We start from the raw sequence: 71,267 nt of genomic DNA, 5'->3' as shown, positions 1-71,267 counted from the left end.
AGAACCATAGAATCCTAGGGCTGGAAGGGACCCCAGGAGGTCATCGACTCCAGCCCCCTGCCTAAAGCAGGATCAATCCAAACTAAATCATCCCAGCCAGGACCTTGTCAAGCCAGGACTTAAAAACCTCTAGGGGTGAAGAATCAGCCACCCTTCTAGGTGATGCACTCCAGGGCTTAGAGTTCAGAATCCCTAGAGTTCAGTTTGCCTATCTATAAAATGGGGATTTGTTAAAGGTGTATTTCCTTGGCCAGGTGATTTCAGGATCCATCAATGAAAGTTGCTACACAGTTAGATGGTAGTTACTAAGGAAAATTACTGAGCTTTGAGCCCCAACAGCCCTTTGTGTATAGAGACAGTGTTTGTGTCTCTGATTAGATCTCTTTGTCTACTGTCCATCAATCCTGGGAATTTGAAGAGCATCAGACCCAGTGGAAACCTAGGCACTACCCTTAGTCTTTCCACTAATCAGTCATAATTTTAACTCTACACAAACACACAAAACTTCCAATTCCTCCCTGAACTGGCACAGAGCCCAAGAGGTCTCACCTCCTTTGGGAGGGGCCATTAATTACTGTTTACACCTAAAGCTGGATAAACACTTCAGAAGCAAAGGCAGCCTGTGTGCATCCAGATTCTACTTCTTCCCTCGAGATTGAATGAACCCCACTGGGACTGCAAAGAGCTCTATTATAAACAATGCATACGCCTGTGTTAGCTCTTAGTGTGGGATGCTGCTGCAGATGCTGTGACGAGAGAGGTGTGGGGCAACTCTACCTGAGGGGGAATCCCAGGAAAGACACTTCTGTCTCAGAATTCAAAGGTACCCATCTATGGCTGAGGAGCTCACCTGCTTGAGAAAGCCAGAGAAACATGGGAGTGAAGGGACAGCACATAACACTGTGGTTCTTTCTGCTCGGCACATGCACAGCATCAAACATCTCAGGTCCCTTGCCAGAGTGGTGACTTTGCTTCAGCGTGATGGGCTAAAATTTCCCTGTTTGCTGTGCATCCCTGGCTGATGGCCTCCAGCCCAAAGACAACTGTTCTTCTGTGGCATGAGAGGTGCTCCTAGATATACAATACGAGGCCAGATTCTGAGGCTGTGGCCCATCCTTTGCTCAGGCCCCGCTGAGGCGAAATTCCCATCAGGATAAGAACAGAGCAAAAACATCAGGAGCCAGCAGTGTTGTTCATACACAGATCCTGACACTTCTGTCTTTTATTCCAGGGCTCTGGTTGTAAAAGGTGGTGGGGAGCTGATATCCGACTTTAACTCTTAGAAAGTATGGTGGTGCTAGGTCTCCTCCCTGGTTGTGGTACATGTAGGTGCCAATGACATAGGGAAGAATAGGAGAGAAGTTCTGGAGGCCAAATTTTGGCTGCTAGGAAAGTGACAGAAATCCAGGACCTCAGTGGTAGCGTTCTTTGAAATGTTTCTTGTTCCAAGAACAGGTCCAAGTAGACAGAATTGCAGAGTTTCAATGTGTGTATGAGATGACAGTGTAGGGAGGAGGGGTTTAGATTTATTAGGAACTATGGAAACTTTTGTAAAAGAGGGAGCCTATAAAGGAGGGATGGGCTTCACCTAAACCAAACTGGTACCAGATTCCTGGCACTAACCATTAAAAAGGTCCTAGAGCAGTTTTTAAATGAAGGGCAGGGGGAAAGGTGACAGATATTGAGAAGCACATAGATCATACGGAGACATCCCTTAGGGGAGAGTCTGTACACAGAGATTCTCCATGTTCTAGTAAAGAGAAGATGATAGAAGATAAGATTTTTGTAAGATCTGAGGAAAAAGTTCTCTTCAACCACATCAGGAAAAGGCATGCAGCTAGCTAGTGACAAGTTTTTTAAAAACAAAAAAATAGTCAAGTAGCACTTTAAAGACTACCAAAATAATTTATTAGGTGATGAGATTTCATGGGACAGACCCACTTCTTCAGGCCATAGCTGTACCAGAACAGACTCAATATTTAAGGCACAGAGAAACAAAACCAGCACTCAAGGTGGACAAATCAGAAAAAAATGATCAAGGTGAGAAAATCAGAGAGTAGAGGGTAGAAGTCGGGGGGAGGTGTCAAGAATTAGATTAAGCCAAGTATGCAAACGAGCCCCTATAGTGACTCAGAAAATTCCCATTCTGTTTCAAACCATGTGTTAATGTGCTGAATTTGAATATAAAAAACAGTTTGGCAGTCTCCCTTTCAAGAGTGGTGCGAAATTTTTTCTTCAGTAACATGCAAACTCTTAAATCATTAACAGAATGGCCCACTCCATTAAAATGTTGACTAACTGGTTTCTGGATTGGGAGTGTGTTTATGTCTGTTTTGTGCCTATTAACTCTTTGTCTAAGGGAGTTTGAAGTCTGTCCAACATACAAAGCATCTGGGCATTGTTGGTACATGATGGCATACATGATGTTAGTTGAGGAACATGAGAAAGTGCCCATGATTCTGTGACTAATGGTATCGAGTTCGTTTACCTCGGGTCCACCATCACTGACACCCTGTTGTTGGACACTGAGCTAAAGAGGAGGATCGGAAAAGCGGCCACAACTCTGTCCAGACTCAGCAAGAGAGTGTGGAATTACAACAAGCTGTACACTCACACCAAAATGCAAGTCTACAGAGCCTGCATCCTCAGGACCCTCCTTTATGGCAGCAAGACTTGGACCCTGTATGCCCGCCAGGAAAAGGGGCAGAACGTCTTCCACTTGCGCTGCCTCAGGCGCATTCTTGGAATATCATGGAAGGACAGAGTGACCAACACCGCCGTCCTTGCGCAAGCTGGAATCCCAACCATGCACACCCTCCTCAGGCAGCGTCAACTCCGCTGGCTTGGCCACGTCCACAGGATGAAAGATGGAAGGATTCCAAAAGGCATCCTGTATGGTGACCTAGCCTCTGGCAAAAGACCTCCCGGACACCCCCAGTTGCGTTACAAAGATGTCTGCAAGAGAGACCTCAGAGAGGTAGACATCGAGCTGGACAGCTGGGAAGAACTAGCAGATGACCACAGCAGATGGAGGCAGGGGTTACACAAGGGCTTTCAGAAGGGCGAGATGAGGATCAGACAGCTAACAGAGGAGAAGCGAGTGCACAGAAAGCACACTAAGGACTTGCCAGACACCCACCATATCTGCAAGAGAAGCAGCAAGGACTGTCACTCTCGTGTGGGTCTTCATAGTCACAGTAGACTCTGTAAATGAAGTCCTCAATTGAAACTATAAAGGGCACGATCCATAGTCTATGCAGCCTGAAGGATGCCTACCTACTGGTATCTTCAGAAAAGATATGTGGACAAATCTGGCAGCAGGCTTTGTTGCAGGGAAAGGTTCCAGGACTGGTGTTCCTGCAGTATAGACTGTGGCTGTTAGTGAGGATCCTCATGAGGTTGGGAGGTTGTCTGTAGGAGAGCACAGGCCTGTCACCTAGGGCCTTCTGGAGTGTGGAATCCTGATTAAGGATAGGTTGTAGGTCTTTAATAATTCGTTGCAGTGGTTTGAGTTGGGGCTGTAGGTGATGACCAGTGGTGTTCTGTTCTTGGCTTTTTTAAAAAATTTTAAAGTACATATATACAAATGCTAGAAATCTAAATAATAGGACGGGAAAACTAGAGTGTCTTGTATTAAATGAGGACATCGAGATCAGAGGCATCACAGAAACTTGGTGAAAGGGAGATAATCAATGGGACATAGTCATACTGGGGTACAGCATATACCCAAAGGGCAGAACAGGTTGTGCGGGTGAGGGAGTGGCACTATATGTGAAAGAAAATATCGAATCGAATGGAGAGAAAATAGTAAATGTACCAAATTCTTCCATACACTCTCTATGGCTACTAATTCAATGCTCTAATAAGAAGAATGTGGCAGTAAGGATATTTTATCAACCACCTGACCAGGGTAGTGATAGTGATTTAAAAAAAAAAAACACATCAATAATGACAATGGGGGATTACCACTATCTCCATATTGACCATGACAGCCCAATAGTCTGGTGTTTAATTTCAGAAAGAGGAAATAAGGAAAAAAAATGAGCAAGTTAGTTAAACAGAAATTAAAAAGTACAGAGCCAAAAGTAAAATCCTTTCAAGAACTACAAAGGGTCACCAAATGAAATTAATAGGTAGGAGGTTTAAAACAAACAAAAGGAAGCATTTCTTCACACAATACAGAGTCAATCTATGGAACTCTTTGCCAGAGGATATTGTGAAGACCAGAACTTTAACATTGGTTCAGAAAAGAGCTAGATACATTTCTGCACAATAGGTCCATTAATGGATATGACCCGGTTTGATTGAGAATGATGGGCCAAGCCTCTCTTTGTCTGATGGGAATGGGAGATAGGGAGGGATCACTTGATGACTACCTGTTGTGTTCTTTCCTTTGAGACACCTGGGACTGGCCACTGTTGGAAGGAGCTATGCTCAGCTTGTCCTGCTACACACAGGCAGGGAGAAATTGGGAGTGGAAGAAAATGTAGGTGGCAACCTGGGCAGCAGTGATCATGAGATGGCTGAGTTCAGGATCCTGGCCAAAGGAAAAAAGGAAAGTAGCAAAATACAGACCCTGGACTTCAGGAAAGCAGACTTTGGCTCCCTCAGAGAAGTGAAGGGTGGGGTCCCCAGGGTTGACAAGTGAAGGGCAGGGTCCTCAGGGATGCTAACAGGAGGGGGAAAACATCCGGAAGAGTTGGGTGTATTTTAAAGAAACCTTACTAAACGCACAAGAATGCTTCATCTTAATGTGCAGTAAAAATAAGTAAATACGATAGGCAACCAGCCTGGCTTACAAGAGAAATCTCTGAAGAGCTTAAACAAAAAAAGGAGGCTTGCAAGAAGTTCAGACTTACAAAATTGGACAAATGACTAGGGAAAGGTAGAAATATATTGCTTGAACATTTAGGGGAGTAATCATGAAGGCCAAAGTACAACTGGAGCTGCAGCTAGTAAGACATGTGAAAAGGAACAAGAAAGGTTTCTACAGGAGCAATAGCAGAAAAAAGGTGGTCAGAGAAGGCCTGGGGCCATTACTGAAAGAGGGAGGTAACATAGCAATAGATAATGTGGTAGAAGATGAAATAATCAATGGGTTTTGTTGTTGTTGTTGCTGTTGTTTTTTTGCCTCTGTTTTCCCAGAGAAGATCAGCTCCCAGAGTACACCGGGCAGCACAGAATGGAAAGGAAGTGGGCAGCCCTCAGTGGAGAAAGAACAGGTTCAGAACTATTTAGAAAAACTGGACACGCAGACATCCATGAGGCCAGAGGTCCTGAATGATTGGAAAAAAGCAGATGTAGTAACCATCTTAAAAAAAAAGGAAGATGGAGAATGGGGGAACTACAGACTGGTCAGCCTTGCCTCAGTCCCCAGAAAAATTAAGGAAGGGAATGCTCAGGAAACCTATTTTGAAGCACTTGGAGGAGAGGAAAGTGATCAAGAATAGCCAACATGGAATCACCAATGGCAAGGCACATCTGACCCTTGTTTTGTCAACAAAACTGGTGGAACAGCCACACAGAAAATGAGTTTTGTCGACTGTTTGTCAACAAAACTCAGCACTTTCTCTGGCATCATTTGACTTTCAACTGTGAGGCATAACACACCTGTCAACAGATTCTGTCAACTAAAAAACTTTGTGGACGTTCTCAGGGGCCTTCTCTCAACAGACAGGACATTCAGAACAATGGACAGCCCTGTCTGCTTTGCTTCCCAGTGCCTGCTTTGTGTAGAGAGCAACCAGGCAGCCTGGCTACTCTGTCAAGAGAGAGAAGCGCTCTTCTGAATGGCTTTTCTTCGTGGCCTCGCTCTGTGGACAGACATTTGGTAAGGAAATCTCTTCTGACAGTGACTTCTGTTGACAGATTGCTCCAGTGTAACCATAGCCCTTGATTTTAGAAGCAAATTTCATATGGTCTCCTACAGTATCCTTGTCAGCAAGTTAAAGGAACATGGCTTGGATAAATGGACTGTAAAGTGAACAGAAATCTGGGTAGATTGTTGGGCTCAGCGGCTAGTAATCAAAGGCTCTGTGTCTGGTTGGAGTCCAGTATCAAGCAGACTATCCCAAGAGATGGTTCTGGGGCTAGTTTTGTTCAACAGCTTTAATGAGGACCTGGATGAGAGCATGGACTGCACCTTCAGCAAATTTGTGGGTGATACGAAACTAGAGGTAGAGGGTTGGTAATCTGGAGGGCAGGTTTAGGTTGCAGGAGGACTTGGACAAATTAGAGAATTAGGCAAAAAGATATTTCACATGATTCAATAAGGGGAAGTGCAGAGTCCTGCACTTAGGATGGAGGAATCCCAAGCATTGTTACAGGCTGGCACCAACTGTCTAAGCAGCAACTCTGTAGAAAAGGACCTGGGCATTATCTAGATGAGAATCTGGATATGAGCCAACAGTGATCCCTGGAGCCAAGAAGGGGGTGTACATTTGAAGGAACATTGAGAGTAGATCTAGGGAATGGATTATACCCATTTATTCAAGACTGGTGAGGAGTATTGCATCCATCCCTGCCCTGCTCCCACCATGACAAAAAGGATGTTGACACATTGGGGGGCAGTCCAGTGGAGGGTGACAAAAATGACTAAGGAGCTGGAGCACATGACTTATGAGGAGAGACTGAGGAATTTGGCCTTGTTTAGTCTGCAGAACAGAAGAGAGAGTGGGGATTGACACCAGTCTCAGTCCCTGGAGGTCGTTAAGCCCCAATTTTAACAAAGGGTTTACTGTGATGATTTATCTGGGATTGGTCCTGCTTTGGGCAGGGAGGTGGACTGGATTTCCAGTGTTATGATTCTATGATTCCACTTTGCTAGATGGACCATTGGTCTGATCCCCTATGGCTGTTCTTGTATCCTCATGTTCTGAATGCCTGCTCTACTTTCTTTATCTGTAGATTCACAGGGATTAAGATTAGAAGGGACCAGTAGATCATTTAGTCTGACCACCTGTATAATACATGAGATTTAATTCTGTCTATTGACCCCTTTGATTTATGAAGTGACTTGTGTTTAACTTAGAGATGGTCTAACCAGCATTAAAAGGGACAGTTTAAGTCATATATTTGAATCCCCATCAAAATACAGGGTATTTTTCTTCCAGACGACTCATCACTCTTTGAAGAACCTCCAGCAAAGGAGTATCCACAAACTCTGGAGGAATCTCTTCTAACATGTTCCTATTCTCTCAGTTAGGAACATATTTCTGAAATGTTATGGAATCATAGAATCATAGGATTGGAAGGGACTTCAGAATGTTCTGAAGTGCAGACCCCTGCAAGGATGGCAGGACCCACCACCATCTAGAACATCTCTGCCAGCTGTTTGGCTAATATCATCTTTTAAAAGTCTCTAGGATGGATATTCTATAACCTCCTTAGGCAAATTATTCCGGTGGTTTAGCACCTTAATGATTAGGAAGTTTTTCCTAATGTCCCACGTAAGAATCCAGTGCTGCAAATGAAGATGATTGCTTCTTATCGTATTGTCTGCAATCCATGAAGACTGTTACATTTCACATTACTGTCATCTGGATGTCAGCAAATGGAGTCCTTAAATATTTGCTTCATTATCTTTGCTGGGAGAGAAGAAAAGATGATTGGTCTGTAATTCCATAAAAGTCCAAATTCCCATTTTTATAGATGGGCACCTGATTTGCACTTTTCCAGTCTTCTGGACTGTATCCCATCATTTCCGACATTCAAAAAAATATCAGCTAATGGTCAGATATCTCCTCAGTCATATCATTGGTATGATAGGATACCATTCATTATGTGCTGGTGACTTGAAGATACCTAACCTGAAGTGTTTCATACTAACCTTTTCTCTCCATGTAGGCTCCCGTACCACAACCATCATCCTAAACTCTGGGCACATACCTTAAGCCATGGAAACTTAGGGTATACACAAGACATCATTCTGACCCAGCTTTGGACACTTTCTCTACTACTCCATGTCAGATCCCAATAAAACAAACTTCACCAATCCTTCTACCTTCATCCTGCTGGGAATTCCTGGCCTGGAGGCAGCCCATATCTGGATCTCCATCCCCGTCTGCATTATGTATATCATAGTTATCTTGGGGAACTTCACCATTCTGTTCATTGTGAAGACAGAATTGAGCCTGCATGGGCCCATGTACTATTTCCTCTGCATGTTGGCCATCACTGACCTGGTCATGTCCACATCCATCCTGCCCAAAATGCTGAGCATCTTCTGGTTCAGTTCCAGGGAGATCAATTTCAGTGCCTGCCTCACCCAGATGTACTTCATTCATTGCTTCTCAATAACGGAGTCTGGGATCTTTGTGGCCATGGCTTTTGATCGCTATGTAGCCATCTGCCATCCCCTGAGACATTCCACCATTTTGACTAACCCTGTGTTGGCCAAGGTTGGACTGGCCATCATGTTACGTGGAAGCATATTAGTGCTGCCCCATCTCTTCCTGGCGAGGCAGTGGCCATATTGCAGAACCAATATCATCTCCCACTCATACTGTGAGCACATGGCTGTGGTGAAGCTGGCCTGTGCTGACATCCGTGTCAGCAGTTACTACGGCCTGTCTGTGGCATTCTTCATTATTGGCCTGGATGTGTTTTTTATTGCTGTTTCCTATACCCAGATCCTCAGGGCCATCTTCCGCCTCCCCACAAAGGACACCCGGCTCAAGACTTTTGGAACTTGCAGCTCTCACCTTGGTGCCATCTTAGTCTTTTATACTCCAAGTCTCTTCTCCTTTCTCACACACCGGTTTGGCCAGAATGTGGCTCTGCATTTCCACATTCTTATGGCCAATGTGTACCTCCTGGTGCCCCCCATGCTGAACCCTGTTATCTATGGGGTGAGGACCAAACAGATCCGGGACAGGCTGCTCCAGCTGTTTACTAACAAAGGGATTACAGATTTTTCATAAGGTTGTGGCCCTCAGAGACAGCTCCGTGCAGTGTTGCCAGCTAACAAAGTGCTGGGCCCTCTTCTCTGAATCGCTGACTAGTCAGTTAAAGAGAGACTAAATCCTTTCCTGACCTTACTGTGCTTTCTCAGCATGACACGTGGGAATACACCTGTGTACAACGTGTATGGTTTCCACCTTTCTAATTATATGTCTCATTGTAAGCGGACATCTGAGTCCCTCTCCCTGTTCCACCTTTTTCCTCAGACCTGCACTCCTGAGCCATGTCTCCTCTCAAGTCCCCAGCAGCTTCTGTGGCTTGTCCCTCTAGGGTCCACCCTTGTTGTTTGATCCTCTCCTAGACCCTGAAGCTCTTTGTGATGAGTCGCCAACAGGAACTGATGGGAAGGGTCTCCAGGGGACAATAACATAAAAGGGGAAAGGAGTGCAGGAGAGGTGAATGCACTTCCACAAAATGTTACAAATGGCACAGGAATGCACCATCTCACTGTGAAGTAATAAAAGGAGGTGACCAACCTAGCTTACAAGAGAAATCTTTGACAACCTTAAACTCAAAGAGAAGGTTTTTCAAGAGGTGGAAACTTGGACAGATGACCAGGGAAATTCATAGTGAGTTGGGTGTCTATGGTAATCTCTAAATCCTTTTCAGGGTCCCTGCACTCCAAAATACACCAAGAGCTTCACATCAGTCTCTGTGCCTGCCCTGGCCTCCTGCCTGCCCTGGCCTCCTGCCTGCCCTGGCCTCCCCACTGTAAGCACTCGGCCATCCTTTGGATATTTTATGTACATTGTCTTTCTCTTTGTTTCCTAGGCATCAATTAAAGGGTTGAATAGCCTCAGACCTAGCACTGATCCCTGCAGAATCCTACTGGAAACATGCCTATTTGCTGAAATCTCCCTGCAAGTCAGCCGATAGCCCATTTTACATCTGTTTCCCTTAGTAAACCAAATGTATCAGAAAAATTAAGGTATATTGCATGTGTGCAGTTCTCTGTATCGAACAAAGGTTCAAGGGTGAAAACCGATTTATCTGGTACAACCAGTTTTAAATAAATCCTATTGTTGATTGGCAGTGATTGGATTGTCACCTTGTCATCATTTGTAGGTTTGTGAGTTTCAGTGAATGCAAGAGTGATGCCATAGGGAGTCTGATAGCTCCCAGCAGGTTCACCCATGGTGGCAAGATGAAGAGGGAGGGTTGAGATGAAGAACGATCCTAAAAGTCCTCAATGGCAGAACAGGAAGATGATAGAAAGTGTAATGCAACAACAGCTGTGAAGGTGGGTGAAGGCTGCAGCAGACAGAAGACTCCCAGTCATGGTGGATCCCATGCCATAGGACCTGGTCCTTCTAGCCCTCAAGAACCATGTGGTGGCTCCAGAGCAGTAGTACTCCCGCGTTAAATGAAGTCATACACAGGCGCCTTCCTCTGCGTACTGCTCTGCCAAGCTTAAGCCCTGTGGAGATCGGTGAATGTTAACAGAAGCAGGGTTATGAAATCTGGATGATTTAGTCATGGACCAGCATGTTGGTGGGGGATGCATGTATAAATTGTACATTTCAAGGGCTGAGGTGGTAGGAACAGTCTGGTTATTTCATCCATGACTGAGCCGCCCTATTTAGGATCTACTCTGCTCACCCCATATGGGGAGGGGCTTAGAAAAGGTGCCCTAAACATAGCCCACCTCAACCACCCATCTGGAAAACTGCATCATCAGTGCTTATGCACCAAATCTAGTTGCTGAGGATGACTTAAAAGAGAAGTTCTACACCCAGTTGGACACAGTCCTGAAAGACATCCACGAAGAAGACAAGATTAGTCTTTTGGGAGATTTCAAAGGCGGGTAGGAGGAGATGCAGACTTCTGGCAGGCTGCCATTGGAAAGAAGAAGTGGGGAATAGCAACTCCAATGGAGTTCTCCTTCTTTTGAAATGTGTGGAACTTAAGCTTGTCATCACAAAAACCTACTTCCACGAGAAAAACAAACATAAGACCACATGGCAACATCCTCCATTGAAACACTGGCACCTTATTCACTATGTCATCATCTGTGCTCAGGATCGGCTTGATGTCCTTTTCATTCATGCAATGACTAGAGCTGATGACTTCTGGACCGATCACTTCCTTATTCAATCCACTATGGTGATTAGGATTGACACCAAAAGGAGAAGTCAGGGAAAGAGAGCTAACAAAAGATCAATGTACAAGGCTTGAAGGACCCCATCAGGTGAAGCAACTTCCAGCTAGGTCTCCAAAGGAAGCTATCAACAGTACACCCTGAAGATGTGGAAGAACATTGGTGTAAACTGAAAAATGTCATCATTGCAGCTTATGAAGAAACCACTGGCAACCAGTCCAGGCAGCCTCAGGGTTGGTTTGATTACAATGATGTGGAAACTGAATGACTGACCTAGGCAAAAAGGAACACCTTTAGGGCCTGGCAAAGAGACATCAATGCACAATGAAGAGAGACGCATATGCCAAGGTAAAGGCAGAAGTCCAACATAAAACAAGGACTCTGGAAACCCATGAAGATTGTTATATGGTGGCTGGACTTGATTGCTGTTGATCTCATCCGCCCAGCCCGCTGTGGCTGACTTGCATGCTGGGATAGGCAATTCCGTATCTCACCGCAGGTTTCGGACCTGCCAACTACCCTCACCTGGTTTAGCCCATCTCTCAAAGAGGTATGTCGGGGTGTGGCCACTGCATGAGACAGCTTCTTGGAGCCACAGATGAGAGCTGGGTGCCAGGTGGGGACCAGAGATGCACAAACTGCCCCGAAGAGACATGACTAGTCCCCACACCAGAGGTACCACCCCTCCCTGCACACCCACACCTTTTTTTCCCGTTCATCCTTGGCCACGCAGTTAGGGACCTGGACCCTGGAGTCCACATCAAATACAGACTTGATGGGTCACTTTTTGACCTTCATCTTCTGAATGCTAAAACCAAGACGCTCGAGAGGCTCATCCTTGAAGCCCTTTTTGCTGACGACTGTGCACTTATAGCACACAAGGAATCTGATCTCCAGCTCATCGTCAACAAGTTTGCTGATGCCACTCGCCTCTTTGGTTTGTCTGTCAGCCTAGGAAAGGCCGAGGTGCTGTTTCAACCTGCTCCAGGATCTGCTGCTCTCCCTGCTTCAGTCTTTATTGAAGGAACAGAGTTAAAAACAGTAGAGGAGTTCAAGTACCTTGGCAGTGTGATAGCCAATGATGGCTCCCTTGACAAAGAAATCAATGCCAGAATCTGCCAGGCCAGCCGGGCACTAGGACATCTGGGAGCGCGAGTGTTGAATCAGCACAATATCTGACAGTCCACTAAACTCAAAGTGTACAAGGCTGTAGTCCTGACCTGTCTCCTGTGTGGCTGTGAAACCTGGACCTTACACAGAAAACATATAAAACTGCTGGAGCGCTTCCAAAAATGCAGCCTGAGGTCAATACTGCACATTCAATGGCAGGACAGAGTTATGAACCTGGAAGTCCTGGACAGAGCAGGAACCACAAGCATCGAAGCCATGAGTCTGAAAGCCCATCTTCCCTGAACAGGGCACATCACACGAATGAAGGAGTCAAGAATCCCTAAGCAACTCCTCTACGGTGAACTCTCCCAGGGGAAGAGGAATCAAGGTAGGCCTCACAAGAGGGATAAAGACTGCGTGAAGGCTGACATTGCTAATGCTGGTTTAAAACCAGATCAGCTACAGCAGCATGCAAAAGACCAAACAGGATGGCATGCCCTCGTATGACATGCATGTGACAACTTTGAAGAACAGCGCCATGTATACCTCATTGATGCTCATGAGAGGAAGAAAGCAACAGCAGCAGCCACACCAACAGAGCCGGGACAATTCCCTTGCCCCCCTGTGAACGCCCACTCTGTTCAAAGCTTGGACTCCTCAGCCACATGTGAGTGCACAACTCGTGAGCCTGTGCAAGCTCAAGACATCATCGTCAGACACGATGGACTACCTACTGACTTGATTATCTCTTGATGTTGCTTCCAAATCTATTGTTGTATGATTGTATATCACATTATTAGCTTCTTGTTGTTTGCAAATGGATACCTTAAATATTTGCTCCATTATCTCTCCTGCGACAGAATTTGAGTTGACTGATCTGTAATTGCCTGGGTTGTCCTAATTTCCACTTTTATACACAGGCATTTTAGTTGTCCTTTTCCAGTTTTCTGGAGTCTCTCCTATGTTCCATGACATTTAAAATAAAAGACCTAATGGCTCAGATATCTCCTCTGTCATATCCTTGGTATTCTAAGATACATTTCATCATGCCCTTGTGAATTAGGATATCTAATATGGAGTGTTTCATATTAACCTTTTCTCTCAATGTAAGCTCCTGTACTGCGACCATCACTTAAGCCTTAGTCACATACAGTTAAGCCATGGAAATTCAGGGTATCTGCATAGCTGTGTCTACACGTGCACGCTACTTCGAAGTAGCGGCACTAACTTCGAAATAGCGCCCGTCGCGGCTACACGCGTCGGGCGCTATTTCGAAATTAACTTCGACGTTAGGCAGCGAGACGTCGAAGTCGCTAACCTCATGAGGGGATAGGAATAGTGCCCTACTTCGACGTTCAACGTCGAAGTAGGGACAGTGTAGACGATCCGCGTCCCACAACATCGAAATTGCTGGGTCCTCCATGGTGGCCATCAGCTGGGGGGTTAAGAGACGCTCTCTCCAGCCCCTCAGCTCACTGGTGGCCGCGTGGAGCGGCCTCTTAAAGGTCCCCTCCCCCTCCCTGCCTCTGCAGGAAGCTGAGGGAACGTGCAGGCTGCAGCCTGCACACGCGGGCAGCCTGCAGCACCCTCAGCCCCATAGAACGGCGATGGCTGGCCGGCAGCCCCCCCCAGCGCCCCCAGTGGACCCCCCCCAAGGGAAGCCAGGGCAGCCAGGCTGGGAAGCGGCAGCGGGGCCACTCCTGGACGGAGGCTGAGCTGCGGGACCTGCTGGGGCTCTGGAGCGAGGAGGAGGTGCTCCAGGTAATGGGGAGCAAGAGGCGGAACGCGGATGCGTTCGCTCGGCTGGCCGAGGGCCTGGCTGCCCGGGGTCACCCTGCCCCCACTCCTGACCACGTCAGGAGTAAGGTGAAGGAGCTGCGGCAGGGTTACGCCCGGGCCCGGGATGCGGCCAGCTGATCTGGGGCCGCCCCCGTCACTTACCCCTTTTACAGGGAGCTCAGGGACATCCTGGGCTCCCGGCACACCTCCTCCCCTCCGGCCACCCTTGACACCTCGGCTGATGAGGCCCAGCAGGCCCTGCAGACGGAGTCCGCCCCGGAGGCAAACCCCGCACCCCGGGGCCCGCCCCCAGAGGCCACCCCCGGGACATCGCAGCAGGAGGAGGACGAGGAGGAGGAGGGGGGCTCCTCCTCCACAGAATCCAGCCTGCAGATCCTCCTCCTGCCATCCCGGAGCAGCAGCAGGGCCTCCGACCCCCGGGGATCTCCGGACCATGGGAGTGGACCCACAGGTAGGTACCCCTCTCTGGTGGACACCCCTGGGCTTGAGGGGTGGGGGTAAGAGATATGTGTCCTGGGCCCCCCACATGCTCACATGGCCATGGCCCCAAGGACACCAGGGCCATGGCCCTCACAGCACTGCAGCCATCAGCCCGTGTCCGCCCCCCCCGCCATGACAGTGCCATGCCCCATCCCCGGGCCAGGGTGGGAGCGGAACCTCGAGGGGCCCCCGGGAGGAGGGGGTGGGACACCCCGCAGCAGCAGCATGTGATGGAGTGGGGGGAGTGCAAAAGGGAGACTCAGGCTACATACGAGCCACAAGAGCCGAATACCTCCCAGGGCCAAAGGAGGATCCTGGCGCTACAGCTGGCAGGTGACACCTCTGCCCTGAACCAACAGGAGGGAGGAGCCGAGCTAGCTTGGAATTGGGGGGTGAGGGCAGGGGCCACAGGTAGAGGCTAGGGGAAGGGAGAGCTGGTAGGCAGCCAGCCAGAGGAAGGGGAAAGCTGCATCCCAGAGGGGCCCCCCTTGGGGTCTTCTCCCCACGACGGGTTGGAAGGACTGTCTCTTCCGACAGCTGGTGCTGTCACTCCTGGCAGAAAGTGGGCATCTGTGGCCTAAGAAACCTCTCCTGCTGTCAGACCCTGCGGGGTGAAGTGAGAGTCGCTCCCACCAGGGGACGGGGTGCAGGGCCTGGGGACCCCTGAACCCCATCCATCACAGCAGCATCTCCCGGGGACGGGGATGGGGAACCTGCAGCACAGGGCTGCGGGGACAAAGGCCACGGCTCGGGGCCAACACTAATGCCTGTCTCCATTCTTCTTCCCCCCCTCCTCTCCTGTGTCCTGCACCTGCACCATCACAAGGACCGGAAGAGAGCGCCGGCGAGGCGTCAGTCGTCCCGGAGAGCCCTCCAGGACCATCTCTCCAGGGCAGCCCCTCGGCCGAGGAATGACCGGCCCCGCAGCGGGCTTGACGGCGGACCCCGCGCCTACAACCGCCGCCGGCGATGGACCCCCAGCTGCTGGCCATCCTCCGTCGGCAGCTGGAGGTCGCGGAGCAGCACCTCCAGCTGCAGGAGCGGGCGATGGCCTGGCGCCAGGAGGCATGGGTGGCCTACATGCAGACATTTAACCGCCTGGTGGACTACCTGGCCCTCCATGCCGCGCCGGCCGAAACATCGCCCTCCCTGCCCGCTCCTGCAGCCCCACCACCAGCTGCTCCGCCCGTCGCCGGCCCGTCCGCCGTCGCCCCGCCACCCACCCGAGAGGGCCAGAGCGCCGAGGGACCCCTGGAGCCACCTGACACTCGCCGGTCCCGATACCTTCCGGTCCAGCCCGCTCCCACCCAGCCGCGGACCAGGCTGCAAGCGCGGCGGGGCTCCCGGCTGGCCACGCCCATTCCCGGGCTATAGGGGCGAGAGGCCCGGGGCGTGGCCCTCCCCCTTGGATATAGTTGCACCATGTTTGTTTGGTCCCCCCGTTTGCCCCGTCCCCCCCATGTAAATAGTTCTCCCCTTTCTCCTCCCTGGTTTTCTTTTTATTATTTATTGCACACAGTAGTTTCTTTGCATTGTTTTATTGTTGTACATATTGCTTTTGTTGGACGTTTGTACCTAGTTTTCTGTTTGTGGTTCACATATTTCTTTTTACATCCCAAAAAAAAAAGGTTCGGAAAGGAAAAAAAAAATTTTCATTCAGCCACAAGTGCGTGCTGTCATTTGTCCAGGAGAAATGGGAGCGGGGGGCGGTGGGGTGCTCCATGGTGTGGGCGTTGGGCAGGAGTGTGGGGGAGGAAGGGGTGGGCAGTAGGGGGCCTGGGCAGAGTTCCCCCAGCGGCCTGGTCGTCGAAGTGGGCCCACAGGGCCTCCCAGACCCGGGTCCCCTCGGGGTCCACCTGCCGACTGGGGGCAGCAGGTGGCTGCACGTGTGCCCTGCCGGCCTCCGCAGCCCAGCCCTGGAAAAAGGTCTCCCACTTGCTCTCGATCAAATTGCGCAGGGCGCAGCAGGCACCCACAATCTGGGGGATGTTGTTGGGGCCTGCATCCAGGCGGGTCAGGAGACATCTCCAGCATCCCTTCAGGCGGCCAAATGAGCGCTCCACCACCTGGCGCGCGTGGTTCAGGCGCTCGTTGAAGCGCTCCTGGCTAGTGGAGAGATGGCCCGTGTAGGGGTGCATGAGCCATGGCCGGAGGGGGTAGGCCGCATCTGCGATGAGGCAGAAGGGCATGGTGGTGTCCCCCAGAGGGATCTCCCGCTAGGGGATGTAGGTCCCCGCCTCCAGCCGGCGGCACAGGCCCGAGTTCCGGAAAACCCGGGCGTCGTGGGTGCTGCCAGGCCAGCCCACGTAAATGTCCTGGAAACGTCCCCGGCTGTCTACCAAGGCCTGGAGGATGACAGAATGGTAGCCCTTCCGATTGAGGTATCGTCCTCCACTGTGATGCGGGGCGCGGATGGGGATGTGGGTCCCATCCAGAGCCCCGAAGCAGTTGGGGAAGCCCAGGGTGGCAAAGGCGGCAATGGTGGCATCTGGGTCCCCCAGCCTCACGAGTCTGTGCAGGAGCCTGACGTTGATGGCACGCACGACCTGCAGGGAAAGCACATGGGACAGCAACAATTAGGGGTGAGCAGGGTGTGCGTGGCCCTGCCCTGCCCTGCCCTGCCCTGCTCTGGCCCCCCTGCGCTGCCCTGGCCCCCCTGCCCTGGCCCCCATGCCCTGCCCTGCCCTGCCCTGCCCTGCTCTGGCCCCCCTGCCCTGCCCCCCCTGCCCTGCCCTGGCCTCTCCTGCCCTGCCCTGCACCCCCCCCATGGGTTCGCTTACCTCCATGAAGACAGCCCCGACGGTGGCCTTGCCGACACCAAACTGCTGGCCCACGGATCGGTAGCTGTCTGGAGTGGCCAACTTCCAGACAGCGATGCCGACCCCTTTCTGCACTGTGAGGGCACGCCGCATGGCTGTGTCCTGGTGCCTGAGTGCGGGGGTGAGCCACTGGCAGAGCTCCAGGAATGTCTGCCGGCTCATCTTGAAGTTCCTGAGCCAGCGGTCGTCGTCCTACTCCCCAAGCACCAGCCGCTCCCACCAGTCGGTGCTGGTGGGGTAGCTCCACAGCTGCCGGCGTGTGAGGCAGGGTGGGGGGCGGGGTGCTGCAGGGGTAGGGGTTGAGCCCTGCTGCCCTGGGGGCATCTCCTCCTCTGGGGGAAGGAGGTGCTCAGCTGCCTCCCGCATAGCACGGAACAGGGCAAGCCCTGCTCCTGCCAGGAGGGCTGGGTGGACCTCTAGCTGCTCCTGCTGCTGCTGCTGCTGCTGCTGCTGCTGCTGCTGGGGGTCCATGACTGCGGCGCCCGGGGTCTGTGTGCCTATGGCTCCTCAGACCACGTGCTGTGCAGGCTGAGTGTATCTGGGAGGGGCCCTTTAAGGGAGTGGCTAGCTGTTGCCCCGGAAGCACTAGTCCGCCCTGTGACCCTGTCTGCAGCTGTGCCTGGCATCCCTATTTCGATGTGTGCTACTTTGGCGTGTAGACGTTCCCTCGCTGCGCCTATTTCGATGTTGGGCTGCACAACGTCGAAGTTGAACATCGACATTGCCGGCCCTGGAGGACGTGTAGACGCTATTCATCGAAATAGCCTATTTTGATGTCACCACATCGAAATAGGCTACTTCGATGTAGGCTTCACGTGTAGACGTAGCCCTAATGTGTCATATGAGCTATTCACGGAAAAGTTGATTTCCTAAGTATGATTTCTCGATCTCAGGCTACGTCTCATTTTTGTATCTGAGTATTGACTATGTAGCTCTAACTCAAATGTGTTTGCAACTCAGTAGCTTACATCCAGTCTAGCCAGCAGAACGTGACTGGAACCATGGGAAAACGCAGGAAGAACTGGAAGTCCCGGCGCAACCAAGGAATTGTGATGTAATTGGAATAAATGTGTCAATCCTCCCACAGTTCAGCACCTGAAAACTTGGCTAGAGGAAACACTCTTTGATTGAGGAGGTGGGGCCATGAGAGATCACAGCTTGTATATGGAAAAGTAGAGTTCTCTTGTATTCTGGAAAAAAAAACAGTCCAGTATCACTTTAAAGACCAGCAAAATAATTTATTAGGTGATGAGCTTTCCTGGGACAGACCCACTTCTTCAGACCACAGCCAGACCAGAACAGACTCAATACTTCAGGCACAGAGAACCAAAAATGGTCATCAAGGTCGACAAATCAGAAAAATTATTCTCAAGGTGAGCGAATCAGAGAGCAGAAGGAGGTGGGAGGGAGTCAAGAATTAGATAAAGCGAAGTATGTAAAAGAGCCCCTATCATGAGCTAGAAAATTGCTGTCCTGGTTGAAACCACATGTTAATATGTCGAATCTGAATACACAAGAGAGTTCAGTACCTGCTCTTTCCAAATGGCTGTGAAAGTTCCTTTTCACTAAAACAGAGACTTCCAGGTCATTAACAGAATGGCCCACCCATTAAAGCTCTGGCTGGCAGGTTTGTGAATCAGGAGTGTTTTTACGTCTGTTTTATGCCCATTAATTCTTTGTTTAAGAGAGTTTGAAGCCTGTCCAGCATACAAAGCATGTGGGCATTGTTGGCACATGATGTTAGTAGAGGAACCTTGTCACTCAGGAGTATTTCTTAAACATATGTGAAGATGCTGTAAAACAGCAGCTGAGGAGTGAAAACTACAGCTGAGATGGCTTCCCTAGGTGATGCAGATGCACCTGTTGGTTGGAAGCAGGAGTCTGTTTCACGTCAGTCCTTTAATCTCTCAGCCCTGTCTGCTGTATAAAGAGAGGAACCTAGGAAGTGTAATCACTGCAATGCCAATGCTGGACTGAGGACCGAATGCAGGTAGCTTGCAGGTGGCCAATGTGAATGCTGCGACCTGAGCAGAGGAGCTCCACAGGCACCAGTTACTAACTTGTATACAGATGGAAATGGCACCTGCGTCTGGCTTATACAGGACATTCAGCCTGAGTCCAGTGCTTAAAAACCCCGGGGCTGCACAATGGACATATAACCTGCAATGAGCCAGAGAAGCAGGCAGAGTCCAGCTCTGGGAATCCAAGCTCCAGGAGAGCCCTGAGAAGTCACAGTCTGGGCCATCAGATTTCCATTCCAGCTGGGGCAGACTGGGAGGGATGAACCAAGAGGGAGAGAACAAATCAAAGAGAAGCATTAATACACTCACTGTTCTGCCCGTAGGGCTGCCTAGCTCCAAGGTAGCTCTGAGGCCAGGGGGAGACTTTCATCCCTGGGACTTTGTTTTGGGGTTACTTTTACTAGTGATTGATGTGTTGGCAGGTCTGGCAGGTCTCTGTGTGGGAGGGGAAGTGAGCTACCAGAGCACACAGCTCACTGCAGCAGGTTCAAACTCCAGCTGGTTCTGGAAACCTCTGGTTCCCCTTGAGAGGATGGTTAAAGCTCAGGATGCTTCTTCAATGCTATCCTCTGCATTCCAGACATGATCAGCCCCTGCCAGAGTGGGAGTCCATTTCCCTTTTGGTGTAATACAGAGCCCCTGGTTACAGGGAAGTCAGGGCTCTTCGGTTCTTTCTGTCATCCTACAACTAAGGGTAGATCTAAACTAGGTGAGAAAGTCAATTTCAGATACACAAGTCTAGCTGGAATCAAAATATCAGAATAAACTTCTTTAGGCTTGCATCAATGTCCCTTACTCCACACGATGAAGTGGAGTACAGGAGTCGACAACTGAGCCCACATAGGTTGATTTTGCCTCATTTTAACAGATGTGGCAAAATCAAACTCTGTAAGATGGACCACAGCGCTGAGATGTTCTGGTAAGTATAGATAAGCCTTTGATCTCTGTGAGACCTTGGCCAAGTCATCTCTCATAGTATCATAGAACCATAGAATCCTAGGGCTGGAAGGGACCCCAGGAGGTCATTGACTCCAGCCCCCTGCCTAAAGCAGGATCAATCCAAACTAAATCATCCCAGCCAGGACCTTGTCAAGCCAGGACTTAAAAACCTCTAGGGATGGAGAATCAGCCACCCTTCTAGGTGATGCACTCCAGGGCTTAGAGTTCAGAATCCCTAGAGTTCAGTTTGCCTATCTATAAAATGGGGATTTGTTAAAGGTGTATTTCCTTGGCCAGGTGATTTCAGGATGCATCAATGAAAGTTGCTACACAGTTAGATGGTAGTTACTCAGGAAAATTACTGAGCTTTGAGCCCCAACAGCCCTCTGTGTATAGAGACAGTGTTTGTGTCTCTGATTAGTCACCTGTCTCCAGATCTCTTTGTCTACTGTCCATCAATCCTGGGAATTTGAAGAGCATCAGACCCAGTGGAAACCTAGGCACTACCCTTAGTCTTTCTACTAATCAGTCATAATTTTAACTCTACACAAACACACAAAACATCCAATTCCTCCCTGAACTGGCACAGAGCCCAAGAGGTCTCATCTCCTTTGGGAAGAGCCATTAATTACTGTTTACACCTAAAACTGGATAAACACTTCAGAAGCAAAGGCAGCCTGTGTGCATCCAGATTCTACTTCTCCCCTCGAGATTGAGTGAACCCCACTGGGACTGCAAAGAGCTCTATTATAAACAATGCATACGCCTGTGTTAGCTCTTAGTGTGGGATGCTGCTGCAGATGCTGTGACGAGAGAGGTGTGGGGCAACTCTACCTGAGGGGGAATCCCAGGAAAGACACTTCCGTCTCAGAATTCAAAGGTACCCATCTATGGCTGACGAGCTCACCTGCTTGACAAAGCCAGAGAAACATGGGAGTGTGGTTCTTTCTGCTCGGCACATGCACAGCATTAAACATCTCAGGTCCCTTGCCAGAGTGGTGACTTTGCTTCAGCGTGATGGGCTAAAATTTCCCTGTTTGCTGTGCATCCCTGGCTGATGGCCTCCAGCCCAAAGACAACTGTTCTTCTGTGGCACAAGGGATCCTTCAGCATGAGAGGTGCTCCTAGATATACAATACGAGGCTAGATTCTGAGGCTGTGGCCCATCCTTTGCTCAGGCCCCGCTGAGGTGAAACTCCCATCGGGATAAGAACAGAGCAAAAACATCAGGAGCCAGCAGTGTTGTTCATACACAGATCCTGACACTTCTGTCTTTTATTCCAGGGCTCTGGTTGTAAAAGGTGGTGGGGAGCTGATATCCGACTTTAACTCTTAGAAAGTATGGTGGTGCTAGGTCTCCTCCCTGGTTGTGGTACATGTAGGTGCCAATGACATAGGGAAGAATAGGAGAGAAGTTCTGGAGGCCAAATTTTGGCTGCTAGGAAAGTGACAGAAATCCAGGACCTCAGTGGTAGCATTCTTTGAAATGTTTCTTGTTCCAAGAACAGGTCCAAGTAGACAGAATTGCAGAGTTTCAATGTGTGTATGAGATGACAGTGTAGGGAGGAGGGGTTTAGATTTATTAGGAACTATGGAAACTTTTGTAAAAGAGGGAGCCTATAAAGGAGGGATGGGCTTCACCTAAACCAAAGTGGTGCCAGATTCCTGGCACTTACCATTAAAAAGGTCCTAGAGGAGTTTTTAAATGAAGGGCAGGGGGAAAGGTGATAGATATAGAGAAGCACATAGATCACACGGAGACATCCCTTTGTCTCCCTCTCTTTGTCTGATGGGAATGGGAGATAGGGAGGGATCACTTGATGATTACCTGTTGTGTTCTTTCCTTTGAGACACCTGGGACTGGCCACTGTTGGAAGGAGCTATGCTCAGCTTGTCCTGCTACACACAGGCAGGGAGAAATTGGGAGTGGAAGAAAATGTAGGTGGCAACCTGGGCAGCAGTGATCATGAGATGGCTGAGTTCAGGATCCTGGCCAAAGGAAAAAAGGAAAGTAGCAAAATACAGATTCTGGACTTGAGAAAAGCAGACTTTGGCTCGCTCAGAGAAATGAAGGGCAGGGTCCTCAGGGATGCTGACATGAGGGGGAAAACATCCAGGAGAGTTGGGTGTATTTTAAAGAAACCTTACTAAACGCACAGGAATGCGTCATCTTAATGTGCAGTAAAAATAAGTAAATACGATAGGCAACCAGCCTGGCTTACAAGAGAAATCTCTGAAGAGCTTAAACAAAAAAGGAGGCTTGCAAGAAGTTCAGACTTACAAACTTGGACAAATGACTAGGGAAAGGTAGAAATATATCGCTTGAACATTTAGGGGAGTAATCATGAAGGCCAAAGTGCAACTGGAGCTGCAGCTAGTAAGACATGTGAAAAGGAACAAGAAAGTTTTCTACAGGCCCGATAGCAGAAAAAAGGTGGTCAGAGAAGGCGTGGGGCCATTACTGAAAGAGGGAGGTAACATAGCAGTAGATAATGTGTAGAAGATGAAAGAATCAGTGGTTTTTGTTGTTGCTGTTGCTGTTGGTTTTTTGCCTCTGTTTTCCCAGAGAAGATCAGCTCCCAGAGTACACCGGGCAGCACAGAATGGAAAGGAAGTGGGCAGCCCTCAGTGGAGAAAGAACAGGTTCAGAACTATTTAGAAAAACTGGACACACAGACATCCATGAGGCCAGAGGTCCTGAATGATTGGAAAAAAGCAGATGTAGTACCCATCTTTAAAAAAAAGGAAGATGGAGAATTGGGGAACTACAGACTGGTCAGCCTTGCCTCAGTCCCCAGAAAAATCAAGGAAAGGAATGCTCAGGAAATCTGTTTTGAAGCACTTGGAGGAGAGGAAAGTGATCAAGAATAGCCAACATGGAATCACCAATGGCAAGGCACATCTGACCCTTGTTTTGTCAACAAAACTGGTGGAACAGCCACACAGAAAATGAGATTTGTCGACCGTTTGTCAACAAAACTCAGCACTTTCGCTGGCAGCGTTTTGCCTTTCAACTGTGAGGCATAACACACCTGTCAACAGACTCTGTCAACTAAAAAACTGTGTGGATGTTCTCAGGGGCCTTCTCTCAACAGACAGGACATCCAGAACAATGGACAGCCCTGTCTGCTTTGCTTCCCAGTGCCTGCTTTGTGTAGAGCGCAACCAGACAGCCTGGCTACTCTGTCAAGTGAAAGAAGCGCTCTTCTGAATGGCTTTTCTTGGTGGCCTCACTCTGTGGACAGACATTTGGTAAGGAAATCTCTTCTGACAGTATCTTCTGTTGACAGATTGCTCCAGTGTAATCGTAGCCCTTGATTTTAGCAGCAAATTTCATATGGTCTCCTACAGTATCCTTGTCAGAAAGTTAAAGGAACATGGCTTGGATAAATGGACTGTAAAGTGAATAGAAATCTGGCTATATTGTTGGGCTCAGCGCATAGTAATCAAAGGCTCTATGTCTGGTGGGAGGCCAGTGTCAAGCAGAGTATCCCAAGAGATTGTTCTGGGGCTAGTTTTGTTCAACAGCTTTAATAAGGACCTGGATGAGAGCATGGACTGCGCCCTCAGCAAATTTGTGGGTGATACGAAACTAGAGGTAGAGGTTGGTATTCTGGAGGGCAGGGTTAGGTTGCAGGAGGACTTGGACAAATTAGAGAATTAGACAAAAAGATATTTCATGTGATTCAACAAGGGGAAGTGCAGAGTCCTGGACTTAGGATGGAGGTATCCCAAGCATTGTTATAGGCTGGCACCAACTGGCTAAGTGGCAACTCTGTAGAAAAGGACCTGGGCATTATCTGGATTAGAATCTGGATATGAGCCAGCAGTGATCCTTGGAGCCAAGAAGGGGGTGTGCATTTGAAGGAACATTGAGAGTAGATCTAGGGAATGGATTATACCCATTTATTCAGGACTGGTGAGGAGTATTGCATCCATCCCTGCCCTGCTCCCAACATGACAAAAAGGATGTTGACACATTGGGGGGCAGTCTAGTGGAGGGTGACAAAAAATGACTGAGGAGCTGGAGCACATGACTTATGAAGAGAGACTGAGTAATTTGGCCTTCTTTAGTTTGCAGAGCAGAAGAGAGAGTGGGGATTGACACCAGTCTCAGTCCCTGGAGGTCGTTAAACCCCAATTTTAACAAAGGGTTTACTGTGATGATTTATCTGGGATTGGTCCTGCTTTGGGCAGGGAGGTGGACTGGCTTTCCAGTGTTATGATTCTATGATTCCACTTTGCTAGATGGACCTTTGGTCTGATCCCCTATGGCTGTTCTTGTATTCTCATGTTCTAAATGCCTCCTCTACTTTCTTTATCTGTAGATTCATAGGGATTAAGATTAGAAGGGACCATTAGATCATTTAGTCTGACCACCTGTATAATACATGAGATTTAATTCTGTCCATTGACCCCTTTGATTTATGCAGTGACTTGTATTTAACTTAGAGATGGTCTAACCAGCATTAAAAGGGACAGTTTAAGTCATATATTTGAATCCCCATCAAAATACAGGATATTTTTCTTCCAAACGACTCATCACTCTTTGAAAAACCTCCAGCAAAGGAGTATCCACAAACTCTGGAGGAATCTCTTCTAACATGTTCCTATTCTCTCAGTTAGGAACATATTTCTGAAATGTTATGGAATCATAGAATCATAGGATTGGAAGGGACTTCAGAATGTTCTGAAGTGCAGACCCCTGCAAGGATGGCAGGACCCACCACCATCTAGAACATCTCTGCCAGCTGTTTGGCTAATATCATCTTTTAAAAGTCTCTAGGATGGATATTCTATAACCTCCTTAGGCAAATTATTCCGGTGGTTTAGCACCTTAATAATTAGGAAGTTTTTCCTAATGTCCCACGTAAGAATCCAGTGCTGCAAATGAAGATGATTGCTTCTTATCCTATTGTCTGCAATCATTGAAGACTGTTACATTTCACATTACTGTCATCTGGATGTCAGCAAATGGAGTCCTTAAATATTTGCTTCATTATCTTTGCTGGGACAGAAGTAAAGATGACTGGTCTGTAATTCCATAAATGTCCTAATTTCCGTTTTTATAGATTGGCACTTGATTTGCACTTTTCCAGTCTTCTGGACTGTATCCCATCATTTCTGACATTGAAAAAAATATCAGCTAATGGTCAGATATCTCCTCAGTCATATCATTGGTATGATAGGATACCTTTCATTATGTGCTGGTGACTTGAAGATACCTAACCTGAAGTGTTTCATACTAACCTTTTCTCTCCATGTAGGCTCCTGTACTGCAACCATCATCCTAAACTCTGGGCACATACCTTAAGCCATGGAAACTTAGGGTATACACAAGACATCATTCTGACCCAGCTTTGGACACTTTCTCTACTACTCCATGTCAGATCCCAATAAAACAAACTTCACCAATCCTTCTACCTTCATCCTGCTGGGAATTCCTGGCCTGGAGGCAGCCCATATCTGGATCTCCATCCCCTTCTGCATTATGTATATCATAGTTATCTTGGGGAACTTCACCATTCTGTTCATTGTGAAGACAGAATTGAGCCTCCATGAGCCCATGTATTATTTCCTCTGCATGCTGGCCGTCACTGACCTCATCTTGTCCACGTGCACCTTGCCCAAAATGCTGAGCATCTTCTGGTTCAATTCCAGGGAGATCAATTTCAGTGCCTGCCTCACCCAGATGTACTTCATTCACTGCTTCTCAATAACGGAGTCTGGGATCTTTGTGGCCATGGCTTTTGATCGCTATGTAGCCATCTGCAATCCCCTGAGACATTCCACCATTTTGACTAACCCTGTGTTGGCCAAGGTTGGACTGGCCATCATGTTACGTGGAAGCATATTAGTGCTGCCCCATCTCTTCCTGGCGAGGCAGTGGCCATATTGCAGAACCAACATCATCTCCCACTCATACTGTGAGCACATTGCTGTGGTGAAGCTGGCCTGTGTTGACATCCGTGTCAGCAGTTACTACGGCCTGTCTGTGGCATTTTTCATTATTGGTCTGGATGTGTTTTTTATTGCTGTTTCCTATACCCAGATCCTCAGGGCCATCTTCCGCCTCCCCACAAAGGACACCCGGCTCAAGACTTTTGGAACCTGCAGCTCTCACCTTGGTGCCATCTTAGTCTTTTATACACCAGGTCTCTTCTCCTTTCTCACGCACCGGTTTGGCCAGAATGTGGCTCTGCATTTCCACATTCTTATGGCCAATGGGTACCTCCTGGTGCCCCCCATGCTCAACCCCCTCATCTATGGGCTGAGGACAAAGCAAATCTGGGACAGGATGCTGCAGCTCTTTTCCCATAAAGGTTCATTCTCTTGATGCTCTAGCAGCCAGATTTAGCACTCTGCAGAGCTAGCTGGTGATATGGTGCTGGCTCATCTTTCCTGTAGGCAAGTCTGGATCAAGAAAGGGGTTTGAGAGTCTGCAGCCTAGGTCCCTGGGGTAAAGGGACCCATGAACCTGGGTCCATGGGCTACAGCTCCTAAAGCCCCTGTGTTCTAGACCAGGCCTTGCTGTAGGTGGCTCTGCATGCTTTCGTTCATCCTACCACCGCTGGAGCCATGTCACTGCAAGTATCAGGGAAAGCTTCTTCTCTGTGCTGTTCTCCACTAGATGCGCCACTCCCACAGGTCACTTTGGCCAGGAATTTTGGCCAATAAGATTGTGGGAGATAGTATCTGCAGGTGAGCGCAGGCAGCAGAGAGACACCTGGTCCTCCAAAAGCAAATGGGAGCTGTCCCAGGTAAATATCTCACAGCCCAACACCCTGTCCCAACCCTGAGTCTTGTTCCACACTCTAACTCCCTTATTCCCTCCCACAACAATGCCCAACCTCCCACCCAGACCCCTAACCTCCATCCTACCCTACCTTTCCTATCCTGAGTCTCCCCTCACATTCCAACCCCCGGGCCTCAGCCTGCAGCCCCCTCTTTCACCTCAAATGCCTCATCCCCTGCCCCCTCAAATACCACACCCCCAGCTGCAGCTCTCACTCCCCTTCACACATAATAGCTCAGACCCCAGAGGAGTTAATCTGGCCCTGCCTGGGTCAGTTGCTAGACAGGCATTGTGATAGGAAGTCTTTATTGACTTTGCTGTGCTGTATCAGCCTGACAAATTAACAAATTATTTATAGACCAGTGTCTGTGCTTCGGCCTCCTGCCCCGAGCAGAAGACACGTGAGTGAAGAGTCCCAGGGGATGCCTAACGGTGTAAGGGTTTCCCCGGCTCACACAGTGGAATGCCAGGGGGTTACCCAGAAAATGTGGGCTTTGGCAGTGGTGTCCGGGTGCCATTTAGGGTTGCCAGCTACAGGGATTTCAGCTGGTGTCCAGTCCTGAAGACGTCTGGCAGTGTCCAGTTACTGGAGGCTTGGGGGAGGCACAGGGTCATTAACCCATGCCAGCCCCTGCTCCACTGGAGCCACATCAAACTGGCAGGCAGGCTCCTTGCCAGGCTACAACAACCCGCATCCCAGCTAAGGAGCACACGGATCCCCGTCAGGCAGGTATCACTTGCGATGTGTGTGTGGGAGGTGGGAGGCACAGCTCAGTGGTTTGAGCATTGGCCTGCTAAACCCAGGTTGTGAGCCAACTACCACAGTCTATACAGCAGGAACACCAGTCCTGGGACTCTTCCTTGCAACAAAGCCCACTGGCAGCTTTGTCCACATATCTATTCTGGAGACACCATCACTGGACCTTACCTGGTTAGTCACAGAATCACAGGCACATTCTCATGTTCCTCAACTAACATCATATACGCCATCATGTGCCAACAATGCCCAGATGCTTTATATATTGGACAGACTTCAAACGCTCTCAGACAAAGAGTTAATGGGCACAAAACAGACATCAAAACATTCCTGATCCACAAACCATTCAGTCTACATTTTAATGGAGTGGGACATTCTGTTAATGACTTAAGAGTTTATGTCTTATTGAAGAAGAATTTTCACACTGCTCTGGAAAGAGAAGCTGCTGAACTCTTTTTCATATTCATATTTGACACATTAACATGTGGTTTGAACTGGGATGCAAATTTTCTGGGACATTACAGGGGCTCTTTTGAATACTTGGCTTAGTCTGATTCTTGACTCCCACCCTCCCCAGCCCTCTGCTCTTTGATTTGCTCACCTTGATCATTTTTTTTCTGATTTGTCAACTTTGATTACTGTTTTTGGTTCTCTGTGCCTTAAATACTGAGTCTGTTCTGGTCTGGCTATGGTCTGAAGAAGTGGCTGTGTCTCACGAAAGCTCACCTAATAAATTATTTTGTCAGTCTTTAAAGTGCTACTTGACTGCTTTTTTGTTTTGATAGCATAGAGACTAGCACGGCTTTTTCTGTTACTGTTGCACATTAGGAACAATAGGTTAAAACTAAATGGAGAGAATTGAAAGAGTTAAAGAACAATGTTCCCCAGGGGTCTGTACTGGGGCATATAGTGAGGTCACTACTTTGGTAGATGATACAACAGTCAGGAGACTTAAATGGAAACCAGAGTGCGAGTGTTAGACACAACTCACAGTCCTGGATGACTGGGGAAACATAATGGCAGAAGCAATTCAGCATTGATTAATACACGGCAAAGTATGATCCTGACTTTACATGTATAGTCAAAAGTAGCTGTTACCACTCAAGTAAGAAATCTTGATGTCGTTGTACAGCTTCTGCACAGGACAGCATCACCTGGGTGAGCTATAAGTATCAGAGAGGTAACCATGTTCATCTGTAGCTTCGAGAACAAGAAGTCTTGTGGCACCTTATAGACTAACAGATATTTTGGAGCAGCATCTGATGAAGGAGGTCTTTGCCCATGAGAGCTTATGCTCCAAAATATCTGTTAGTCTATAAGGTGCCACAAGTCTTCTTGTATTGAGTGAGCTAGTTACCTTCGATTTCATGTGCACCACCAGTAATTATCTACCAGGAGGGACACACCAGCTATGTAGTTCATAGACAGTTTAATACAAACTTTACAAGACTTTAGACAATGATACTATTGCAACCAAGCTTAATCCAACCATGTTTCATTTTCCTCTCCAAATTAACATATGAATAATTGGTATTTTGCCCATCTGTATTATGGGTTTATGCTCACAGTGGCTTTCCTTTGGAAGATCTTTTGAAAATCCTTCAAAGAAAGGTGCTACACAGTATGATGAGAGTTACTGATGAGAATTACTGACCCTGATCTCTTAGTGATAGCCCCTGTGCTCGCAGAAAGTGTTTATATTTCCCTTCAGTCATCTGCCTGTCTCCTATCTATCCACCTCTCCTGAGTGTTTACTGGGAGTCAGACCCTAACAAGACAATTCCCCTCTGACTCAGCGTAGAGCCAAAACTCTTATCTCCATTTAGAATGGTTGCTTAATTGATGTTTACTCTGAAAGCTGAATAAATAGCAAAGCAAGCTTGTTCTCCACCTGTTTACGTTCAGATGCTCCTTCTCCCCAGAGGCTGAGTGAACCCCACTGCGATTACACAGAGCTCTGTTATACACAGTGCCCACCTCTGTGTTGGCTTCCATTGTGGAATGCAGCTGCAGCTGTTGGACCGAGAGAGACACGGGGCACAGCTACCTGAGGGGGATTCCCTGGGAAGACACTTTGGTCTCAGAATTCACAGGTACCTATTCCTTCCCGAGGAGCTCATCTGCTCCGCAAACCCAGTGAGATGTAAGTACCATAGAATAGACAGTAAATCTGTAGTACTTCCTGTTCTGCACAGCCATTAGACACCCCAAGGCCCTTTCCACAGTAAATGTTTGCTCTAGTATCACCAGCCAAAATGTGGTTGTTTTCTGTGCATCCCTGTCCATTCAAGCTGATTACCCAGAGCCCCATGGTGGGATGGCAGGTGCCTGGGGCTGGGTACTGGGTCTGTTAAATGGCTTTTAATTCCTAGTAAGCGTAGGGGTGGAAGAGCTTTACATGGGAACAGGAATACGTGTTATGAGACACAGCAAATATAAATGCCTGGCCTACTTTCAGAAGGGGGCATAAGATCATCCAGGCTGACCTCCAGTATGACACTGGCCATTTAAATTCACCCAGTTACTCCTGCACTAAGCTTTGTGATTTATGTGTCAGTAAAGCCTGGTTCAGCCTAGGATTTTACACAGTACAATCACAGAGCCAGAGAGTGAGAAGGTAACAAAAGGTTCAGCTGGTCTGACACGCCAAGAGACAGGACATGTTCAGTTCATATCTTCCCAGACCAATGGCTCTTTCCTTCGAATGCACCCAGCAAAAAGCCTGCCACGATCTTCTCAGGAGTCTGTTCTCTTGTCTTCCTGTTGTTGTGGATAGGAACTCTCTCCTGAGAGTTACTCTCAATCTGCTAGTGCAGTTTGTCTCTTGTCCAGCACTATGCGGAAAGAGAGAACTTTTTTCCACTTGAGTGCCATCATGTCCACCCCTTAATCTCAGTCCGTCCCCCAGAACAGCTTTGTGCCCTCTCTCTCTAGAGCCTTCCCTGTATTCCTGTGTCTCTGTGTACGGTGGTGAAGAAACAAGGACACCATTCCAAAAGAGGCCAGACCAGCTCCTAGTACAGAGGTGCTTTTACATACAGTTACTGACAGGGGAGGCTTCCTCTGATACAACCTAACACTGCTTAAAAACAAATCCACTCCTGTGAGAGATGCAGCCATCTCACCTAAGCCAGGAGTAGGAAACGTGAGGTTGAGGGAGGAAGTCTTCATGTCACTTTCTCTCAGTTGCTGGGGAGGAGGGTTACCTACTGGGCCAAAGAAACCCTTGTCGTCAGTGTCACTGATAATCCGTGTCAGTAGTGGCTACACTGAAGCAGAAAGATAGAACATTTGTAACTTTTTAAGTCAATCTCTCAAGCCGATATTTCAGCAACACATCTAATCTGTGTCTGCAGGCATGTGGAGATGGAGAATCCACAATTTCTCTTTGCAGTTTGTTCCAACAGTTACTCACTGTCAGGGGTAAAAAACTGTCCCTTATTTCCAATCGGAATGTGTCTGACTTCAGCTTCCAGTGATGGGGCCTTCTTCTGACTATTGTAAAAGATTAAATAGACTATTATATTTATATAAGATAAATAAAAGAAGTTATTCTTCTCACTCTCTCTGTCCCGCATTTTCACCAGTCCTCAATACGTTCATGTGGCTAATTCCTGAACCAGCTTAAATAAGGACCCCAGAAGTGGATTCAGTCAGAATCACCAATGCCATATGCAGAGGTAAAATCTGTCCTCTGCTCCAACTCACTACTCCCTTGTCTGTGCATCTGAGGATTCTATCATCGCTTTTGCCCAGAATTGCACAGAAAGTTCATGGATAGTCGGGTGTCCATACTACTACTACTTCTTAACCCTTGTACTCCACATGGAGCACAGGTCATCTGCAAGTCTCCTTCACTTCACTCTGTCTTGGGACAAAGCTTCTAGCTGGCTCCAGGAGCACCCCACTTGTTTTCCTTCAAATCTATTTAGACCTTTTCCATATTGTCTGAAATCTTCCTCTTTTGCCTTTTCCTTGCAGGTTCCATGTGAGGGCTTGACGGGCTATGCTGGATGATGGTATTCTGAGAGTGTGGCCTGGCCCTCCCCACTTTCTTCTCTTGATTTCAATGTCAAGTGCTTCTTGTCCTGCTCTGTTAAAAACCTTTTAGTACTCCAGGTCTCAAATCCATAAAAAAGCACACTCTTCACATTTGTGTTGAAGATCCGCAGTTTTGTCTTTGCAGGTATTATTTGTGAACTCCAAATGGGACAGAGTCTTGAATGAACCTATTGCTTTCCCTAGCCTGGCACTGATATCCTTATCTGTTCCTATATCTATGCCCACAATACTCCCCAAGTAGGTGAACTGCTCCACATCTTCCAGATCATTCCCTCCCAGTGTGATGGTCATGTTGTTGGACTGGTCTTCTTCTGTTTCTTGTTAATGCTCAGTCCAGTCACTGAAGCAGTTTTGTCCAGTGTTGTGACCTTTTCTTCCATGCTTTCACGTCAGAGTAAAAGGAGGGTGACGTCATCAACAAAATCAATGTCCTCTCACTGTTTGAAAAGTGTCCACTGAATGCCTCATTGATGGCCACCTGTTGTATTGTTCATAAGCCAGTCATTTTGACCAAGAACAGGAAAGGTGACAATAGGTACCTTTGTTTCACTGTTGACAGTATGCTGAAGGATTGTATTAAGACACCATTGTGAACAACTTGGCACGTCAAGGGTCCATACGCTGAACAAATCAAGTTAATAATTTGGGTTGGGATGCCATGGGTTACATATAAAGGTTATTTAGAGGGGTGAGTTCAACTGGAGCGACTGTTCTGTGAGCACTCTGAGAGTTGCTATTTGGTTAGCACAGGATCTGTTGCTTCAGAAACTGGTCTGTTCTTCCCTGAGCCATCTTTTCCTGGAACAGACAGTAATGTGATGCCTCTCCAGTTGCATTCCTTCAGGTTGCCTTTCTTTGGAAGCTTGATAATGTAGCCATGTTTCCAGTCTTGTGGGATCTCCTCAATGTCCCACATTTTCCCAGATAGATCATACATAATGTTGACTGATGTCTCACTACCTGCCTTGATTGCTTCTGTGGGGACGTCATTTGGACCAGATGCTTTTCAGATGGGCAATGGATTTTCTGATTTCTTCTTTTGTAGGTCTGCTGCTGTTAATTTACAGCGGCATATTTGTGGGTGGTATCTGGGGAGGTTCCCTGTGGGCAGGGCAGTTCAGTAGCTCGTCCAAGTGTTCCTTCCATCTAGTGAGCTGCTCACTTGCATGTGTTAGCACGTCCCTCCTTTTCCTGTATTTTTTTTTATTTTGAAGTATTCCTTCTAAAATAAATAATTTTCCTTTCAGAGAGATCTGTCCTGTATTTTCTTCCTTTTTGATGGTGGGAGAGGTCTCTTGCATTCTGCCTGATTGTGGACTTTGGGTTTCAAATAAGATGTGTGGTTGACTGGTTGGTTTATAACTCCAGTGCCCATAACTCTAAGATCAGATAGAGCAGCATGCAACAGCAGCAGCCACACCAACAGAGCCAGGACAATTCCTTTGCCCCCACTGTGAATGCCCTGATGTTCAAAGTTTGGTATCCTCAGCCACATAGTGAGTCCACAACCGATGAGCCTGTGCAATCTCAAGATGTCATTGTCAGACATGGTGGACTACCTACAATTAGTTATTTATTTATCACCATCCTTACCCCTACCAAATGTTTTGCCTGACATCCATAACATCCCTCACCACTTTTCAAAATTTCCAACTTGTCTTTATATCAATATTTCTTTTCTCCAATGAGTTACATATTGCATTTCCCTCCAACACCCAATTACCTCCTTCCCTAAGCCACTGAATGGGGTTTTAGCCAAATTGTCCACCTTATTGATCAAGGAATCATAAGTTTTTAGCCTTCTAAATACCAATTATCATTCCCGCATTGGAGCTTACTTTTTACCCCAAACAGTTTTGCTGAGGATTTGCCTCATCTTCAAGGAATTAACCCGTTTGAAAAACAAAGTTTCTGTAGATGTTCCGGATTGGGAATTTGTTTCTGTTTTCTGTTTCTCAATTTGAACATAATAAGTTCCGTTTGTTTTATTTTCCTTTCCCCCGTCATGCACTCCCTTTTTGTCTCTTCTCTAAACTATGCTGCCTCAGACTTTTCATGCTGTCCACACATTAAAGTTCCCTGATTTTCAAAGCCTGTCTCTGAACTGCCTTTCAATCTGCTATATCCATTACAGAGAGTGGGGGGTGGCCAAAACTGAGCACATACCCAGAGTAGGTATTTTCCCTCCCTTTTCTTAGGCACCTGAACACGGTCTATGTTTTGGCCAGTGCTGTAAATGAGCTGTTGTTTTCAGGGAGCTGCTATCAGTTATGACCATGAGATGGCTTTTCTGCTGGTGCTCCTTAAGATTTTCTGCACCACAATGTACTCTTTCTTGATAATCTGTCTTGTCCAACAACAACATCTTGAGCTTGCACAGGCTCATTGGTTGTGGACTTGCATGTGGCTGAGGACTCCAAGCCTTGAACAGCACGGGTGTTCACAGTAGGACAAGAGAATTGTCCTGGCTCTGTCAGTGCGGCTGCTGCTGTTGCTTTTCTGCTAGCATGAGCATCAATCAGGCATACGCGTCACTGCTCTTCAAAGTTGTCATACGCGTGTCATAGGAAAGCAAGCCAGCCTGTTCGGCCTTCTGCATGCTGCTCTAGCTGCTTTCGCTTTAATCCAACATGAGCAATTTGGCCTTCATGCCGTCTTTACACCTCTTGCGAGGCCTGCCTTGATTCCTTTTGCCTTGGGAAAGTTCACTGTACAGGAGTTGCTTAGGGATTCTTGACTTCTCCATTCGTATGATGTGCCCTGTCCAGCGAAGATGGACTTTCAGAATCATGGCTTTAATGCTCATGGTTCCTGCTTTGTCTAGGACTTCCAGGTTCATGACTCTGTCCTGCCATCGAATGTGCAGTATTGACCTCAGGCTGTATGTGTGGAAGTGCTCTTGCAGTTTCACATGTTTTCTGCACAAGGTCCAGGTTTCACATCCATACAGGAGACTGGTCAGGAAGACAGCCTTGTACACTTTCAGTTTAGTGGACTGTCAGATATTGTGCTGATTCAACATCCTTGCTGTCAGATGTCCTGGCAGACGTTGGCATGGATTTCTTTGTCAAGGGAGCCATCACTGGCTATCACACTGCCAAGGTACTTGAACTCCTCTTCTGTTTTTAACTCTGTTACTTCAATAGATATTGAAGTGGGGAGAGCAGCAGACCCTGGAGCAGGCTGAAACAGCACCTCGGTCTTTCCTAGGCTGATCTTCAAACCAAAGAGGCGAGTGGCATCAGCAAACTTGTTGACAATAAGCTGGAGATCAGCTTCCTTGTGTGCCGTAAGCGCACAGTCGCCAGCAAAAACAGCTTCAAGGATGAGCTTCTCAAGCATCTTGGTTTTAACATTCAAACGATGAAGGTTAAAAAGTGACCCATCAAGTCTGTATTTTATGTAGACTCCCTAACTGCGTGGCTGAGGATGCACATGAAAATGAGGTTGAATACCACTGGGGCCAGCACACACTCTTGCTTCAAACTGTTGGATATCTCAAATGGGCCTGAGGACTTGCCATTTGAAAGAACAAAGCCAGTCAAGTAATTGTGAAACAGGTGCATGAGGTTAATGAATCTTCTTGGGCAGCTGAATTTTGACAGGATAATCCACAGGGCTTCTCTGTTGACCGTGATATATGCCTTGGTCAGGTCTATAAAGATGATATATAGATCCAAGTTCTGCTCTATGCACTTTTCCTGGACCTGACGAACAGCGAAATCCATGTTAATTGTCTTGCATCCTTGGTGGAAACCCCACTGTGCCTCTATTAGGTTCTCCTCTGAGATGCTGGTGATCTGACTTTTGAGGATGACTCGAGCCAAGATCTTCCTAGCAGTAGAGAGAAGGGAGATGCTCCAGTAATTTCCACAGTCAGATTTGTTGCCCTTGTTTTTGAAGAACGAAATGATTGTGGCATCCTTATAGTTGTTAGGCATGTCTTCTTCTTCCCAGATGGTGGTCAAAGTGCTGTTAAAGGCCTCAAAGGACACTGGTCCTGCTTCCTTGAAAATTTCAGCAGGGATCCTGTCCATCTCAGGGGCTTTGCAAGAGCTGGTCTGGCTGATTGCCTTTTTGACCTCATCCATCGTAGGGGGCAGGTCAAGACTGTCCATCGTGGGTTTCTGAGGGATCTGGTTTATGGCCGCAGGATCGACAATGGAGGCCTGTTGAGAACGTTGCTGAAGTGCTTTCTCCACCTATCATTGATGCTACTCTTCTCCTTCAGGAGGGTCTTGCCATCTGCAGACAGGAGAGGTGTAAGACTTGGCTTTGAAGTTCTGAAGAGCACTTGGAGTTTTTGGCGTCAGCGTAGTATTGGACTTCATCAGCTTTTCTCTCCCACCAATCATCTTGCATTTTGTGATATACAGTCTGCACCAAACTCTGAACGTGGTTGAAAAGGTCATGTATGCAGATTGACAACCGATCATTTTGCCATAACAGAAATGTGTTCTAGAGTAACAGAGAGGGAGACATGCTAGTCTATATACTATCAAAACAAAAAGCAGCCAAGTAGCACTTTAAAGACTAGCAACATAGATTATTAGGTGAGCTTTCGTGGGACAGACCCACTTCTTCAGACCATAGCCAGACCAGAACAGACTCAACATCTAAGGCACAAAGAACCAAAAACAGTAATCAAGGAGGACAAATCAGAAAAAAATGATCAAGGTGAGCAATTCCGTTTTTCCTCTAAGATCTTCACCAGTCTTGGTGAACTCTCTTTTTAGTCCTAGTGTCGACTTGGCTGACTCCTTCACCAGGGTTTTAAACTGGTCCCACTTTTGTGTTGGGTCACCAGTCAGAGGTCCATGGGACGTCAGCATATCATCAAGGAGGGCTGCAAATTGCTCAAGATGACCAGTATGCTGCAGCTTCCCGATGTTGAAGCTTCCTGACGTCTGGCAGCCTTGAGCTTCTTGCGGTGCAGTGGTGTGATGTGCAGCATAAGGACCGATCTGATGAATCTATGATCAGTCCAGCACTCAGCTCCCCTCATGGCCCTGGTGATCTTAACTTCATGAATGTCCCACCTGCAACTGATGATGTAGTCAATCAGGTGACCCTGTTTTGATCTCAGGTGCATCCATATGGTCTTATATTCACCAGCCTGCCTGAAGAAAGTGTTAATCATCAGGTCATTTTCTGCACATAAGAGCCGTGTCTACACGTGCACGCTACTTCGAAGTAGCGGCACTAACTTTGAAATAGCGCCCGTCATGGCTACACGTGTTGGGCGCTATTTCGATGTTAACATCGACATTAGGCGGCGAGACGTCGAAGTCACTAACCCCATGAGGGGATGGGAATAGCGCCCTACTTCGAAGTTGAACGTCGAAGTAGGGATCGTGTAGTCGTTGCGCGTCCCACAACATCGAAATAGCGGGGTCCGCCAAGGCGGCCATCAACTGAGGGGTTGAGAGACACTCTCTCTCCAGCCCCTGCGGGGCTCTATGGTCACCGTGTGCAGCAGCCCTTAGCCCAGGGCTTCTGGCTGCTGCTGCGGCAGCTGGGGATCCATGCTGCATGCACAGGGTCTGCAACCAGTTGTCGGCTCTGTGGATCTTGTGTTGTTTAGTGCAAGTGTGTCTGGGAGGGGCCCTTTAAGGGAGCGGCTTGCTGTTGAGTCCTCCCTGTGACCCTGTCTGCAGCTGTGCCTGGCACCCTTATTTCGATGTGTGCTACTTTGGCGTGTAGACGTTCCCTCGCAGTGCCTATTTCGATGTGGTGCTGCACAACGTCGATATTGAACATCGACGTTGCCAGCCCTGGAGGACGTGTAGACGTTATTCATCGAAATAGCCTATTTCGATGTCGCCACATCAAAATAGGCTACTTCGATGTAGGCTTCACGTGTAGACGTAGCCGAGCTCAGCAGAAGAAGGTCATTGGCATTCTTGTTACCAATGTTGTGATGCCCAAGCACCTCTTTCCAGTTCCTACAGTCCTTACCGACTCTGGCGTTGAAGTCACTCAACAGGAAAAGCTTGTCACTAGGAAAATTTGCTTTTGCAAGAGATCCAGGCCCTCGTAAAAACTCCCTTTTGCTTCATCACTGCTGGTCAGCGTGGGGGCATAAGCATTGATGACTGTAACATGGCAAGAGGGGTTTGGGGGAGCGGAGCTTGATCAGATGTTCACTAATGTAAGTTGGTAGATCAGGAAGTTGGCTCAGAAGTGACATCTTGATGGCAAGTCCCACTCCATGTATCCTGTCTTCATTTTCTGGCCTGCCTTTCCAGAAGAAGTTGTAACCTCCTTTTGGCTCGCAGATGGACCCTTCCTCTGCAAGTCTGGTCTCTGTCAGGGTGGCTATGTCAATCTACAAACATGTCAGTTCTCTAGCTATGATGGCCACTCTCCTCTCAGGTCTCCTAGTGTTCTCCCTGCCCAAGAGGGTGCAAACATTCCATGCTCCAAATACCATCTTTCTTTTCCCTGTTTTTGACCATTGTGAGGGTAAAACTGCCAGCTGCAGCATGCTAGCCAGTTTGCTAGCCAACTTTTGAGACACCTTTTCTATTCCCTTCCTTCATTTGAGGGTGAGGAGTACTAATGTAAAATGTACCAATGCACAGAGAACCACCACACATAGAATTTGTAGGGTCAGCTTTTTAGAAACTGTATTGCTGAATAATGAAAATGTTATTTTTCAGTTTGTGAAGAAAGTATAATCTCCTTCAGTCATGAGAACAGCCACCAGTAGTGCATTAACATCTCATATCCACATTGTGTCTTCCTCCAGGTATTAACACTGTGACCATCTCCTTAGACACTGGGTACACGCAGAGAGTGTGGGGAGCTTAGTGTTGAAGTAGGAGACACCGTTCTGCATCAGAGTTGAACAGCTTCTACCCTACTCCATGTCAGATTCCAACACAACTGATTTCACCAACCCCTCCACCTTCATTCTGCTGGGCATTCCTGGCCTGGAGTCAGCCCATGTCTGGATCTCCATCCCCTTCTGCACCATGTATGTTATAGTCATCTTGGGAAACTTTGCCATCCTCTTTATTGTGAAGAGGGAGCCCAGTTTTCATGAGCCCATGTACTATTTCCTCTGCATGCTGGCTGTCACCGACCTGGTCCTGTCTACATCCACCATTCCCAAGATTCTGGCAATCTTCTGGGTCAATTCAAGGGAGATCAATTTCAGTGCCTGCCTTGCCCAGATGTACTTTGTTCACTGCTTCTCAGCGATTGAGTCTGGGATCTTTGTGGCCATGGCTTTTGATCGCTACGTGGCCATCTGCCATCCCCTGAGACATTCCACCATCCTCACGAACTCCCTGGTGGGCAAGATCGGTCTGGTCATTGTCTTGCGTGGCAGCATTCTCGCACTGCCCTATCCCTTTCTGGCAAGACAATGGACATATTGCAGAACCAACATCATCTCCCACACTCACTGTGAGAATATGTGCGTGGTGAAGCTGGCCTGTGGCGATACACGCAAGAGCAGTTACTATGGTATGTTTGTCCTATTCAGTGGTATTGCTCTGGATGTGTTTTTTATTGTAGTGTCCTATACCCAGATACTTAAGGCCATTTTCAGCCTCCCCACAAAGGAGGCCCAGCTCAAGACTTTTCGGACTTGCGGTTCCCACCTTTGTGTCATCTCAGCCTTTTACATCCCCATTCTCTTTGCCTCCCTGACATCCCGGTTTGGCCTCAATTTGCCCCTTCATTTCCACATTTTCGTTGCCGATGTGTACCTCCTGGTGCCCCCCATGCTGAACCCTGTTATCTATGGGGTGAGGACCAAACAGATCCGGGACAAGCTGCTCCAGCTGTTTACTAACAAAGGGATTAAAGATTTTTCATAAGGTTGTGGCCCTCAGAGACAGCTCCGTGCAGTGCTGCCAGCTAACAAAGTGCTGGGCCCTCTTCTCTGAATCACTGACTAGTCAGTTAAAGAGAGACTAAATCCTTTCCTGACCTTACTGTGCTTTCTCAGCATGACACGTGGGAATACACCTGTGTAAAACGTGTATGGTTTCCACCTTTCTAATTATATGTCTCATTGTAAGCGGACATCTGAGTCCCTCTCCCTGTTCCACCTTTTTCCTCAGAGCTGCACTCCCGAGCCATGTCTCCTCTCAAGTTCCCAGCAGCTTCTGTGGCTAACCCCTCTAGGGCCCACCCTTGTTGTTTGATCCTCTCCTAGACCCTGAAGCTCTTTGTGATGAGTTGCCAACAGGAACTGATGGGAAGGGTCTCCAGGGGACAATAACATAAAAGGGGAAAAGAGTACAGGAGAGGTGAATGCACTTCAGCAAAATGTTACAAATGGCACAGGAATGCACCATCTCACTGTGAAGTAATAAAAGGAGGTGACCAACCTAGCTTACAAGAGAAATCTTTGACAACCTTAAACTCAAAGAGAAGGTTTTTCAAGAAGTGGAAACTTGGACAGATGACCGGGGAAATTCATAGTGAGTTGGGTGTCTATGGTAATCTCTAAATCCTTTTCAGGGTCCCTGCACTCCAAAATACAGTGTCCTTGTCTGTGAGTCAGGCAGTAATCCCCATTCCAAGATGATACCTTTGCATTTCCCCTGTATTAAAACCTTTTGTGTCCATGGGCCCAGCACACCAAGAGCTTCACATCAGTCTCTGTTCTTGCCCTGGCCTCCCCACTGTAAGCACACGGCCAACCTTTGGATATTTTATGTACATTGTCTTTCTCTTTGTTTCCTAGGCATCAATTAAAGGGTTGAATAGCCTCAGCCCTAGCACTGATCCCAGCAGAATCCTACTGGAAACACCCCTATTTGCTGAAATCTCCCTGCAAGCCAGCCGATAGCCCATTTTACATCTGTTTCCCTTAGTAAACCAAAAGTATCAGAAAAATTAAGGTTTATTGCATCTGTGCAGTTCTCTGGATCAAACAAAGGTTCAAGGGTGAAAACCAATTTATTTGGTACAACCAGTTTTAAATAAATCCTATTGTTGATTGGCAGTGATTGGATTGTCACCTTGTCATCATTTGTAGGTTTGTGAGTTTCAGTGAATGCAAGAGTGATGCCATAGGGAGTCTGATAACTCCCAGCAGGTTCACCCATGGTGGCAAGATCAAGAAGAAGGGTTGAGATGAAGAACGATCCTAAAAGTCCTCAATGGCAGAACAGGAAGATGATAGAAAGTGTAATGCAACAACAGCTGTGAAGGTGGGTGAAGGCTGCAGCAGACAGAAGACTCCCAGTCATGGTGGATCCCATGCCATAGGACCTGGTCCTTCTAGCCCTCAAGAACCATGTGGTGGCTCCAGAGCAGTAGTACTCCCACGTTAAATGAAGTCATACACAGGCGCCTTTCTCTGCGTACTGCTCTGCCAAGCTTAAGCCCTGTGGAGATAGGTGAATGCTAACAGAAGCAGGGTTATGAAATCTGGATGATTTAGTCATGGACCAGCATGTTGGTGGGGGATGCATGTATAAATTGTACCATTTCAAGGGCTGAGGTGGTAGGAACAGTCTGGTTATTGCATCCATGACTGAGCCGCCCTATTTAGGATCTACTCTGCTCACCCCACATGGGGAGGGGCTTAGAAAAGGTGCCCTAAGCATAGCCCACCTCAACCACCCATCTGGAAAACTGCATCATCAGTGCTTATGCACCAAATCTAGTTGCTGAGGATGACTTAAAAGAGAAATTCTACACCCAGTTGGACACACTCCTGAAAGACATCCCCGAAGAAGACAAGATTAGTCTCTTGGGAGATTTCAAAGGCGGGTAGGAGGAGATGCAGACTTCTGGCAGGCTGCCATTGGAAAGAAGAAGTGGGGAATAGCAACTTCAATGGAGTTCTCCTTCTTTTGAAATGTGTGGAACTTGAGCTTGTCATCACAAAAACCTACTTCCATGAGAAAAACAAACATAAGACCACATGGCAACATCCTCCATTGAAACACTGGCACCTTATTCACTATGTCATCGACTGTGCTCAGGACCAGCTCAATGTCCTTTTCATGCATACAATGACTAGAGCTGATGACTTCTGGACCGATCGCTTCCTTATTCAATCCACTATGGTGATTAGAATTCACACCAAAAGGAGAAGTCAGGGAAACAGAGCTAACAAAAGATCAATGTACAAGGCTTGAAGGACCCCATCAGGTGAAGTAACTTCCAGCTAGGTCTCCAAAGGACGCTATCAACAGTACACCCTGAAGATGTGGAAGAACATCGGTGTAAATTGAAAAATGTCATCATTGCAGCTTATGGAGAAAACGCTGGCAACCAGTCCAGGCAGCCGCAGGGTTGGTTTGATTACAGTGATGTGGAAACTGAATGACTGACCTAGGCAAAAAGGAACACCTTTAGGGCCTGGCAAAGAGACATCAATGCACAATGAAGAGAGACGCATATGCCAAGGTAAAGGCAGAAGTCCAACATAAAACAAGGACTCTGGAAACCCATGAAGATTGTTATATGGTGGCTGGACTTGATTGCTGTTGATCTCATCCGCCCAGCCCGCTGTGGCTGACTTGCATGCTGGGATAGGCAATTCCGTATCTCACCGCAGGTTTCGGACCTGCCAACTACCCTCACCTGGTTTAGCCCATCTCGCAAAGAGGTATGTCGGGGTGTGGCCACTGCATGAGACAGCTTCTTGGAGCCACAGATGAGAGCTGGGTGCCAGGTGGGGACCAGAGATGCACAAACTGCCCCGAAGAGACATGACAAGTCCCCACACCAGAGGTACCACCCCTCCCTGGACACCCTGCACGCCCACACCTTTTTTTCCTGTTCATCCTTGGCCACGCAGTTACGGACCTGGACCCTGGAGTCCACATTAAATACAAACTTGATGGGTCACTTTTTGACCTTCATCTTCTGAATGCTAAAACCAAGACGCTCGAGAGGCTCATCCTTGAAGCCCTTGTTGCTGACAACTGTGCACTTATGGCACACAAGGAATCTGATCTCCAGCTCATCGTCAACAAGTTTGCTGAGGCCACTCGCCTCTTTGGTTTGTCCGTCAGCCTAGGAAAGACCCAGGTGCTGTTCCAACCCGCTCCAGGATCTGCTGCTCTCCCCGCTTCAGTCTTTATCGAAGGAAGAGAGTTAAAAACAGAAGAGGAGTTCAAGTACCCTGGCAGTGTGATAGCCAATGATGGCTCCCTTGACAAAGAAATCGATGCCAGGATCTGCCAGGCCAGCCGGGCACTAGGACGTCTGGGAGCGCGAGTGTTGAATCAGCACAATATCCGACAGTCCACTAAACTCAAAGTGTACAAGGCTGTAGTTCTGACCAGTCTCCTGTGTGGCTGTGAAACCTGGACCTTACACAGAAAACATATAAAACTTCTGGAGCACTTCCAAAAATGCAGCCTGAGGTCCATACTGCACATTCAATGGCAGGACAGAGTTATGAACCTGGAAGTCCTGGACAGAGCAGGAACCACAAGCATCGAAGCCATGAGTCTGAAAGCCCATCTTCCCTGAACAGGGCACATCACACGAATGAAGGAGTCAAGAATCCCTAAGCAACTCCTCTACGGTGAACTCTCCCAGGGGAAGAGGAATCAAGGTAGGCCTCACAAGAGGGATAAAGACTGCGTGAAGGCTGACATTGCTAATGCTGGTTTAAAACCAGATCAGCTACAGCAGCATGCAAAAGACCAAACAGGATGGCATGCCCTCGTATGACATGCATGTGACAACTTTGAAGAACAGCGCCACGTATACCTTATTGATGCTCATGAGAGGAAGAAAGCAACAGCAGCAGCCGCACCAACAGAGCCGGGACAATTCCCTTGCCCCCCTGTGAACGCCCACTCTGTTCAAAGCTTGGACTCCTCAGCCACATGTGAGTGCATAACTGGTGAGCCTGTGCAAGCTCAAAACATCATCGTCAGACACGATGGACTACCTACTGACTTGATTATCTCTTGATGTTGCTTCCAAATCTATTGTTGTATGATTGTATATCACATTATTAGCTTCTTGTTGTTTGCAAATGGATTCCTTAAATATTTGCTCCATTATCTCTCCTGCGACAGAAGTTGAGATGACTGATCTGTAATTGCCTGGGTTGTCCTAATTTCTACTTTTATACACAGGCATTTTAGTTGCCCTTTTCCAGTTTTCTGGAGTCTCTCCTATGTTCCATGACATTTAAAATAAAAGACCTAATGGCTCAGATATCTCCTCTGTCATATCCTTGGTATTCTAAGATACATTTCATCATGCCCTTGTGAATTAGGATATCTAATATGGAGTGTTTCATATTAACCTTTTCTCTCAATGTAAGCTCCTGTACTGCGACCATCACTTAAGCCTTAGTCACATACAGTAAGCCATGGGAATTCAGGGTATCTGCATGAGACCATGTTCTGCCTCACCTCTTCTATGCCATGTCACATTCCACTAAAACTAATGGACCAACTACTCCTTTATCCTATGGGGGCATTCCTGGCCTGGAGGCAGCCCATGTCTGGATCTCCATCCTCTTCTGCATGAAGTGCATCATTAGCTGTCTTGGGGAACTATACTCTCTTGTTCATTGTGAAGATGAATCTGAGCCTTCATGAACCCATGTGCTATGTCCTCTGCATGTTGACTGCTATTTATCTTGTCCTGTCCACATCCTTCCTGCCTAAAATTCTGAATAGCTTCTGACTGAACTCCAGGGAGATGCATTTCAGTTCCTGCCTCACCTAAATGTACTTCATCCACTCATTCACTGTTGTAGAGTCTGGAATTTCTGTGGCCATATCTTTGGGTTACCACATGGCCATCTGTGGTCCTCTGAGACATTCCACAACACTGACAAGCCCTGTGGTGGCCAATATTTGCTGGGCTGTCATGCTGTGCAGAGGTGTGTTAATGCTGTCCCATCCCTTCTTGGCAAGGCAGTAGCCATATTGTAGGATCGATATCATTCCCCACTAGTACTGAGAGCACATCGCCATGGTGAAGCTATCCTGTGGCATCTCTGTGGCACCCTTCATTGTTGGTATGGATGTTTTTTTTATCACTTTCCTATACTAAGATCCTCAGGGCCATCTTCTGCCTTCCCAAAGGGACACTTTTGGAAACTGAAGCTCACATCTTGGTTTCATATTAGTCTTTTTACCCTAGTTCTCTTCCCCTTTCTCATGCACCAGTTTGGCCAGAATATGCCCCTGTATTTCCATATTCTTATGGCCACCATGTACCTGCTAGTGCCCCTCATGCTCAACCCCATCATCTACACAATGGGGAAAAGGCAAATCTGGGACAGGTTGCTCTGGTTCTTTTCTCATAAGGTCTCATTAAGTTTTCTCCTTGAGCTCCAACACTCACACTGAACACTATGTGGAGCTGGCTGGTGACATGTTGCTCATCTCTTTCCTGTATCCAGGACCAGAGTAAGATAGAGGCTTGGAGGGCTGCAGCCTACATCCCTGGGATAAAGGGCCCTTTGGGCTGGGGCCCTGGGCTACAGCCTCTAGAGTTCCTGTCCTCCAGACCATCCCTGGCTGGAGGTGGCTCTACATGCTTCTTTCCCTCCCTGATTTCCTTCCACCGACTGCTGGAGCCATGTCACTGTAACTGTCACAGAAACCTTCAGTTCTCTTCTGCCCTCACTTAGAATTTTCATTCCCACAGCTGCTGTTGGCCAGGAATTGCAGCCAACAAGAGCTGTAGGAAGTGGTGTCCGTAGGTCAGCAGAGGCTGCCCAAAGCCAAATGGGAGCTGTCTCAGCTCAATGCCTTACTACCAAAGACCCCGCATTCACACCGTGTCTTACTGTACATGATAACTTCCTTATTTCCTCCCACAACCCGCACCCTAGCTCCCTCCCAGACCCTCACCTCCAGCCCACCACACCACACCCCTCCTGTCCTGGGCTTGCTCCCACTCCAATCTCTTGGCTTCAGTCTGCTGCCCCCACCGTCACTTCGGATACTTTATCCCCAGCCTCACCTCACAGCTCACACCCCCAGCTAGAGCTCTCACCCACTTCTGCATTCACATATTCAACCTCCCATTTTGGCCACTCCCTAGAGGATAAGGGTCCCCACGAAGTCTAAAAGCCTCATTTCCCATGTGTTAATCTTGCCCAGGTTGTATCAGCTACTGGATATACATTGTGAGATAAAGTCTTTATTGTGCTGTATTGGCCTGATAAATGAGCAACTTATCTATAGACCAACACCTGCTCTTCATTCTCCTGCCCAGAGCAAAAGGCGAGTGCATGAAGATTCCAGGGGAAGCCTGGCAAAATATAACCCTAACCATACATACATGTGGGGTCGAAACTATCTTTTCTTGCTCACACGAGAAACTCTGAAGACATTGTACAGCTCCTGCACAGGACAGCAGGACTTGGGTGAACTATAGTTACCTTCAATTTCTCATGCATCACCAACAATTATCTACCAGGTGTGACACATGGCAATTGTCCACTAGGCAGTTCATAGAGAGTTTGCTGCAAAATTTAATGTCAATAAACAATGATATTATTGCAACCAAGCTTAAACCAATCATATTTTCTTTTCCTTTCTGAATTAACATATTAATAATGGGTTTTAGCCCATCTGTGTTATGGGGTTTTGTTCGCAGTGACTCCTTTGGAAGGTCTTTCGAAAGTCCCCAAAGAAAGGTGCTGCACAGTATGATGAGAGTTACTGGTGAGAATTACTGATGCCTGATTAGTAAGCACCAGCCCTGTATAATACAGGAGGTGTTCCTATCTCCCTTCAGTCATCTGCCTGTCTACCAGCTATTCATCTTACCCATAATTGTCTAGCTAATGAGCTCTGAGCAGCCAGTTCCCTTCTGACTCAGACTGAAGTCACAGCTCTCTTCTCCCTTGGGGAAGGTCACTTAATTGCTGTTTACTCTGAAAGCTGGATAAATAGAGCAGACAATCTTGTTCTCTACTGCTTGAAGTTCAGATGCTGCTTCTCCCCAAAGGCTGAGCGAACCCCACTGGGATTATTCAGAGCTCTGTTATACACAAGTGCCCACCACTGTGTTGGCTTCCATCGTGAGATGCTGCTGCATATGCTGCACTGAGAGAGAGGTGGGACATGACTACCTGAAGGGGATTCCCAGGGAAGACGCTTTTGTCTCAGAATTCACTGGTACCCATCCCGTGCTGAGGAACTCAACTGATCAGCGAACCCAGTGTGTTTGCACACCACTGGATGCATAGTAAGTCTGTGGCCCTTTCTGCTTGGCACAGCCATTAAACATGCACAATGTGGTACTTCTCTGTGCATCCCTGCCCATTCCAGCTGATTACCCAGAACCCCATGGTGGCTCCATTTCAGTGGCACAGGTAATCATGCAGGTAGGATTCAATGACCTCTTGAGGTCTCTTCCAGCTGTAGCATTCAATGATTTTGTTATTCTAGGTGGTAGTAAAAGGACAATACTGGTACCAAATCTCTGGCTGTGTCTCTTAGTTCCCTCAGGGCCCACTATGGCAGAATTCCAGTGGATGATATTGAGTTGATATTACCTGAGAAGCCAGGTGTGTGTTGTTATGCAGAGACTGACACCTCCTCCTTCAGACTCTCAGGCTTCTGGCTCTTAACCGGGCAGTGGAAGGAGTGGGAGGGGACTTGGGCTGGGACCTCACTTTTATCTCCTGGAAAGCATGGAAGTGGTAGGGCTTTTCATGGGGACAGCATGGCCAATGCATAAGTTTTCCTCACTTCAGCTGAAGTGTTATGCCTGAAACTTTCAAAACACACACACACACATATGTGTGTGCACACGCACAAACACACACAGACACAGACACACACACAAATCAAACAATTCATCTGGAAGCAGAGACACAATGTGGGTAATATAATTCCCTATAATTTGAAATTTGGAAAACTTGCAAGCATCTGCCTGGAGATATTCCCACTGACAACATTAGCTAAAGGGGGCCTGGAAAGCAGTTGTGGAGGCCAAACATTGCTTCCGTAGGCAATTTTCTTTTCTCAGTTTAAAATGCTCAGTGTACGTTCTCTTGCCTCTGAGTTATGAGACACAGGAAATATAAATGCCTGCTGTGTATTAATACATTCATAAAGATTAATGTCAGAAGAAACCATATAAGACCATTCAGCTTCACCTCCTGTATAACACAGGCCATTCAGTTTCACTCAGTTACCCCTACACCATGATTTGTGTGTCAGTAAAGCCTGGCTCAGCCCAGGACTTCACACAGCACAGTCACAGAGCCAGAGAGTGAGAGGGTAACAAAAGTCTGGTCTGACCCCCTGCTGAGAGGCAGCACATGTTCAGTTCAAATCTTCCCAGACCGATGGCTCTTACTTTCAAATACACTCAGCAAACAGCCTGCCATGATCTTCTCAGGAGTCTGTTCTCTTGTCTTCCTGTTGTTACGGATAGGAACTTTGTCTCTTGTCCTGCCTTCTGTGAAAAGAGAGAACTTTTCTCCACTTTCTTATGGCAGCCTCTCAAATAGTTGATGAATGCCGTCATGTCCATCCTTAAACTCAGTCCATCCCCCAGAACAGCTTCGTGCCCGCTCTCTAGAGCCTTCCTTGTATTCCTGTGTCTCTGTGTACAGTGGTGAAGAAACAAGGACACCATTCCAACAGAGGCCAGACCAGCTCCTAGTAGAGAGGTGCTTTCACCTACACTTACTGATAGGGGAGGCTTCCTTCGATCTAATCCTGACTGGAACGCAGGATCTAGTCCAAGAAGTAAGTGTTACTGGACTGCTTGGAAATAGTGACCACAATATAATAACTTTTAATATTCCTGTGTTGGGAAGAACACTGCAGCGGTCAAACACTCCAGCATTTAATTTCAAAAAGGGGAATTACACTAAAATGAGGAAGCTAGTTGAACAGAAACTAGAAGGTAGAGTAACTAAATTAAAATCCCTGGAAGCTGCATGGCAACTGTTTAAAGACACCATACTAGAGGCCCAACTTATATGTATACCCCAAATAAAAAAACACAGTAAGAGACCTAACAAAGAACCACCATGGCTTAACAGCCATATTAAAAAGGCAATGAGAGAGAAAAGGGCAGCTTTTAAAAAGTGGAAGTCAAATCCTAGTGAGGAAAATAGAAAGGAACATAAACACTCCCAAATTAAGTGTCATAATGTAGTAAGAAAAGCCAAAAAAGATTTTGAGGAACAGCCAGCCAAAAATTCAAAAAAGGATAGTAAAATGTTTTTTAAATACATTAGAAGCAGGAAGCCCGCTAAAAAAGCAGTGGGGCCTTTGGACGATAAAGATATAAAAGGAGCGATCAAGGAAGACAGTGCCTTTGCGGAGCGATTAAATGATTTCTTTGCTTCAGTCTTCACGGCTGAGGATGTTACAGAGGTTCCTAAATCTGAGCCAGCCTTTTTAGGTGACAAATCTGAGGAACTCTCCCAGATGGAAGTGACATTAGAGGAGGTTTTGGAGTTAATTGATAGGCTGAATAGTAACAAGTCTCCAGGACCAGACGGTATTCACCCAAGGGTTCTGAAAGAACTCAAATGTGAAATTGCGGCGTTATTAACAGTGGTTTGTAACCTATCCTTTAAATCCGCTTCGGTACCCAATGACTGGAAGATGGCCAATATAACGCCAATATTTAAAAAAGGCTCTAGAGGATACCCTGGCAATTATAGACCAATAAGTCTAACATCAGTACCAGGCAAATTAGTAGAAACAACAGTAAAGAATAAAATTGCAAGGCACGTAGAAGAGCACAAATTGTTGGGCAAAAGTCAGCATGGTTTCTGCAGAGGGAAGTCATGTCTAACTAATCTATTAGAATTCTTTGAAGGGGTTAATAAACATGTGGACAAGGGGCACCCAGTGGACATAATATACGTAGATTTCCAGAAAGCCTTTGACACGGTCCCACACCAAAGGCTTTTATGTAAATTAGGCAGTCATGGGATAGGAGGAAAGATCCTTTCATGGATCGGGGATTAGTTAAAAGACAGAAAACAAAGGGCTGGAATAAATGGTAAATTTTCACAATGGAGGGGGGTAACTAGCGGTGTTCCCCAGGGGTCAGTCCTGGGACCGATCCTGTTCAACTTGTTCATCAATGATCTAGAAAATGAGGTAAGCAGTGAGGTGGCAAAGTTTGCAGATGACACCAAGTTGTTCAGGACAGTCCAAACCAAAAGGGATTGTGAAGAACTACAGAAAGATCTCAGCAAACTGAGTGATTGGGCAGCAAAATGGCAAATGAAATTTAATGTGGGTAAGTGTAAGGTAACGCACGTTGGAAAAAATAACCCAAATTACACGTACTACATGATGGGGTCAAATTTAGCTACGACAGATCAGGAAAGGGATCTTGGAGTTATAGTGGATAGTTCTCTGAAGACATCCACGCAGTGTGCAGCGGCAGTTAGTAAGGCAAATAGGATGTTAGGAATTATTAAAAAAGGGATCGATAATAAGACAAAAGATATCATACTTCCCCTGTATAAAACTATGGTACGCCCACATCTTGAGTACTGCGTGCAGATGTGGTCTCCTCACCTCAAAAAAGATATATTGGCATTAGAAAAGGTTCAGAAAAGGGTGACTAAGATGATTAGGGGTTTGGAATGGGTCCCATATGGGGAGATGCTAGAGAGACTGGGACTTTTCAGTCTGGAAAAGAGGCGATTGAGGGGGTGATATGATAGAGGTATATAAAATCATGAATGGTGTGGAGAAAGTGAATATAGAAAAATTATTGACCTTTTCCCATAATACAAGAACTAGGGGAAACCAAATGAAATTAATGGGTAGCAGGTTCAAAACTAATAAAAGGAAATTTTTCTTCACACAGCGCACAGTCAACCTGTGGAACTCCTTGCCGGAGAAGGCTGTGAAGGGCAGGACTCTATTAGGGTTTAAAAAAGAGCTTGATAAATTTTTGCAGGTTAGGTCCATAAATGGCTATTAGCCAGGGGTAAGGTATGGTGCCCTAGCCTTCAGTACAGGGGCAGGAGATGGATGGCAGGAGATAAATCACTTGATCATTGTCTTCTGTTCTCCTTCTCTGGGGCACCTGGCATTGGCCACTGTCGGCAGACGGGATACTGGGCTGGATGGACCCTTGGTCTGACCCAGTATGGCCATTCTTATATTCTTATGTTCTCTGACACAGCCTAATGCTGCTTAAAAACAAATCCACTCCCGTGAGAGATGCAGCCATCTCACCTAAGCCAGGTGTAGGAAGCATGAGGTTGAGGGAGGAAGTCTTCCACGTCACTTGCTCTCAGTTGCAGGGGAGGAGGGTTATATACCAGGCCAAAGAAACCCTTGTCATCAGTGTCACTGACAATCCGTGTCAGTAGTGGCTACACTGAAGCAGCAAGATAGAACATTTGTAACATTTTAAGTCAATCCCTCAAGCCGATATTTCAGCAACACATCTAATCTGTGTCTGCAGGCATGGAGAAAGAGAATCCACTATTTCTCTTTGCAGTTTGTTCCAGTGGTTAGTCACTTTCAGGGGTAAATATTTGTCCCTCATTTCCAACCAGAATGTGTCTGGTTTCAGCTTCCAGTTATGGGGCCTTGTTCTGACTATTTTGCCAGATTAAATACACTGTTATTGTTTTCATGAAATGAAGAAATGAAGTTCTTTAAATCTCTCTCTGTCCAGCATTTTCTCCAGTCTCCAGTGACTTTTGTGGCCTTTTCTTGCACCGTCTCAAATTTATTCATCATCCTTTTTGCAATGAGGTCCCCAAAGCTGCATGCAGTCAGACCCACCCATGCCATGTGTCGAGGTAAAATCTTTCCTCTGCTCCAACCCATTACTCCCCTGTCTGTGCTTCCGAGGATTGTGTCGTTCCTTTTGGCCCTGCATTGCCCTGGGAGTTCATGGTGAGTTGGTTGTGCCCTGGTCTGTGGGTCAGGCAGTAATCCCAAGATGATACCTTTGCATTTCCCTGTATTAAAACCTTTTTGTCCATGGGCCCAGAGCACCAAAAGCTCCAGATCAGTCTCTGTGCCTGCCCTGGCCTCCTCACTGTAAGCACTCAGCCAACCTTTGGACATTTTATCCACACTGGTTTTCTTTTTAAAACAAAAAGCAGTCAAGTAGCACTTTACAGACTAACAAAATAGTTTATTAGGTGAGCTTTCGTGGGACAGACTCACTTCTTCAGACCACAGCCAGACCAGAACAGACTCAATATTTAAGGCACAGAGAACCAAATATAGTAATCAAGGTTGACAAACCAGAAAAAAATGACCAAGGTGAGCAAATCAGAGAGTAGAGGGTTATGGGAGGTGGGGGCCAAGAATTAGATTAAGCCAAGTATGCAAACGAGCCCCTACAGTGACTCAGAAAATTCCCACCCTGGGTCAAACCATGTGTTGATGTACCAAATTTGAATATAAAAGAGTTTGGCAGTCTCCCTTTCAAGAGGGGTGTGAAAATTTTTCTTCAATAAGATGTGAACTCTTAAGTCATTAACAGAATGGCCCACTCCATTAAAATGTTGACTAACAGGTTTGTGGATCTGGAATGTTTTGATGTCTGTTTTGTGCCCATTAACCCTTTGTCTAAGGGAGTTTGAAGTCTGTCCAATATACAAAGCATCTGAGCATTGTTGGCACATGATGGCATATATGATGTTAGTTGAGGAACATGAGAATGTGCCCGTGATTCTGTGAGTAACCTGGTTAGGTCCAGTGATGGTATTTCCAGAGAAGATATGTGGACAAAGCTGGCAGCGGGCTTTGTTGCAGGGAAAGGTTCCAGGACTGGTATTCCTGGGGTATAGACTGTGGTTTTGTTTCCTAGTAATTAATTAACATGTTGAATGGCCTCAGACCTAGCACTGATCCCTGTAGAATCCTACTAGAAACACCTGCATTCGCTGAAATCGTCCTGTACACCAGTTGCTAGCCCACTTTACATCTGCTTCCCTTGCTAAACCAAACAGCTCAGAAAAATTCTGGTTTGTTGCTTCTGTCCACTTCTTTTGATTGACCAAAGGTTCAAAAGTGAAACCAAGTTTATGTGATATGACCAGTTTTACATAAAGCCTATTGTCGACTGGTAGTAATTATTTTCCAACATTTTTTAAAAATAAGCCCATATCAGCTTTTCCACTGTTTCTTAACCTTGTCATTTTTTTTTTTATTTTGAACAATTTCTCTTTTAAAAAAATAATTTACCTTTAACAGAGATCTGCTCTGTGTTTGCCTCTTATTTGATTGCAGGAGAGGTCCCTTCTGCCTTTTGACTCATTGTGGACTTCTGGTTTTAAATTAGATGTATGGTTGTTTGCCCAGTTCATAACTCCATTGCTGGTAACTCTAAGGTTCTACTGTAGACTGTGTTTAACACAGTTCTTTGACAGCTAATGAACAGGGAAGTGTTTAATCCCTGGAGGTGAAAGGAGTACATCACAAGTGTTTCTTTCCATACGCAGAACAAAACAGCTACCTGAAGATATTACTTTCTGTCCAATGTTAATAAATTTCCTTTCACCCTTTGGAAACTGGCCACAACTTTTTTAGGTTATCCTTATTCCTGCTATCTTTCATAACCTCTTTTGGTGATTCCTAACCCTACCAAGTGTTCCTCCAGTGTGTCATGTATTGCATTTTCTCCTTTACTGCTGCCTTCACTTAGCCACTGTACAGGGTTTTAGCCAAATTGTCATGTTTCTTGACCAAGGAATCACAACTTTTTAGCTATCTAGTAAACTATTGTTGAAGAAATCCCACTTTTCATTCCCACTGTTTTGGCTCCCTTTTTGCCCCAAACAGCTTTGCTGGTGATTTGCCTCTTCTTCAAGGAATTAGCCCTTTTGAAAAACGAAGTCTCTGTAGATGTTCCAGATTGGGATCTCTTTTCTGTTTCTCTATTTGAATGTATATGGCCCCTTTTCAGCTCAAGAGATGAAGGTTTAGGAGTGGCAGTGAGGATCTATGGGCAGTGTTTGAGTCTGCATTTTCTTCCATTTTCCTTTCCTCTGTCATGTTCCCCGTCTCTTTTCCAAACTATGCTGCCTCAGACTTTTCATGCTGTCCACACATTGCAACTCCCCCGTTTTCAAAGCCCATCTCAGAGTGCCTTTCGGTCTCCTGTATCCATTGCAGAGACTGAAGGTGGCCAAAACTGTGAGCACATACCCAGATCAGGTATTTTCCCTTCCTTTCCCTTAAGCACCTGAACACGGTCTGTTTTGGCCAGTGCTGTGAGTGAGCTGTTGTTTGCAGGGAGCTGCTAGCAGTTATGACCAAGAGATGTCTTGCCTGCTGGTGCTCATTAAGATTTTCTGCACCACAATGTACCAATGCACAGAGAACAACCACAACCACATGTGGAATTTGTAGGGTCAGCTTTTTAGAAACCGTGTTGCTGAATAATGAAAATGTTATTTTTCAGTTTGTGAAGAAAGTATAATCTCCTTCAGTCATGAGAACAGCCACCAGTAGTGCATTAACATCTCATATCCGCATTGTGTCTTCCTCCAGGTATTAACACTGTGACCATCTCCTTAGACACTGGGTACACACAGAGAGTGTGGGGAGCTTAGTGTTGAAGTAGGAGACACCGTTCTGCATCAGAGTTGAACAGCTTCTACCCTACTCCATGTCAGATTCCAACACAACTGACTTCACCAACCCCTCCACCTTCATTCTGCTGGGCATTCCTGGCCTGGAGTCAGCCCATGTCTGGATCTCCATCCCCTTCTGCACCATGTATGTTATAGTCATCTTGGGAAACTTTGCCATCCTCTTTATTGTGAAGAGGGAGCCCAGTCTTCATGAGCCCATGTACTATTTCCTCTGCATGCTGGCTGTCACCGACCTGGTCCTGTCTACATCCACCATTCCCAAGATTCTGGCAATCTTCTGGGTCAATTCAAGGGAGATCAATTTCAGTGCCTGCCTTGCCCAGATGTACTTTGTTCACTGCTTCTCAGCGATCGAGTCTGGGATCTTTGTGGCCATGGCTTTTGATCGCTACGTGGCCATCTGCCATCCCCTGAGACATTCCACCATCCTCACGAACTCCCTGGTGGGCAAGATCGGTCTGGTCATTGTCTTGCGTGGCAGCATTCTCGCACTGCCCTATCCCTTTCTGGCAAGACAATGGACATATTGCAGAACCAACATCATCTCCCACACTCACTGTGAGAATATGTACGTGGTGAAGCTGGCCTGTGGCGATACACGCATCAGTAGTTACTACGGACTTTTTGTGTTGTCCTGTAGGATTGGTCTGGATGTATTTTTTATCACCGTGTCCTACATCCAGATACTCAAGGCCATCTTCAGCCTCCCCACGAAGGATGCCCGGCTCAAGACTTTTGGGACTTGCGGTTCCCACCTTTGCGTCATTTTAGCCTTTTATATCCCCACTGTCTTTGCCTCCCTGACATCCCGGTTTGGCCACAGTTTGCCCCTTCATTTCCACGTTTTCATTGCCAATGTGTATCTCCTGGTGCCCCCCATGCTGAACCCTGTTATCTATGGGGTGAGGACCAAACAGATCCGGGATAAGCTGCTCCAGCTGTTTACCAATAATGAGACTAAAGTTTTTTCCTCAGGTTATGGCCCTCAGACTGAGAAGGTGCCAGGCCTTCATCCCTAAGTCACTGAGAGGCCAATCAAAGAGATTAAACACCTGCTGTGCTTTCTCAGCACAACATACTGGGGAATACAGCTGTGTACAACTTCTAGGTTTCCCACCTTTCTAATTGTATTTCTCATTGTCACTCTTCTACGTCTTCCCTTTAATGTCTTGTCCATCAAGGCCCCACACTTGTTGCTCACTCCCTTCCTACACATGTTACTCTTTGGCTGCGTCTACACGTGCACGCTACTTCGAAGTAGCGGCAGTAACTTCGAAATAGCGCCCGTCACGTCTACACGTGTTGGGCGCTATTTCGAAGTTGAAATCGACGTTAGGCGGCGAGACGTCGAAGTCGCTAACCCCATGAGCGGATGGGAATAGCGCCCTACTTCGACGTTCAACATCGAAGTAGGAACGTGTAGACGATCCGCGTCCCGCAACATCGAAATAGCGGGGTCCTCCATGGCGGCCATCAGCTGGGGGGTTGAGAGATACTCTCTCTCCAGCCCTTGCGGGGCCCTGTGGTCACCGTGGGCAGCAGCCCTTAGCCCAGGGCTTCTGGCTGCTGCTGCTGCAGCTGGGGGTCCGTGCTGCATATACAGGGTCTGCAACTAGTTGTTGGCTCTGTGTATCTTGCACTGTTTAATGAAAGTGTGTCTGGGAGGGGCCCTTTAAGGGAGCGACTTGCTGTTGAGTCCGCCCCGTGACCCTGTCTGCAGCTGTGCCTGGCTCCCTTATTTCGATGTGTGCTACTTTGGCGTGTAGACGTTCCCTCGCTGTGCCTATTTCGATGTTGGGCTGAGCAACGTCGAAGTTGAACATCGACGTTGCCAGCCCTGGAGGACGTGTAGACGTTATTCATCGAAATAGCCTATTTCGATGTCGCAACATCGAAATAAGCTATTTCGAAGTTGGGTGCACGTGTAGACGTAGCCTTTGTGATTGGTCCCACTTGGGGTGCTACCTGGACCTGACATACATCTGAGCCCTCTCTCTCACCAGTGTGGGCTCTGTCTTGCACTATGTCATGGCAATCAAAGCCCTCCCTTTCCAGGCAGGTACCACACTTCACTGCATGTGTGAACCCTCTGGTCTGCTTGTCATAAAACCACAACAGAGAGGCTACATCCAAAATACTTCCAGCTGCCCAGCCCAAGATTCCAGAGCTGCAATGTTCTGCCCTGGTGAAACTTGACCAGTATGAATTTGTTATCAGTGTGCCGCTTCTCGAAAGGAAAGCAGGCATGAATCAACTCATGCTCATGAGCTGAGGTTTTCTCCTTTGGACACCAAACAAACAGTGGGTTAGTAAATCCCAAAATGGAATTGTTAACTGCAGAAAGAGAACTTTTTAAGGACTGTAGTCCAAGCAATTAGAATTTCAGGAAGCCCCCTTCTTTCCTACCTGGGACCATCACTTCCCCTATTCCCCATTCAGCCTTTTCCCTCTGGTAGTTTCAGGTTTGCTGCCGCAGGAAGAGTGAAGACCTGTCATTATGTCATTGCCTCTTTTATATCTTCTTCCAACTTGCTGGAGTCCTTTTTGCTGTGACCTGGGCCAAGATGTTCCATTGTGCAGGGCTGCCTGGACAGGTTCTCTTGCACATGGTTCCGGGGGCAGTGCTGGGGCTGGTGTGTGTTTTCCCAATAAACCATCAGCATTCTGAGCCCTTTTTGTTTTTCTACGTGACAGGCCACTTGGAGACGTTCTCAGCCTCACCCAACGTTTCAGTAGCACTGACAGACCTGGGTCCAAAACCGCTCAGACAGGGCCAGCACAGGCCACTGCACAGGTTACGAATTTTCTACAGATTGAGGCTTTTAGATCAACACCTTACAAGGCACCTTTGTATAGGCCAGGGATGAGCAACCTTTCTGCATCGGGACCACATGGAATTTTTACATGTTCTGTGGACTGAACACAAAATAGCCTAATCATTCCAAAGAGAAAAATTCAGCAGAACTTGGTATTTATTACTCTAAGGCAGGGGTCTGCAACCAAAACAGCAAGAAGAGTTGTTTTTTTTTTCAAATTAACTTAGAAAATCAATACTTCAAGAGCCCCAACGCACACGAGTACAAGATAGTCCTTAATAAATACCATCAAACTGTACTTTTTTCACCCCATTTTAAGATCAGTGCACACACAATGATTTGTACACATTAGAAAGTTGTTACCCCCATCTCCAGACTTTGCCTTTCTCAGCCCCCAAATCTGCCCCCATCCCAAGCTTTCCTCCCCCATCCTGCAAACCCACCCCCTACCCCCAGGGTTAATCCCTTTCAGCCCCACACCTGCCCTGATTCTCTAGGCTTTATATGTCTCAGCCCTCAGCCCCCTAATCTGCCCCCATCCCAGGAGTGATCTGCCTCAGCTGATGAGCTCATCCAGCTATGCACACTGCCACTGCTCTTCTGCAGTCAGCGCCTGCTGCCCCCTGCTGCTCCCCTCCTCCTTCTCAGCAGGGCTGCATGGCTCTAGCAGGGGTGGACATGGCCGTCTCTCCCACCAGAGCTCCGGCTCACTTCCAGCACCTGCAACGGTGGAGGGCGGAGCTTCCTGCCCTGCCACACTGAAGGGATGTAATGGATTTAATTGGTTCAACGGGTGGATCCCTCTCGCCGCCTGCCTGACATTAAACCAATTCAGTTTAGTTCCATTACTTCAGCCACAGCAGCAGCAGTGTCCGGAGCTGCAAGTGTCTTCTTCAAGCGCCACATGCGGCTCCCAACGCCCGCCCCAGCCTGACTGCACCCCACACCCCACACTCACTTTGGCTGGCTCGGGTAAAACGGTGCCACTGCTGCAGGTAAAGGCCTCCACAGAGAGGTAGCTTTGTGGGCCACATAAAAAATGCTTGGTGGGCTGGAGTCGGACCCACAAGCCAAGAGTTGGTCACTCCAGTATAGACGATACCATATTTATGTGACTCTGGTGAATATGGAGTGTCCGGTGGGGCATTCTACACTTCCCCCTCCCCAACAGCAGCTCACCTTCTCTTTTGGGACTAGTACAGGAGCTGGTTCAGCCTGACGAGGAGCCTGGTCTAAAGGCAGGGTGGGTGCAGTGCTGGGGCAAACAGGCCAGCCAGGAATAGAGAGGGAAGTTGGAAACCCTGCTAAAGATTGGGAGCAGGTCTGTGTGGAAGGTGGAGGAGGATGTGCATCATACAACTTGCGGGTGCTAACATTCAGCTGCAAAGCTCTGAGGGCAGAGACATTGCTGTGGCTCATTTCTTTACCTTTCCATTGCCTGTGGTTCTTCCCAGCGGGCAGGGTCTCATGCCATGGGTGTGGGGTGGTCTTGCTGCCTTTGGCTCAGAGCCAGGTCTCTAGGACAAGATAGGGAAACAGCTTTGAAGCTAGGAAGATGACAGATAAGAACAGCAGGAAGCTACACACCTGTGTTAGTTGGGAAGGTGGGATGCTGGGCTAAGACCAGGGTTTAGGAACAATTTCAGCAACACTGCTCACAACACAAACAGCTTTCCAACATCTAATGCAACCCAGAGGAGCAATGCTAGTTCATGGGTGGAGCAAGGGACTGACGAGACTCCTGGATCTTTTTCTTAGCTCTGGCTCTGAGTCACTATGTGGCCTTGGGAATATCACTTTAGCTCATTGTGGTGCAATCTGTCCATTACATGGGGATAATTCTGACTAGCAGTCTGGCTAAAGAGCTTCTGCATGATGAAAGTGTCATTTAGGGCATATGTTAACTGCACCTTCATTGCTCAGATTCAGCCTTTGGGCAAAGGGGGCCCTGTAGTTCCAGATAAGGTGCCATGAAGGAATCTATTAAAGAAACAGATACAAAGAGCAGCCACTAAACCACATTTCCACCCAGCTCAGTTTCCAGTCTTGGGTTCCTTGTTTACTAGGTCACATGCTTCCTGCAACTCTACAGTGAAGTCAATGATGTGCTGCAAGGAACCAAATCGGTGCTAGTTAAAGGCCCTGATGAACTCTCATGTTGGTAGCAGCACACTAGGAATAATAAGTAATTTTTTCTGTTTCTTACACAGACAGGCTGTGACTCAGAGTAAAGAAATGGTATATCCAGCATCACCAAGTCAATCTGTGGTAGAGCTGAATCTCTTCCCTTCCAGCTCACCTGTCTCTGCTGATGCTTCATGCCCTTTTAAAAGACTTGTGCCAAATCTTCAGCTGGTGTAATTGGGTGAAGCCCCAATGTGATCAGAGTAGATCCCCTGCACTAGATAAGCCAGTGGTAAAAAACACCAGACTCGCTTGCCTGTTTCCATCTCTGAGATAGATTAAGCAAGAGCTTGGCAGCTAGGGCGTCATGGACCCTTCCATTTTGTTTGACTCAGTTTTTCTGCCTGTAAGAGGGGACACCCTCTTGATGTATTAAGCAAAAGTCTGTGAAGCATATTTCAGTGGTGTCCAAATGTCACTATGCCTCTGTGGAACACAGCTGAGGATACCAAATTCAGGACACACTGCTCAGAAATAGGACAGATATGGCCCCGATTAGTGGTTGCCCAGAAGCCAAGAACTTAGTCTTCTTAGGCATTGCAGCCCTGGGCTCACTACCTGGATACTGGACTCCATGATGAGTGGTTACAAAAATCAATTTCAATACCTCTGAAGTCATTCCAATCTAAAGAGATCAGATGTATAGCCAGGTAAATCCATATACAAAACCTTATCCAATAATCATACTACTGCCAATCCTTTACCAATTGAAAACTTACAATTTAGTAATAAATTAAAAGAAGAGTTATGAATGTGTAGTAGCTCAAATGCATGTGTGTGATTTTTCTGTGTTCAGAAATCAGGATCAGAACAGTGAGGGAATAAACTGATCGTTGGCAAAGTTTCTCTGGAAATTACACAGGCACATCTGTTGCCATCAGTTCTTGTTCAGAGCGTCGTTGTTGGAAACAGAGACCAGAGAAATAAAGGAAAGATGGGGCTGTCTTCCTTTTGGGTGGAAAACCCACCCAGGGAGAAGGGTTTACAGCAGCCCACAGAGACATGCTGGGCCACAACTAATAAGAAAAGTGCTTGCAGCCAACCTATAAGGAAAAACTGGTTGGAGCAGTCAGTAAAGTGTAGGAGACTCGGAGATGACCTGTGCTCCACCTGGAGTACAAGGGTTTAAATGCAGTCAAGTGGCTCTTTGCAGAGCCACCGTGGGGTGTGGGCAGAATTGTTCACACCAGGCCAGATGGATCTCAAGCAGCAAGGCTCCCTGAGTCCCAGCTGCAGTGGGGTTCGTCAGCCCCCTCCTATGGTGACTCTTTGCAGAGCTGAGAGGAAATGCCAACCCCACAGGACCCAGGTCGCAGCAAGAAGCAACTGAAATGATACTTCCTGGCCCAAATGAGCTGGTGGGAGCCCACCCCCACTTCCTGCTGTGGCAAGGGGGAGAGGAAAGGAGCCTGCTAGACTCTGGATATGGTGTAAATGCAGTGTCCTGACACCAGCAGGCTGGTGGGGAGGGGACCCTGCTTTCAGTGGCGACTCCTTTACTCAACATTCCTAGCATGGCAATGAGCAGATTTTGAAAATGTGTCTGTTCTCGCTAAGACAGTGTTTTCTGTGGCAGATTTGAAACATTAATACATTTGATTCTTGTTTAGGTTGTTCTGTGCACTACTATGTTGCCAGCCTCTCTTGTAAGACTGTACCCATAGTAAATGTAGGCAAATATGACGTTTGTCAGCAATCAATTCATCTGAAAAAGTGGTTGTCTCATTGAAATTTGCCATGTTACCGAAAACTTTGGGACCCACTGCCCTCATCTGTGGGTTGCACCTGAACTCCCTCTTCTGCAAGTGTAACTTTGCATGTGACTGTACTAAATATGTTTGACTTAACTTAACTTAAACCCTTGTACTAGAAGTCTCTTCCACTTCACTCTGTCTCGGGACAAAAATTCTAGCTGACTCCAGGCATATCCCAGTTGTCCTTCAATCTCAGTGGATCCTTTTCAACATTTTCTGAGGTCGTCCTCTTTTGCATTTTCCTGGCAGCTTCCATGTGAAAGCCTGATGGACCATGCTTATGTAACCCTTCGATTAGGCTGTGTCTACACTTGTATTCCTCTTTTGAAAGAGGTATGCAAATAAGGAACATTGAAAATGCAAATGATGCACAGATTTGTATATCCATCACCTCATTTGCATATTTTTATTTCAAAATAGCTTCTTTCAAAAGAAGAAAACCAGTGTAGACAGTGCTCTTTCGAAAGTAAACCCCATCTTTGAAAGAATCCTTCTTCCCTGTTTTAATGGAAGAACAGACCAGCTTCTTCAGACTATAGCTATACTAGAACACACTCAATATTTAAGGCATAGAGAATCAAAAATAGTAATCAAGGTTGACAAATCAGAAAAAAAAGTTATCAATCTGAGCAAATCAGAGAGCAGAGGGGTGGTGGAGTCAAGAATTAGATTAAGTCAAGTATGCGAAAGAGCCCCTATAGGGTCCCAAAAAATTTGCATCCCAGTTCAAACCACATGTCAAAGTGTCGAATTTGAATATGAAAGCGAGTTCAGCAGTCTCTCTTTCCAAAGCAGTGTAAAAATTCTTCTTCAATAAGACGCAAACTCTTAAGTCATGAACAGAATGGCCCTCTCCATTAAAAAGTAGACTAACTGGTTTGTGGATCAGGAGTGTTTTGATGTCTGTTTTGTGCCCGTTAACTCTTTGTCTGAGAGAGTTTGAAGTCTGTCCAATATACAAAGCACCTGCGCATTGTTGGCACATGATGGCATATATGATGTTAGTTGAGGAACACGAGAATGTGCCCATGATTTTGTGACTAACCTGGTTAGGTCCAGTGATGGTATCTCCAGAATGGATATGTGGGCAAAGCTGGCAGAGAGCTTTGTTGCAAGGAAAAGTCCCGGGACTGGTGTTCCTGCAGTATAGACTGTGGCTGTTGGTAAGACTCCTCATGAGGTTGGGAGGTTGTCTGTAGGAGAGAACAGGTCTGTCACCTAGGGCCTTCTGGAGTGTGGCATCCTGATTAAGGATAGGTTGTAGGTCTTTTATAATGTGTTGCAGTGGTTTGAGCTGGGAGCTGTAGGTGATGACCAGTGGGGTTCTGTTCTTGGCTTTTGGGGCCTATCTTGGAGTAGCTGGTCTCTGGGTTTTTGTCTGGCCCTGATGATTTGTTTTTTTTATTTCTCCTGGTGGGTAATTCAGGTTTATGAATATTTGGTAAAGATCTACAAGATTTGGTAAAACTACAAGATCTTTACCAAATATTCATAAACCTGAAGCCCTGGATAGTGCAAGATGATTGCAATTTTCTGATGGTCTTTTTTCTCTTGAGCCCCAGATGCAGACACTGATAGATCTCAAAACACTGTGTAAATCTCCACCTAGAGCCAGCAGCATCACCTGAGAGAGGCAGCCCCTTGGGAGCTCCCTGGTAGAACTGTTAGCAAGACCCTGGTTATAGCAGGGAAGTCGGGACTCCTGGGTTGGGTCTGACAATTTTCCATTCAATCACTTTGTGAACATGGGCAATTCATGTCTCCCCATGCCTCAGTTTACCTCTCTGTACAATAGGAATATGTTCACAATGATTTTCCTTTGCTAAGTGTCTTGAAGATCCTTCACTGAACGTTGCTGCATTGTATGATGACAGTGATGGGAATAATCAATATAAGACCCCTTAAATGAAGGCCCTGTGACCCTGCAGAAAATACTGTTGTCTCCCCCTCCTCTGTGATCTTTCTCCTGATATGACTGCCAACAATCTGCCTATTCATCATGGGCATTTATACGGTATCAGACCACAGGAGACATAGGCCTTATCCCAACTTTGCCTACAAACCAGCTATAGCTTACACACCTTCCCAAATGCACAGAGCAGCCAGCTCCTCCCTGACTCACACCTCAGCAGTTTCTATCTCCCTCTGGGAAGGCCCCATAATTATTGTTTACTCCTAAAGGTGGATAATTAGCACAGAGGCACACACAGGCTTGTCTCCAGCCTGTTTACATCTGAATGCCCTCTTCTCTGGCAGCGGCTGAGAGAACTCCACCGGGAGAGCACAGAGCTCTCTTATAAACAGTACACACTCCTCTGTCACCCTTGCCTTGGTAAACTGCTCGGCTACTGGAGGTGAACAGGGACCCAACTGTTGGTGAGGAGCCCCCCAGCTTGATGCACCCAGTGTAACATGGATGTGACAGGATAAAGAGTAAGTCTGTGGTTCTTTCCACTCTGCACAGCTATTAAACATCCCAGGGGCCCTGGAACAGGAGATGAGTTTGATTCAGTATCACAGGCCAAAAGTTATTCCTGCGTGGGCTCCCTCCACACGCCATGTCATGGCCTTTCAGAGCTCTGGCTGTTAAGGGGGAGAGGGCCGTTACCTGACTTTTATCTCCAGGTAAGCATAGAGATGCTAGGAATCCTCACTGGAGCAGTTATGATTTTTATCACCATGGTTAGACATAATTTCTTCATTTCATTCTAGAAATCAGATGAACTGCTCTGCCCCAAACTTTCCAGCACCCATGGTGCTGGAAGCAGAAACTCACTGTGAGCCATTTTGGTCCAAATTTTAACATTTGGTAAACTTATAATCAACTGAAAATGAGTTTTTTCTAATTGAAATTGTCAGGCAGGTTTAACTAAAGGTGGTTTCTCCAGCACAACCAACAATGGCCCATGGTTTGTGAGTTCCAGCCAGCTCTGCTCAGCTCTCCAACAGTGTCAGTAGCAAGGGTTCCACAGGCCAGTTATGGGCTATGTGAGCAATTTGCTTTTCTCAGTCTTATATTTTCAGACTTTTAATGCAACTTAATGTTGCCTTGTCTGTGCTTTATGGGACTCAGGGGATGTAACTGTCTGCTCGACTTCCTTTATGGGTGGATTCATAGAGGTTAAGGTCAGAAGGGACCATTAGATCAGTTAGTCTGATCTCCTGTATAACACAGGCGCATCACCTTTCACAGTTACCACTCTGTGGAGCCCACAGTCTGGTGCATGAGCATAAACTCATCTACTGCAGAGTTTTGGACATAACAATGTCTACTTCAGTGCTAAGAACAGAGTAATGACCATAAGAATCTAAGGCTATGTCTACACTACAATAAAATTCTATTTGGAGTATCTTCACTTGCCACAGGAGCCCAACAAATTTGACTTCCACACTGAAATCACCAAACATCAACTGCTGCAGCGGTGCATTGTGGGAGCCTATCCCTCAGTTCCCTCGGCCCCACATTCTGAGCCAGGAGTAGCAGCCTTGTCAGTTTCCCAGGTCCAGCAGCTTAGGGAGACCGAGGAAACTAACAGCACAGCTGCCCTGGCCAATTTCCTGGCTCCTGCTAGCATAGTAAACCCTCCATTTACTGGACTAGTAGGGCTGTCCGTTCTTCCCCATATTCCCCTAAAAGTGAGGGTTTACTCCCCCTTCCACATGCTTCCCCAGCCCTAGTTTCACCCAACTTCCCCCAAAAAACAACCTCCCTGAAAACAACTCCCCAAAACACCCAAAACCACTCCCTCCCTGCAAAAAAACATAACAAAACAAAAAAAAAACCTTTTAAAAAAGCCCAGACCCCTGCCTCTCTCTGGCTCTTATGGAAAAGCTGCTGGAGCCCGCTAGCTGACTGCACCTTGTCTCAGGTGGCCGAGGGCACCTGAGGGGTGGGTGCGTGCCCATGGGCTTCTGGCCCTCCGCGTGGCTTGAGCTGCCCAGCCACAGGGTGTCTGGTCCTGCACTGGCTTGAGCATCCAGCAGCTTGAGCAGCCCGATGGCAGAATGTCTGGCCCTGTGCGGCTCAAGCCACCCAGTAGCGGGGTGCTTGGCCCTGCGCAGCTCAAGTCTCCTGAGAGCAGGGTGCCTGGACCCAGTGCAGGAGTGCAATGGCCTGGTCAGTTTCCCAGTTACCACTGGTAGCAAGGAGCTGGGAGCCAGGTGCAGCACTCGTAGCTTTGTGGGATAGATAGGGAACACCCCTGGAGGCTAAGAAATTTGATTTTAGGAGGTGGCGCTTCCACACTGGCCTTTAATTGAACTTCTGAATTCAAGCTCGACGCTGCACCCATCAGGTAACTCGCAAATTTATAATCTCAAGATTAGTGCTCCCGAAATCAAACTAAGGATATTTTCAGTTTAGACTGTTACCTGGTAATATCGAGATAACTTTCTTCCATTAGAATTTATATCATAGTGTAGACGCAACCTAAATCTTTGTCTGAGTCAAAATGGTATAGAATCATAGAATCACAGAATCATAGAAGAGTAGGACTGGAAGGGACCTCGAGAGGCCATCGAGTCCAGCCCCCTGCCCTCATGGCAGGACCAAGCACTTTCTAGACCATCCCTGAAAGCCATCTATCTAACCTCTTCTTAAATAGCTCCAGTGATGGAGATTCTACCACCCGCCTTGGCAATTCGTTCCAGTGTTTGATCACCCTGACAGTTAGGAACTTTTTCCTAATGTCCAACCTGAACCTCCCCTGCTGCAATTTCAGTCCATTGCCTCTTGTTCTATCCTCAGAGGCAAGGAAGAGCAAGTTCCCTCCCTCTGCTTTATGACACCCTTTTAGATACCTGAAAACTGCTATCATGTCCCCCCTCAATCTTCTCTTTTCCAAACTAAACAAGCCCAATTCTTTCAGCCTTTCTTCATAGGTCATGTTCTCTAGACGTTTGATCATTCTCGTTGCTCTCCTCTGGACCCTCTCCAATTTCTCCACATCCTTCCTGAACTGTGGTGCCCAGAACTGGACACAATACTCCAGCTGAGGCCTAACCAGCACAGAGTAGAATGGGAGAATGACTTCTCGTGTTTTGTTCACAACACACCTGTTAATGCATCTTAGAATCATGTTTGCTTTTTTTGCAACAGCGTCACACTTTTGACTCATATTTAGCTTGTAGTATGGCAGGGTCTACAAGATAGAACAATTGAGACTTGAATATTTCGAATGTTTGATATCTATAACACTAGCAATAGAAAATGGGAATTTTTCTATTTCACTCCCTTCCAGTTTAGCTACTACCTTTCTGTATGTTGGTGAATGAAATTGAGTGCAGTACTCTGAGTCCCAGCCTGTGCCATGTTTCTGTGCCTCTGCTAAGTCGACCTCATGTTTATAGAAGTAGGGGCTTGTCCAGGATTTGGACCTGGAATCTCTTACATTCCAAACAACAGCCAGGCCCCTATTTCATCTGCCAATATGGGGAGTTGGACAATCCACCCATTTCCTGCACAATATGTCCCAATTGTAAATCACACTCAGAGTTAAATATTTGGCAGATATTGCTAGCTGGTGTTTGTTCTGCTTCACATTCCAGCCACTGGCTCTTCCTTAGCCTTCCTCTGCTAGATTACAGAGATTATTATTACCCATGATTGTTTTTTCAGGCGGTTGAGTGTTACAAAACCTTCAAGGCAGTCATGGCCCAGCTTTTCTCTCCAGCATTTGCTCATTTTTATGGTTCCTTTTGGTACTCTCGCCAGGTTTTCAACATCCTTTTTCAGATGTGAACCTAGAACTGAATGCTGTTGCTTTCAGCAGTCTCACATGCAGAGGATAAAAACTTTTCTCTGTTCAGTCTCACCACTCTCTTTGTCATACACCCAAGAATCACATTAGCCTTATGGCTATAGCCATGCACTTGGAGCTGAACATGGGACATATCCTATTTCTGGCCCCTGCTTTACACAGCATAGTGCCCTAGTATGTGTGTAATGTTTGCATTCCCAGTTCAAAGAAGATCACTTTGCATTGGAATGTATTAAAACATTTTGTTTGCATGGGCCACTCTCACCAAATGCTCTGGATCTATTGATACACTTGTCCCAGCTGCTGCATTTCAGCTACTCTTCCAACCTTTGAGTTCCCCCCAAAATTTCTTCTGCAGTGATGTTCTATTTCCTTTCAGATCACTGATGAAAATGTTGAAAAGTATCAGGCCTAGAAGTTTGCAGAATTCCCCTTGAAACAGACCCATACTCTGATAAAGGTCAATCAATAATGGTTAGCCACTTTTAACTACAATTCACATGTTTTCTACTGTGGGTGTAGAGTTTAATTCTTTATCTCAATATTTTCCTCTACTAAATCAAATGTCTCAGAAAAAAAAACAAAGTTTCTTGCATCTGCACAGTTCCCTTAATCAACCAAATGTGCACGCTAATAGAACAATGAAATCAGGTTTACTTGACAAAATATATTTTGCATAAATCCTCTTCTTGATTAGCCTTAATATGTCTAACATTCTTTTTGAACTAGTCCCACATAAATTTTCCATTATTTCCTAACCAAGTCATCTTTTTTAAACTTTCCCATTATTTTTAGATAATTTACTTTTAACAAAGGAATTACAGAAAAACTTTCCTAGTATTCTTATTGTTTTTAATATGTGATTACCTCCTTTTTACGATCCTTAGCTCTGCCATGCATGGAGTTTTCTCTGATGTTTTTAATTCCACTTATCAAATTTCATAACTTCCTACTTGAATTCCAGACCATCTATTTTCCCTTTTCCCCTCTGATAAATATTGTTTTCACCTCCCTAACGTTTGCTTCACTTTGCTTTTCATTTGAGTTTTTATCCAAAGTTATTCACTTTCTAAACTTCAGAATTCTGACTTTTTGCTGTCTAATGAAATGGTGTCAAAATATAAACTTTCATTCCCAATTTTCTGCTTAATTTTTCCTCTCAATCATATACACAGAGAGAGGGAGAAAGAGGGAGAGCATGTACTGCTTTGGAATGGTACTCTGTCCATCTGACTGTCATTGGTTTCGCTCTTTTATTTTCCTCTCCTCTGTTGCACACCCACTTATTTATCTTTTCATCAAACTAATAAGTCCCAGCCTTCTCATCCTGTCCATATGTGTGAGCCTAGAGAAGAAAGTGGGGATGACTTGGCCACAAGCTCAGTAAAACTTGTAGATGACCTGTCCTCCACCCAGAGTACAAGGGTTGAAGTCTAAACAATTCTCACCGACTCTGTTGTAAATCACCTTTATATCTGCTGTATCCCTAAAAGAGACTGGGACTCCAAAACTGAGCAAACATCTGGAACGGCTTATTATCCATCCATTCATTAGGTAAACAATTGTTTTCATTCTTGTGGCTTTGCACAAATGAGGAGATGTTTCCTGGAGCTGGTACCACTAACATCCAGTTTTTAACCTGAGGTTTGCTCTAGTTGATATGCTTCCCCCTGCTGCATGTCTTGGCAAAGGTTTGACTTTTTCCCTCTCTTATATTATCGACATCAAGATGAACAGGTAACACCCAACTCTGTAGCCTGGTTGCTCCTGTATTAAGGAACTATGATGGACATCCCATATCTGCACTCATGTTCCCTGAAAATGTTCAGAAGTTTTCTACTGCTATGACATGTAAGGATTGATGATTCAGAGGGCACTGTGAAATATGGAATTGGCATTATTAGGGTTATTTTAAGTTATTTTCTCTGAATGATGCATGTGTTATTTTTCAGTTTGTGAAGAACACCTAGTCTTCTTCACATATAAAGACAGCCTCTAGTATTACATGCAGTTTTTCACACTAAACATTGTATCTCCATCCAGACATTTGTACCACGACTGTCAACCTGGACCCTGGGCACCTATAGGAACTCAAGAAAAAGGAAATACGGTTCTGCCTCAGAGTTGGACCCCTTCTCCCCTACTCCATGTCAGATTTCAACACAACTGACTTCACCAACCCCTCCACCTTCATCCTGCTGGGTATTCCTGGACTGGAATCATCCTATATATGGATCTCCATCCCCTTTTGCACCATGTATGCCATATCCCTCGTCGGAAACTTCACCATCCTCTTCATTGTGAAGACAGAGCAAAGCCTCCATGAGCCCATGTACTATTTCCTCTGCATGTTGGCCATTACTGACCTGGTCCTGTCCACGTCCACCATGCCCAAAACTCTGAGCATCTTCTGGTTCAATTCCATGGAGATTAATTTCCATGCCTGCCTCACCCAGATGTATTTCATTCACTGCTTCTCATCAATGGAGTCTGGGATCCTTGTGGCCATGGCTTTGGATCGCTATGTTGCCATCTGCCATCCTCTGAGACATTCCACCATCCTGACAAACCCTGTTGTGTCCAAGATTGGCCTGGCCGTGGTGCTGCGCAGTTGCATACTTTCATTACCCTACCCCTTCCTCACAAGGCGATGGCCATATTGCAGAAACAACATCATCTCCCACTCATACTGCGAGCACATAGCCGTGGTGAACCTGGCCTGCACTGATGTCCGCCTCAGTAGTTACTACGGCCTCTTTGTGCTATTCTCTGTGATTGGAGTGGATGTCATTTCTATTATTGTGTCCTACACTCAGATCCTCAGGGCCATCTTCCGCCTCCCCACAAAGGATGCCCGGGTTAAGACTTTTGGGACCTGCAGTTCCCACCTCTGTGCCATCTCTATTTTTTATATCCCAGATTTCTTCTCTTCTCTCACGCACCGTTTTGGCCACAATGTGCCCCTCCATTTCCTCATTCTCTTTGCTAATGTGTATCTCCTGGTACCCCCAATGCTACATCCTATCATCTATGGCATGAGGACCAAACAGATCCGAGACAGGCTGCTCCGGCTTCTTACTCAAAATCAGAGCTAAACATTTTCTCCTGGGGTCCTGACTGTCAGACTAAGCTCCATGCAGACCTGAGTAGTGACATGGTACTGGGCCTTCTTCCGTGATTCACTTGCTGGATTGTCTAAGAGATATTAAATTCTTTCCTCACCTTTTTGGGCTGTGCCAGCATGGTAAAGTAGGCTACACCTTAGTGCCTGGTGCCATTTTGGGATACTGTGGTATCTCAAAATAGCTACCCACGTCTATGCAATGCATGCATAGTCTCAAAACAATTTTTGACACAATAGGGATGCTTTTCCAGCATTGCTGTAAACCTCATCACAGGCTTCATTTCAGCTTTTGACACCATTTAGACTAAGTGCCACATGCTGAAATAGCCTATTTGGAGCATAGGGTGCCAGGTAGACATAGCCCTGGAGAATTAGCCTATGTACAATGCACCTGGTTGTCATCTTTTTAATTCCTGATAGTTGGCCCCATGAAACCATGCTGCTTGCTATATCTGCTCCCCCAAAGCACTGTCCTGTCTATTGCTCCATTTCCCAACCACTTGTCAATTGCTGGATCTTTTTTATTTTCCTAGAGATTGTCATTTTAACTGTTATTCCACTAGTAATTAAATGTAACTTTGATATAATTGGTATCATAGAGACTTCATGGAATAATACACATGACTGGAATATTGGTATGCAAAGGTACAGTTTGCTCAAGAAGCCTAGGCAGGATATTAAAAAAGTGTACACCTGAATTGAGTTGACGATGGGTGCAGGAGACAGATGTGTTGAGAATTTCTGGGTTAGGTTAAAGAGGGTGAAAAACAAGGGTGGTGTCATGATAGGGGTCTACTACAGACCACCTACACAGGTAGAAGAAGTGAATGAGGCTTTTTCTAAACAAATTACAAAACCGTCCAAAGCACAGGAGTTGGTGGTGATGGGGGAATTCAACTACCAACGAATCATAGGGCTGGAAGGGACCTCATGAGGTCATTTAGTCCAGCCCCCTGTTTCAATCAGGATCAACCCCATTAAGTCATCCCAGAGAGGACCTTGTCAAACCGGGACTTAAAAACCTCAAGGGATGTAGAATCCACCACCTCTCTAGGCAATGCATTCCAATGCTTCACCACCCACCTGGGGAAGAAGTTTTTCCTAATATCCAACCTCCACCTCTCCCTCTGTAATTTCAGACCATTACTCCTTGTTCTGCTACCTGACACCACTGAGAAGAGTTTCTCTCCATCCTGTTTAAGGCTCCCCTTCAGGAAGTTGAAGGCTGCTATTAAATCACCCCTCTGTCTTCTCTCCTGTAAGTT

The 71,267-nt window shown here is 46.8% G+C and overlaps 5 protein-coding genes across 5 annotated transcripts; all 5 read left to right on the top strand.

Annotated features, from left to right (window-relative positions):
- The first annotated feature begins 7,916 nt into the window (after nt 1-7,916).
- LOC142022305 (olfactory receptor 52E4-like) lies at nt 7,917-8,921 on the top strand. Its single transcript, XM_075012046.1, has one exon. The coding sequence runs from the start codon at nt 7,962-7,964 to the stop codon at nt 8,919-8,921; it is 960 nt and encodes a 319-aa protein (XP_074868147.1). The 5' UTR covers nt 7,917-7,961.
- A 16,645-nt stretch (nt 8,922-25,566) lies between these two features.
- LOC142002010 (olfactory receptor 52E4-like) lies at nt 25,567-26,565 on the top strand. Its single transcript, XM_074977766.1, has one exon. It carries the CDS (start codon nt 25,612-25,614, stop codon nt 26,563-26,565), a length of 954 nt encoding a protein of 317 aa, XP_074833867.1. The 5' UTR covers nt 25,567-25,611.
- Nucleotides 26,566-38,661: 12,096 nt separating this feature from the next.
- On the top strand, nt 38,662-39,672 carry LOC142002008 (olfactory receptor 52M1-like). The gene has a single exon (XM_074977753.1). It carries the CDS (start codon nt 38,713-38,715, stop codon nt 39,670-39,672), a length of 960 nt encoding a protein of 319 aa, XP_074833854.1. The 5' UTR covers nt 38,662-38,712.
- Nucleotides 39,673-54,379: 14,707 nt separating this feature from the next.
- Nucleotides 54,380-55,384, top strand: LOC142007401 (olfactory receptor 52M1-like). The gene has a single exon (XM_074984032.1). The coding sequence runs from the start codon at nt 54,380-54,382 to the stop codon at nt 55,382-55,384; it is 1,005 nt and encodes a 334-aa protein (XP_074840133.1).
- Nucleotides 55,385-69,025: 13,641 nt separating this feature from the next.
- On the top strand, nt 69,026-69,973 carry LOC142002003 (olfactory receptor 52R1-like). The gene has a single exon (XM_074977739.1). It carries the CDS (start codon nt 69,026-69,028, stop codon nt 69,971-69,973), a length of 948 nt encoding a protein of 315 aa, XP_074833840.1.
- Nucleotides 69,974-71,267: the final 1,294 nt, after the last annotated feature.

This window comes from Carettochelys insculpta, chromosome 1 (genome assembly GCF_033958435.1).
Source record: "Carettochelys insculpta isolate YL-2023 chromosome 1, ASM3395843v1, whole genome shotgun sequence".
Lineage (NCBI taxonomy): Eukaryota > Metazoa > Chordata > Testudines > Carettochelyidae > Carettochelys > Carettochelys insculpta.
Note: the sequence above shows the minus strand (reverse complement) of the source record. Positions and strands in the feature narration are given on the sequence as shown.

Excerpts from the sequence above, each read along its gene's own strand:
- LOC142002010 (XM_074977766.1), top strand. The coding sequence starts at position 25,612 with ATGTCAGATCCCAATAAAACAAACTTCACCAATCCTTCTACCTTCATC.
- LOC142002003 (XM_074977739.1), top strand. The coding sequence starts at position 69,026 with ATGTCAGATTTCAACACAACTGACTTCACCAACCCCTCCACCTTCATC.
- LOC142002008 (XM_074977753.1), top strand. The coding sequence starts at position 38,713 with ATGTCAGATTCCAACACAACTGATTTCACCAACCCCTCCACCTTCATT.
- LOC142022305 (XM_075012046.1), top strand. The coding sequence starts at position 7,962 with ATGTCAGATCCCAATAAAACAAACTTCACCAATCCTTCTACCTTCATC.
- LOC142007401 (XM_074984032.1), top strand. The coding sequence starts at position 54,380 with ATGTCAGATTCCAACACAACTGACTTCACCAACCCCTCCACCTTCATT.